Genomic DNA, 54072 nt, shown 5'->3' with positions numbered 1-54072 from the left:
TGGCAGGTGTATTGTCTGCTGTGGTTACTCTGATGTGTTATTGCCAGAGAGGAAAGACAAAATTCTTCTGATGTGTAGTCTTCATCTTTTTGCTCCAGCTCAGCACTTTCCTCGTCCAGCAGGAGCAGGCTGCCACGTTCACAGACAGAATCAAGGTAGTTCCTCCACAGAGTGCATGTCAGTGTGACTCCTCCCACTGGATCAATGCTTTGATTTGCTGAGACTGAGGAAAATGTGAAAGTATGCAAATAATTAAATGAACAGTGATATTTATGGTCAGTACTGATGGTCTATCTACTCTTTTCATAGATAAATACAACATGCTGAGTAATTGCCGTTTCCGGTCCAATCACTCAAAATCAACAGCAATAATGGATTTAATGGATGAAATTTCAAATGCCATTGATAATAGACAATACCTTGTCAGTTTTTTTTGTAGATCTTCAAAAAGCCTTTGGCATTAAATCAGGGCTGTCAAAATCATTTTAGTTCAGGGGCCAAATATGAAGCAGTTTGATTTTAAGTGGGCCACAGATTTTAGGCAGGAAAATTTGTAATTTATCATTTATAAAATATTATAAAAATATGAACGGCACTGATAACATTAAAGCAATAATTTACAGATTTCAGGATCTTCAATTCAATTTATTAAATTTCGTGGCAAATTTGTATCTAATTTGGGGATATTTTGTGGAATAATGGGAAAATTTGATTGATTAAAAATGTCAGCCATCATGTGATATAAGCATTGGGATAATGTGAGAAAAATGTACAAATATGGTATAAGAGGGTTGGCGTGTGAATGGGTATCTAGTTATTCAAAAGACATTAAACGTCCACATTAATAATATAAAATCAGATGTTTGTAATATCAGTTGTGCGGTAACACAAAGATGAGTCCTTGGAAATATACTTTTTGTTATTCATGTGAAGGATATTGTGTCAGTGTCATATTTACTCGTGTATATTATTTGCAGATGATACTACTTTATTTTACTGCAGAAAAAAATCTACATGTCTTGGAAATTGTAGAGAATGAATTTAGGAAGTTTAAAAAAATGGTTTGATATGAACAAGTTGTGCATAAATGTTGGTAAAACAAAATGTATGATTTTTGGTCCAAAAACATCAAATATTGAGGCTTCTTTATTTATTTAAGGAATACAAAGAACAAATGAGGTTAAGTTTGTGGGTATTATGATAGATGATAAGTTATCATGGAAATCGCATACGGATTACACAAGTTCAAATGTCCAAAATGATGGCTGTTTTCCACACGGTAAGCAGTCACTGAATGAAAAGTTTGTGTGTATATTGTATACCTCACTGATTGTTCCGTATCTGAAGTATTGAAGTGAGGAGCACTGCCTGTAAATCATACACAAATCACATTTTTCTTTTACAGAAACAAGCACTGAGAAGAATTAGTGAAAGTGAATACAGGAAACATGCAAAACCCAATATTTATACAGCAAACATTATTAAAGATTTTAAAAACCACGTCCAAAGCTCGTTTAAAAATCTTACCCACAAATTTGCAAAGAAATAAATAAATGAAAGAAAGTAATGAAAAGACATATTAAAAAATTGAGAACAGTGACAAAAGAAAGGTGCATTTCAGTTCAGGGGGTCAGACTATGGAACAATCTAAAGGACAACATGATCAAATTATCAAGATCACTTAATACGTCCAAAAAGAATGTGAAATGTATTATGCTGAAAATATTTGAGACAGAAGTGTAAGAGTATTGTTGTTTAAAATGAGATGTGACAATGACTGCTTTGCTGTTTGCCGTTGTTTAATGGATTTTTTTTTTCTTTTTAACTTCTTTCAGCTCCTTTTCATTCATCTTTTTTTCAATGTGGAAGAGAAATAAATGTATTTTAAATGGTAAATGGACTTGATTTTATATAGAGCTTTATCACCACTGAAGCAGTCTCAAAGCGCTTTACATATCAGCTCATTCGCCCAATAACTCTCACATTCACACACCAATGGGACAGGACTGCCATGCAAGGCGCTAGTCGACCACTGGGAGCAACTTAGGGTTCAGTGTCTTGCCCAAGGACACTTCGACACATAGTCAGGTACTGGGATCAAACCCCCAACCTCTCGATCAGAAGATGACCCTCTACCACCTGAGCCACGGTCGCCCGTGACTTGAATGAAATAAGCAAACAAACAAAACATTGAATTAACCTTCTTCTTATTGGCTTCTTTTACATAATGTCCTGCCCTTTCACACTAAACTAACCACTGGTTTGACAACAATAATTGTATTTTTAGTATTTTTTTTTTGACACAAATTCGATGCATTTTTGTCATTGCTGCCTGTGTTTTTATTCTCATTTCAGTTTTTATTTGTGTTCTTTTGTTCTCAAGCTTTCTTATTTTTACTAATTTGCTGTGAGACAAAATCAGAGTTTCATTATGTGTTGTCATCTCTGTGGTTTTTTGTTGTGTGCATTACATTAAAGACCAGTAGGCTGCAAAGAATGTACAACAACACACACACAGTCACACCCAAGTACATAGTCACATTACTCACGTGTTAAAATGCTTATGAACATCTTTGTGTCTTGATCATTTGAATTCTCATTGCGACAGCTGTAAAGTCCTGCGTCCACAGAGGAGATGTTTCTGATGGTCAAAGAGCATCTACAGCCCAGACTCAGTTTAGCAGCTTGAGGTGAACTTTTCTTAATCTCTCCATCACGAACAATGGAATCAGGGGCAGAACTGTTTTTGCTGTGCAGCCAGTTGATCCTGGAGCATGATGTTTCAGATGAATTCACACTGTTACAGGGCAAGACGGCCTCATCTCCAGCTCTGTGATAGAGATGGATGTAGTCACTGCTGCCTGCTGCAAAAAACACAGAGCAGTCGTTTTAAAGTCTTCCTTCTGTACCATAGTGATGGGAATTCCGGCTCTTTTGAATCGGCTCACGAGAAAGAGCTCCAAAGTGGCTCTTTAAGATTTTTGGTGCTTAAATTAATTTATTACCAACAATAATGTAAAATTATGCACAATATGCATTACGAATGTAAAAATACATGCACTATATATAATGTTTATTATATAAATACACCTTTATTTAAACACTCTACAGAGTGATAAAAAAAATAAAATAAATTTGAAAGTGCAAAAACAAATGTTTAACTATTTACAAATGACCTTAAACTTTTAGCTTTTTACTACTAAACAAATTTGTTGTGAAACAACATACAAAAGCTTACAATCACATAACAGATTATAAATTAAAATGTATAAAAGAAAATGAAAAAAAATCTGCATCCAGGTAAAAATGTTCTTCAGTGAAGTTTAGCTTTGACAAAAACCAAGTGCCTCAGCTTTGAGGGGTTGATCCTGATAGGTAAACAGATTTTGCTATGCGAGCAAGCAGTAAGTGATGTCGAGCATGCATGGAGTTACCAAGAGTGCGCAGAAAGTGACAGCGCATGTACATGCGCAAGAAGTCACCTCATGGAGGGACTGCAAGCGCTCACTAACTACGGGTTTTATGCGCGTGGTTATTGTTTTTACGCATGTAGATTTTGAAACTAATGTGAAGCTATAGCTCCCCCCCCCCCGCGCTCAGCGCAGACAGAGACGACACACACACATTGACCAATCAAATGTGGCTTGAAGAAAAAAAAAAGAAAGAAAAACAAAGCGGCTCCCATCGTTCACGTCTTCGAGCCGGTTCATTCGCGAAGGACACATTACTACTGTACCATGAACTGACACACGCACGGCTCCACACAGTGTGTAATCTTAGAAAGGCTTCAGCAACACTTTTCCACACAACAAACAAATGAGCAGATCAGGGTGTTACAGGCAAATTCCTCCATTCAAATATGATACGGTTAAAGCTAACACACCAGCTGTTGAAAACCCAGGTAATTAGAGAGCTGTAGTCCCTACGCCTCCACTATTGTGCTAGTCAAGAAGAACAATGGTAGTCTGCATCTTAGTGTGGACTATCACCAGTTAAACTGAAAGACCAGGAACTATGCCTTCCCCCTCCCCCGCATCAAGGAGTCCTTGGACGCCCTTGGTGGGGCAAAGTGGTTTTCCACAATGGACTTAGCCAGGGGCTACAACCATGTACCAGTAACAAAGAGTAATAAAGCCAAGACCACTTTTTGCACCCCATTTGGTCTGTTCAACCAGATGCCGTTTGGGCTATGCAATGCTCCATGGACCTTTCAATGTCTGATGGAAAGAATGTTAGGGTCACAGCACCGTAAATTTTTGCTTCTGTATCCTGATGACATTATTGTCTTCTCTTCCAGTTTCGATTAACATTTAAGCCGCTTTGATGCTGTGCTGAGTCGCTTGCCTTGGGAGGGACTCAAAGTTAAACTGGAAAAGTCTTTGTTATTCCGGGAGGGGGTTCAGTAATTGTGTCATAGGGCCCTATAAAATCCACGTTTAACGGAATTGCAGACCCCCCCACCGTCTTAACCATCCAAAACACTATCTAAACTGCCAAAGAACTACGCAAATCAGCACTGACTACTAAATACAGAGCCACCAGTTGCCATTAAACTGCAATGTGTCCGTGAAGCTCTGTCCGTTTCTCATCAAGCGCAGCGGTGCTCCATGAAAACATGAATAACTTTAATCAGCTTTACCTGCTCAGAGTGTTTAAACAACATCTAATCATTGCTATAGAAGATCCGTGGGAAAAACTGCGTGTTGTTGTGGACGAAACCATCCATGCTCGGGATTGTAGAGTTTGAAACGTAGGTTAATGATAACTTCTGATACTGTAAAATATTCTGGCCCCTAGTGGTGAAATAACTTTGCGTCCATTTAGTTTTGTGTAATCATTAGAGTCTGGATTTTGTCATCAGGATAATTTAAATTAAGTTGATCAAAACTTAATTTCATTTAACAATAAACCTACTCAGATTCAGTAAACCATTGATCCCTGGGGAAATTGGGTGACATTAATGCTGCTCTCATACAACTCTATATGACATAAATAATTAAAAAAGAGCAGTCAGAATACTTCATGTCAGTACAACTTACAGTATATCTACCTTCTAAGTGTCTTACTTTATTTTTGACATACATTTTTATTTATTAGTATTAATTTTGTTTCCTCACAGGAGTTAAAAACTAATATTTTCTGAAAAAATTGATTAATACTGCATTTCTAAAAAAAAAAAAAAAAAAAAAAAAAAAAAGGATTTTAAAAAAATTCATGTGGAATACACGGAATTTGGAAAAAAAAAATATAATGGAAAAAATAAAAGATTTTATATGGGCCCATAGTCACCTCATCTCCCAGGACAGAGTCTCAACTGATCCAAGCAAGACCTCTGGTCGGTGACTGGCCCCACCAATGTCTGAATTCAGGTCCTTCCTAGGCTTCCCAAGCTACTACAGGGGCTCTGTACAAAGCTGGATGCCCCTTTGCATTGGTTGGCTGCTGAGATGGATGGGGCAAAGGGGACATAGATAGGGATGAGAACCCAGCTGGATGGAATGCTGCGCAGAAATAAAATTAAAGACTTGTCTAGTAAGTGCTCCCACTTTTACTTTTGCCTACTTCTTGCTTCCCTTCATCCTGGAGGTTGATGGTGGCCATAGCGGCTTAGATGTGTTGTCTCAGGAACAGGGTGGCAGGGCATATATCAACCGGAGCCTATATCCAGCTGAAAATGACTATAGCGCCATGAAAATGGAGATTCTATAAAAGGGGCAGTCACCAAAAGATTCAGGGAGTACTTGTGTGGTCAGTCATGTGTGGTTTGGACAGTCAACAGCTTCTTGAGCCACTTGGAGATGGCTAAAATGGGTGCTCCAGAGCAGTGATTGGTTGCCATATTATCTGCTTTTAAGCACACTGTTATCGCTCAGGCCGCATCAACAAGAATGCTGAGTTCTCCATGGAACACAAGGTAAAAGAGTGGTGTCAGCGCTGCAAGCCCTGTGCCCTTGCCAGAATGACAGAACAGAAAGTCTGTGTGCCAATGAGTCAACTGTTTCCTGCTAAACCGAACGAAGTGTTAGCATTAGACTTCACTTTGTTAGGTGCTTCTCAGGATGGAAAGAAGCTGGTTCAAGTGATGACAGATGCCTTTTCAAAGTTCACTCAGGACCAGAGAGCAGTTACCGTGGCAGAAGTGTTGGTGAAAGAGTGGTTTTATCGCTATGGCGTTCCAGCCAGCAATTTGCTCTGATCAGTGAAGAAGTTTTGAAAGTGCCTTGATTCGTCAGTTGTGTGAACTGTGTGGGGTTACACCCTATCACCCACAGGGTAATAGTCAATGCGAAAGGTTTCATTGGACTTTGCATAACCCATCATGCACTCTTCCTCCAGACCAGTAGAACCAATGGCCAGAGCATTTCCCCCAGCTTGTGTTCGATTACAACTTCACTGCTCACCAGTTGATGGGTGAGTCAGCACACTTCCTTATGTTTGGCCAAGAGCCCCACTTAACTGTGTATATTCTGTTGGGTCATCTTCCTGAACCCACTGAGGGGAGTGTGTGTGACTGGCTGGTGGAGCATCGCTAGTGACTGGATGTTGCTTTTGACTGCACCAAAGATCGAATGAAGGCTGGAGCAAGGCGGCATGAGGAGAGACAAGATCAAGGGCTGTTGGAGGAACCGTTGGAAGCAGGAAAAGTCAACCTGTGGGACCATGCAGCTTGTGGTCATAACAAGATTCAGGATGCTTGGGGTCCTACGGTCTTTGAGGTGGTGAGCCCACCTGGACCAGGAGGAATGGTGCACTCTGTAGCCCCACTTCATGACCTGGCTTGTGTGAGGCAAGTGCATACGACAATGCTGCAAGGCCAGCCCTGCCCACTTTACCTAGATTAGTTCTGGTGAGACCGCTGCACTCACCTAAAGTGGCATTACAGTCAGAATCTGGAGAGGAAAAGACTGCTGGGGATGGAATATGGATGGTGTTGGCCACACAAGTAGGCATCCACCCGACTTCTCCTCAGGCTACACCTCCTCAGGATGTGTCTCAAAATCAGCAACCTGCAGGAGTTATCAGTTCTACTCTTCGTATTCCACTCTATGGAGGCCCAAGCACTGGCACAGCTGCCCCACACCAGTCTACACGGAAAACTTTCCACTGAGGAGGGGGTAGGAGGGCTACGACCTCTCAGGTATTTGGTTCTAGCAGTTAAGGTTCGTCTCTGGTCGTATTTGAATGTACGTGTTTATCAGCAGGCTGCTGATAAAAACTGGGGGGGGGGGGGGGGGGGGGGGGGGGGGATGTGTGCTGTGGTGTTTGGCCAGTTAGAGGTTTGACCATATTAAACCTGTCAGGACCATGCAATTGTTCTCTTACAAATGGTTTCCTGCTCTGCAACACTTGTATGCATGCACTACCTATTAAATTGATAAACATGTTTTTAGCTGTTACTGTGATAATGAAAGAAAGTTTGTATATACTATATTTCCTAATAAAACCATGACTTTGTATTTTTTGTTGCTTTACCTATGTTTTCTAAAGGGGAAACCTGCCTTTTGGACAGGTATTACATTTGGTTAAATTAGTAATCTTTGTGTGAGAGTCCTAAGGGGGCGTTGTTGGCTCAGCTTAGATTCTTTTCTAAATACTACAAGTCCCTCACCAGTCCTTACTTGGTTACAATGAGTAGGTTAAATTTTCAAGCTTAAAACTCTGACTAAATTAACTACTGATTGGACAACAATAGTTGTATTTTTTTGGCATGTTTTTTTGACACAAATTCAATGTATTTTTGAACATTTTAGTCATTCCTGCCTGTGTTTTTAGGTTTAGTTTTTTCATCTCCTCAACTTTTAATCAATCATCACACACACACGGGCGCACACAACTGCAGTCACATTACTCACATCTTAAAATACTCAAGATCACCATTTTCAATCTATTCTTGATACAGATGTAAAGTCCTGCATCCTAAGAGATGTTTCTCATGGTCAAAGAGCATCTATGGTCCAGACTCAGTTTAGCAGAGCTGTTTCTGTAGTCCAGCCAGTTGATCCTGGAGCATGACGTTTCAAATGAATTCACACTGTTACAGGGCAAGACGACCTCATCTCCAGCTCTGTGATAGAGATAGATGTAGTCACTGCTGCCTGCTGGAAAGAAACGCAGAGCAGTTGATAAAGTCTTCCTCATGTACCATGAGACCATAAGTCACATTACTCACTTGCTAAAATGAACACAATCACATATGACATTCGATCATCTGTATTCTCAGAGTCACAGACGTAAAGTCGTGCGTCCTCAGAGGAGATGTTTCTGATGGTCACAGAGCATCCATGGCCCAGACTCAGTTTAGCAGCTTGAGGTAAACCTTCCTTAATTTCAGTCAAGATGCTGGTAAAGTAACTCCAGTTGATCCTGGAGCATGATGTTTCAGATGAATCCACACTGTTACAGGGCAAGACAACCTGATCTCTGGCTCTGTGGAAGAGAACAGTGAATTGACTGCTGCCTGCTGCAAAGAAAAACAGAGCCGTCATTATAAAGTTTGAAAATAAACACACACACGTCCCCACACAGCATCCAATACAAGAAAGGTGTCTGAAACATTTCCACACAACAAACAAATGATGTATTTGGATATAAAAACTAACAAATGTACTTAATGTTTTTGCGTCTTTTCTCATTTATTACATTACATGACAACAATCAACGTCAGAAAGCACCAAGGTAATTTAATAATGTGTCTGTTCCTGTGCTTTGTTACAGACGTACAAAGATTAGATCTGTTTTTATGTTCATGTTTTAGAACAATGTGAATGATGTGATCGTGTTTTCTGAAGCCACAGTGGATTTATACGTGCTGGTTTGGTTATTGGTGGTGAACGAAGGAATACAAAAAAGGATCGCAAACATCAACTCAGGAGGTTAAATGCGGAAAAAGAATACAATTGCGGACCTGGAGAGGAGAGTGGAGTATTTGGAGCAGTATTCCAGGGTCAACGACGTTACCGTCACAGGGTTAAACATCAAGTCCCGGTCATATGCAAAGGCTGTGACCGTCAACAATGGGACGGAGCCCGATTTGCTGGAGGTGAGCTCCGCAAAACAGCAAGTGACAGCCTCTCGAGTCCAAAGGGATCACACTGGACCAGGATGAAATCGAGGCCTGTCCCCCGCTCCCCAGGAGGAGGGATAACGGCGTGCCAGCTGTAATGATGAGGTTCATCAATCGGAAAAAGAAGATTGCATTGCTAAAACAAAAAAAGAAATTTAAAGGGACCAATGTGGCACCCTCGCGTCTGCTGGGTTAGGCCCCTCGGCCTCGTTGGGCACTGGAGCTGCCAGCTGAGATAGTGTAGATTTTATTATTATTAATGATGTATATGTATATATATATTTAAAAATCTATATATTATTATTACTACCATCATTATTGTCATATCTTATTTTGTTATTAATATACTGTATATATATATATATAAAAATTCCTCTCTTCATCCCTTCCCTCCTATTTCTCTCTCACGTGCACGCACGCACACACAGCGTAAGAAATTATAAATATGCTGTCGGTTTGTTTGTTTGTTCATGTGTATTGTCTTGTATGTTGCAAAGCAAAATAAAAAAAATAAAAAAAAAAAATACTTAATATAGCCCCGAGCAGGCAAAGGCCTTGGTAGTAAGAAGCATGGAGGAGCTGAGTAAATTTGACTGAGGTAACTGCAGAGTCCATAAGGAATACATCATAGGATTATGAACAATGAATACCTTGAGCTCAGGTCAATTGACTGAGCCAATGTCAATGAACAAGATCCAGACTTTGAAATGGACCCTGATATGTTTTTATCACTTCTAACACTAACTGTAAATACGACTCAAACGAGGGATATAATATGATCAACTCAGATGAGACCTTGTTAATTATACACTTCAACAGTAGACGTATGCACGCAAACCATATAACAGAAAATTTGCAGCAAATTAAACATCCTTATAGTATTGTAGCAATATCAGAAACATGGTTTAAGGAAAATAAAGGCATTCAGTTTGAAATGGATGGTTATGATCTATGTGAATAGAGAAAATAAGGCAGGTGGTGGGATGGCTATAATGTCTAAAAAATCAATTAAATACAAACAAGTGGAAAGTATGTCACTAACACTAAGTGATGAATTATAATGTGTCACAATTGAAATTTATTGTGAAAAGAAAAAACATACAATCATCAGTTGCATATATAGACCACCAGGCTGAAGTATTGAAATATTCACCAAATGGATATAGAAATTGTTTTCAAATATAAATAAAACACGATTCATTTGTGGCGACTGTAACATTGATTTGATGAATCCTAATAAACCTGCTGTAACAGATGAATTTGTGAATAGGATGTACAGTATTCCAACTATAACTCGGCCCAGTAGAGTTACAGAAAATCGTGCCACACTCAGACAATATTTTTACAAACTAGATTACATAAAAGCCAGTGAATTAATGATTAATGACATGTCCGACCATTTACCAGTTTTTGCAATTTAGGATCATAACTATACTGTAAAAAGAAACATTCATCAAAATCCTGTTTGTGTGTGGTTAAGATCACAGGATGCAATAAATACATTTAAAAGCTAACGGAACAAGACTGGAAATGTGTGTACGCAGAGGAAAATGTGGATAAAGCTATAGTATTTTTTTAGAGACGTTTTGTTCACTGTACAACATGCAACAATACCACAAATGGAAGAAATTGGTGAAATGTCCCTGGTTACCTAAATGCTTGCTTAATGCATGTAAAAAAAAAAAAAAAAAATTTATATAGAAAATGTATAAAAGTAAGGACAAAAGAAGCTGAAAATTGCTACAAATAATGAGAGAACAAATTAACAAATATAAGAGTAAACAAGAAAAACTACTACACAGATGACTTAAATGAGAATAGAGAATAGTATGAAAGGGATTTGGGGCCTAATAAATGAGTTATTGAAAGCTAACCAATAAAGTTATTCATATCCTGATTTTTTTGTTATTAATGATGATGAAAATTCGAAGATGCAGCATATAGCAAATACATTCAATGATTTTTTTCTGTGAACGTTGGACAAGAATTGACAGAAAAGATTCCAAAGCATAGTAATGAAGAATTGGATGAGTCACTTACAGAAAAGAATCCAAAGACCATTTTTCTCTGCGGTGTGAGTGAGTTTGAGATCCTTAACATTGTTAATAAATGGATTGATTGTCATGGTATAGAAATGATAATAGTGGGAAAAAAGTGATCGACACTATTATAAAACCCTTAACTTATATATGTAATCTCTCTCTTCAAACTGGAATTTTCCCCAATAAAATAAAAGTTGCCAAAGTAATACCCTTACATACAAAGATGGATCCAAGAACATCTTCACAAACTATCGACCACTGTCTCTGCTCCCCCAATTATCAAAAATATTTGAAAACATTTTTAGTAAAAGGTTGGAAAAATGTATCGATACATAAAAGTCAATATGGCTTTAGAGAAAAGAGATCTACTACAATGGCAATTCTGGAAGCCGTGGAAGAAATAACAAATCTAGATAAGAAGAAAATTGCAATTGCAATATTTATCGACTGAAAGAAGGCCTTTGACTCATTCAATCATTCAAATTTACTTAATAAATTGGAAAAATATGGTATACGGGGAGTGGCTTGGAACTGAATGAATAGCTATTTAACAGAGAGACCGCAGTTTAAGATGGGGGGGTGGGAATCAGAATATCAAAGCACTGTCTGTGGTGTTCCTCAAGGATCTATATTGGGTCCTAAATTGTTTAACCCATATAAACAATGTATTCAATGCGTCTAAAATGTTAAGAACAATATTTGCAGACAGCACCAATATTTTTTACTCTAATGATAATTAAAACAACCTTATTGATATAGCAAACCTTGATTTGACTAAGATAAAATCATGGATGGATATTAACTAACTTTCACTCAACTTACATAAAACTAAAGAAATGACGTTTGGTAATTTTATAAACCAAGATCGGGCAATCACTATAAAAGGTATTACAATAGAAAAGGTGTCAGGAAACACATTTTTGGGGATAATTATTGATAATAAACTGAACTGGAAACCACACATCAGGCACATTCAAAACAAAATCTAAAAAAAATATTGCAGTAATTAATCAAACTAAGTATGTGCTGGAGTATAAAACACTTCATATGTAGTACTGTTGTCGTGTCATGTCCTACCTGACATATGGTATAGAAATGTGGGGTAGTAATTATAAAAGTTCATTACATTCCCTTTTTTTTTTTACTCCAAAAATGAGCAATCAGAACAATTAACAAGGCTGGATAATATAATCACTATTATTTCTGCAATCTAATCAGTTAAGACTTTTAGATTTAGCTGAATTTCATACAGTACAACTATTACACAAAGCTAGTAAATCATTGTTACCAGCTAAAATTCAAGAATTATTTGAATTAAGAGAAGGGGGGTATAATCTGAGAGGATGTATGAACTTCAAATGGTGGCATTGGGAACTGTCTTACTGCTTCTTTAACACATTTCAGAAACAAGATGATTGATATAGTTGTGCTGTTTTTTTTTTCCTGTTAAGTTTATGATCAAATCTGATATATGATCTGTAAATTTCACCAGTTCGGACTATGTAGTATGTGAAATGTAACTACAGGCTCTTTCCTCAACAATGCTGTTAAGTGTATGGTTGATAAAGTTTTTGCAATTTGATGAAAGATGATTCATGGACAGACAGATAGCGGTGTGTGTGTCTATGGAAAATTAACTTCATATCCTCTTGCTTAACAATAGGTTATCACGAGTGTACAGACTTGTTTTCTGTCTTTCATCAATATTTTGTAAATGAGGAATTGAGGATTACATTTTGTCTGATGTCTATGTAATGTCAAACTCAAAGAGGATTAGTAGTAATAACCCATATGTACATTTGTTGTCCTTGATGCTGTTTTGAAGCTTTTTGTCAGAATCAAACAGAGGAGGGGAGCAGCCAGAATATTTATTCAGGTAGGAGTAACAGTGCTTTGGGGTGGTTTTACTCGAGCGGAAGTCAAATTAGGAACACTTGAAGAAAATGTTATTTGAGTACTGAGTAAGTACTGAAAAATTAAAGCAATTTCCCCCTGGGATTAATAAAGGAATTCTGATTCTGCTGGTAACTCAATGACGCCATAAATTGTGTGAAACAAAACATAAAATAATGTGGAAATTGTGATACTCATTGTAATACTTATGTGGCTGAGTACTACCCACCTCTGGAAGTGAATATGTTGTTCTGATTTCTTATCTTGAATACAGACCGTATTGTGCTGTATCACCGGGAAATGTAAATATTTTTTTTACATTGATTAAGGGGTAGACGCTTATAAGCTTTCTAGCTTCAGCTTACTCCTTTTTTGAACTTCGAAAACTGAATAAGATCAATGTTGTAAAATTGTAATGTGAATGTTAAAAAAAAAGTTAAGAATGTAAACTCCTAAAAAGTAAATAAACCAAAAAAATAATGTATATATACTTATTATATACATAGGAGATGTAAATGGTGACATAAAAATCCAACATTATTCACCTTTAAAGCAATGCCATGTCTGACTGAATACAGATATTCCATCAAAAGTGGTCTCACAATCTCCAGGAGACATTCAAAAATTGAAAGATTACCAGCATTTAGTTGAAAACGGTAAAACTGTAGTTAAAAAATTAAAAATTAAAATAACATCTTATTTACAAGAAAAAAGCAGCTGGGGCCTGATTTCTTATATATATTTTTTTTTTTATCTCTGAGGCTGAACGTGTTAAAAATGTATCTGTTTGAGGACTTAGGTTTGTCAAACCTTTAACATTTCAATAAGCTTCAGCCTAAATATAAACTGAACTACAGCACCTCCCAGTGGCGCACTCTTAACACTGCAGCGTGTGTGGAAAAAAAACCTGCTCATTCACTGCCGGACTATCACTTTTTGTTCAGTTTTTCCTATAATTGTATTAAGACTGAACCTTTTCCTGAAAAAACATGAACGTTAGTGTTAAAGAATTTAATATCACATAATTTCCAGGTAAAAAGAAAAAAATATATGACATCGATGGATTACTTTACTTTTTTTATGGTTAATTATGAACAACCGATACATTACTACTGCACAAAAATAATTATAAACATTTGCAACATCAACGCTAAAAACATGAAACGAACACCAAAAGTTACATTACACAAACCATGAAAATGGAACATAAAAGTATACATTTTAGAGTCGGTAACAAACTCCAACTTAGGATAAAGAACTACACTTTTGGAAAAAAAGACCTCATCTAAAGAATCCTTGAGCTTGAACCGGTCCATCTTCAGAGGACGCACATCTGTACCAGGAAAACATACACAAATAAATTAATAAACAATTTTTACAACTTTTACATTCAAATTACTTTTATGTGCATAAAAAATATTGTTAATTACATTTTAAATACCCGTGTGCTCTTAGGAGTGAGAACAAGCAGTTTAGTATGAAACATGAAGGGTTAGGGTTAAATGATCTGCGGTGCATCGGAGCAACAAGCAGCGCTGTCTGCTGTCATCTTCGAGAAAAAACTGTCAAGAATGGAGCTGACCACAAGCGAATGGTCCCTAATGGAGAAGGTAGGCATAGTGTATGAAATGTACAGTAAAAGGCTGGACAAATGCAAAACTGTCCTATAATATCAACGAATTATATTTACTTTTTTATTGCAGGTGCAAGAGGCCCTTAAACCCTTTAAAGTGGCAACAAGGGCACTTTCAAATGACAAACACCCAACAGCGTAGGCTGCGCTGCCTTTAATACATATACTGCTCGCACAACTGAAAAAGCAACGCCAGACGGACCAGAACCACCGGCATTGTCAGAGATGAAGACAAAGATCGCCACAGATCTGGAGAAGCGTTATTGTGAGGAAAAGGGCGCATTTCTGCTGCTTAACAAAGCGAGTTACCTGGATCCATGCTTTCATCGCCTCGTTCATTTTGAAAGAAGAGCAGAGACGGCAGGTGGCTATTCTGGAGGAGATGAAACAAGTGAATGTGGCAGAAGGCACAGGCAGTGAGGCCGTTAGCGAACAACCCCGTGATCAGCAAACGCAACCTGCTGAGAAAACTGCGTTATCTGCTATGGGGTGTCTCTTCTGAGACACCTATTGCACGGACAGACCAGACCAGAAGGACATCAGCCTGCTGCTCCAAAAAGAGATGTCGATGTATGAGTAAGAGTCTCCAATTCCTGCGCAACAAAATCCTCTCATGTGGTGGAAATCTCTGGGCTCTGGGAGATACCCTCACGTCGCTCAGATGGCATTCTGAACGCGTATTTCCCACCGCTGGAAATATAGTAAATAAAAAGAGATCAGCACTGGCCCCTTCAAATGTTGACCGTCTTGTGTTTTTGGCAAATAACCTGTAGGTCTGATCCGACACCAGTGACAACGCACACTAAAAATACAACGGAATAGTCAGTTTTGTTTCCTTTTTTTTTATACAAGCACCAAGAATGTAAGTAGCCTTTTTTTATTTCACTGTACTTGAGTAAATATATATTCATTAAAAAAGTAGCTCGCTTGGACCGTTCAGTTCTATACTGTAAAAATGTTTCAATCACTGACTGAAGCCTGCTATGTGTGGTTATGCGCAGAGAGTGTGAGGTGCGGGCACAAATACGTTCAAGGTTGTCAAATGTTGAAAACAAAACAAGTAGTGACATGACAACATGCGCCACCAAATTTTCTGTCAATTAAAATAAAAAAACAATGATATTCAAATACTTCGAATACTGGGTTTTTTTTTAGAAGGAATACTCGAACTTCATTTTTGAGCAATTTTGACAGCCCTAAAGCTAACGAAGCAAACAAAGGGTGGACTGCTGTTAGAGCTTATGAGCAGTGAAGCAAGGCAAGCGACTATAAAGAAAATGATCAGTTCATGGCTTTGGACATGAATAAAAAAGCTGCCACTAATGAACAAGTGACTATAATAAGTGTGAGAACGACTAACTTGTGCCATGTTCATTCTGTCACTACCCGTTGACTTATGAAAATGTTACACACTTTTAGGAGTAGGGATGCACCGAAACTGAAAATTGGTGGCCGAAGCAGAATAAAATATAATAAATTAAATATAATAAATGATGCTTTATTGCCATATATGTAAATGCGAACTGCACTACTGGACCCCCAAACTGCTCTACTTTTTCTGCTGCTGATCGTGTTGGGAGTCACTGCTTGGAGCCACGGACCCATTGTTTACACACATCAGCTGTTAGCACTCCATGCTAATGCTACACCAGCCTATGCAGCGAGATCCGACATTGCTTGTGAACTGAATAGGAAACTAAGGGGATGTTTACGAATTTGTGGCTCACAGCGTTAACAAAGGAGTCGGCTGTGGAATTGGATGGCTTCCAACTTTTACGTGGTGACGGAGGACGGAGAGCGGAAAGGAGAGAGTATGGCTGTGTTTGTGTGCGGAATGGAGGAGCTGCTCCTGTTTTGTTGCTCTGGTTCTGCAGCAACGTGCACACACTTTTCTGCACGTTGTTTGATTGCGTCATACGCTACTATTCGGCCTTGCTTTAAACTCACTCCACCAAAGGCTGAATGTGGCTTTTTTGGCAATATTTGGCAGATTATATTCGGTTACCGAACATTTGGTGCATCCCTATTTAAGAGCTTTTATCTTGTAAACTGCTGCAGATTATTTTTAGATTGATATTTTTACATTTAAATATCTACAAAGCTGCTGCATTTTGACATTTTTTTTAAATTTTTGGCACAACAAGGAAAGCTAAAACTCAGGACACTTTATTGGTGGTTTAAGATGTTTTTTTTAGTTTGTCCTGTAGATTATTAATTTAGGACCTACCCCAAACCCTGTGATTTTCTTTATTTGTTAAACCAAAATACTTCTGTGCACTAGGGATGGGCAGTAAGGACTAAAAAGAAATATGATCCCGATAATTTCTGGTATTTATCACAATAACGATAAACATCACGATAAATAAAAAAATATAAATAAATAAAACAATTCCCAAATTAAAGTGTAAACAGGTTCCTTACAACCACAAATACATTTGAATACAGCAACACTAGACATCAAAAAAGGCTACAATAGCTGCTGACTCAAAGAGCTCATGGGCTGATATACAATGGAATGTATTAGTGCACGTGGGTCACTCTATTAGTGCTACTGTATGTAATTCATTTATTTCCTCACTTAAAATGAAATTAAATTCTCTAAAAAAAGCGCATGAAAAGCACAAATAACTTCATTAATGTTTTTACTGCTGCTGAAACTTGTTTAATTTATCTGATAATGAGTTACATGAAGTTATGATTGATAAATAACTCTGATTTCCTATAATTAAACCAGATCAAGCTGATGATTTAATCATTCAGCATATTTTGGTGTAATAATCTCAATAGTTACATTAGTCTAATGGAACCAGCCTTGTCTTGAGAACATGTGAAATATAATTAAAAATAGTAAATACTGACATTAGTATTTATGCCAACATTTATTTCATACAACGTGTGACATGTTAGCTTTTATCCTTCCATACAAGTGTTAAATCTGACCATAAACAAATTGATGGCTTTCTGTGGCTTTATAACTGTAAGATGTGTTCTTTTAATCTTTTTACTTGGTCTATTCCTTATATGGAGTGGTTAGCATTAGCTCTTAGCCCAGTCTGTGTGTTAGCTTAGTTAGCTTTAGTTGAGTTTCCACTTCATAATCATTGCTACAGGTTCATCTGTCCCCATGTTTGTAGGAACTTTGAGTGGATCTGACGGAGGAACTTGGATTGGTTCACTTTGTTGGATGGTCTGGTTTTGACCAAGTAGCGGTTCATGATGTATTGCAGCACGTGGAGGCTCCGCTGCCGTGAACAGCATTTCGCTCCAGAGAATAATAAATTGTTGATAAACTTGTGGGGAATTTTGGCCCCTGGAACAAGGTTTTTATGGGCATTCTTGACTAAATTGAGGGACAAATGGCCGGTGGCCCTCGCTAATTTCCGACATGGGCATTTATCGTTTCTATCGTGGGATGACATTTTTCCCGTTGAGAATGTTTTTGACGATATATCGCATATTCTTACTGTGAACTTTATTATTGGCAAAAAGCTGAAAACAAATCTGCAGTGTAACCTGATGAACACATTTTGTTTGTTTTTAAAATGTGAAAAATGAAAGACTAAAAAAAGTGATTGAGTATTTGATGATTATTTGAGATTACCTCATGAGCAGTTAAAACAACAAGTTTGCATTGTTTTGTGGATATTGTTCAATGTTTTACAATAAAATAAGATTGGAATATTCAAGGTGCATCCTCTTTTAAAAAAAAAAAAAAAAAAAAAACCGGGATTGGCAAAAATCGGAATTTGGTGATTGGCCAGAAAATTGCAATCAGTGCACCTCTATTGTTTACTTATTTTTTTTTTTTAATTTTTAGTGTGTTCCTTTATTTTTTTTCAAACATGGGTGCTCAAACTGCACTATTTTTTCTGCAGCTTGTGTCTGCAATTTTTGCAATCGTGTCGGGAAATACCGCTTGGATTGTTCAGAGCTGAATCAGCTGTTAGCACTCCGTACTAATGCTATGCCAACCTATGCAGCACAAAACTCGACATCCCCGTGAACGGAGGACGAAACGGTGGGGATGTCGCATGGGGGCAATATCCAATAAGATGGAAGAGCTAGCGGCGCTAACCGGCATGAGAAGGATTGTTGTCCCTTATAAAGACACAGACTAAAGTTGTTTTTGATTTATATTGCCCAGCTCTAATAGCATGAGGTAGCAGGAAAGCATTGAAATTAGGGATGTAACGATTCACTCAACTCCCGATACGATTCGATTCACGATACTGGATTCACGATACGATTCTCTCACGGTTAATTTTACAAAATGGGACTGTAGACAAATTTTTTTTGGGGGAAAAAAAACTAAAAAGTACGGTACTATTTTCCTTTTATTTTTCATTGTCAAAAGAATTCCTTGATAAACTATTCAAAACAATGCAATTTAACTAAAAATAAATCTTGAATGAAATAAATAAAGGAATAATACAAATGAAAATGAAGCCTATTAATTTAAATTCTGGTTCTATAATAAACAATGCAAAACTGCATAATAGTTCTTTCGTTTTTTTTTTAAAGTGCAACTGAAACTGTATTTTGTGCCTTAACAATTGGACTTTAAAAAAAAAAAAAAAAGAGGGCGCTGGTAACACAGTGGTCAGTTGGCATGCAGATATCTTGCAGTGAAGAAGAGAAGCTATGCTAGCAGACAGAGCTAATAGAAAAACGTGACTTTTACAGATATTCAAGTAATATTACAGATATTTTTTCGGTGCTAAAGGGGTAATGAATCATTTATTAACATATTTAAGCATAGAAGGCGGCCAGAAAGAAAGTATTAGCAGACTCCGCCCGCTGCCTACACTTGTGGATAGCGCCCTCTGCTGGTTAAAAAAAGTACTGCGATTCAATTTTCAGAAAATCGATATTAACCGTGATACCTATGAATCGATTTTTAACTGCCTTACGATTAATCGTTACATCCCTAATTGAAATCAGTAGTTGCTGTGCAGTACAAGAAGAAGCATAATCTATTTTGTCTTGATTATAAGGGGTTTTCACTCACAATTTGGTTCTCCAGAGCCAAACTTTACTGTTGCTGATCCGAGACCTTCTTGTTTTCATAGCGATCTTCATCTGTGTTGGACTCTAGATGAGGATCTTCGAGTGGCTCCAAAAATCTGAACAAAAAAAGTGATATTCTAAGAATGAGATCTGTGCACTCACACTTACACAACAGTTGTTTGTTTTAAATTAAGAGAGTTTTAAGAGATATATAGGGATAAGGTCATACCTGAGTTCTAGGAGGACGTCAGTGTATTCTGCATGTCCGGCATCAACAAGCTTCTTTGCAACATGGCTGCCATCGACAAGAACGTCCACTCCCCAGTGTTTGCCCCAGAGAAACTCCTTCAAGAAGATCTGCAGGCGTTTCCAGTACAAATGCTGTCTGAAAAATCCAATCGTTTCATCGCTCCACTCGTTAGTTTCCCCAACAGGTTTCACCCCCCGGATGAGGCAGGGGTAGACAGTTAGGAGGTTGGTTTTCTTTGAAAGAGGCTTGTTACACGATGAATCCTCATGGTTAGGAAAGTTATTAGATTTAAACTCCAAAGTGTCTTTAGAAAGACGTTTCCCTTCTAAGCCATCATCCACCATGATGGGCAACTTTTTGAAGGCAAGGGATGAGTCTTCTATAACAATGTTGAAGTCAAAGGGTGATGTGACAGCAGTGACATAACCCATATATGACTTGATCTCTGAAGGAGAAAAAAGAGGTTTCAGAAGTGTGTATGAATCAGAAGCACGCTCCTGTTCTGCACTTTCAATGGACAACTTGATCTCCTTGTCCAGGCTCACTGAGGCTTCATCACTGTCCATGAGGAACAGTTGATCCTTGATCATTTCCACCATCCAAAATTGATCAACTTCATTATACTCCAAAAAAACAAGCTCCACTTCTTTGCCTGTGGCCGGTTTGAAAATCTCTTGCCACAGCCTTTGAGCATCATCTCTCTTGTTGCACTCAAGGCAGTTAATCTCACAAAGAACAGCAAAATTGGGTATTCTTTTCAAGTAGTTGCAGTGCTGCTGTCTGATGGAAGACGTTGAAATATCCATTGTGATACCATGATCCAGCAGGAAGACCTTGGATTTTTCACCAAACGTTTGCTGAACCACAGCCCTTTGAAACAAATTTTCATGAACTTGAACTACACATTCAAGGCCCTTCTTGATATCTTCACTTATTAGCATCTTATGTTCATACAATTCCTGAGTAATGTGGTGTTCCAATGAAATCAGCATGTTATTGGTCCTTTTCAGCCTTGCATAAAAACGTCCAACACCAACTGCAGACAACAGAATTGCTTGCTCCTTTGCTTTGGCTTTAATGAATATTGGTGTAAAGGATTTTACGTCATCATTCGTTACTTCGAGATTCGTCACTTCAACAGTCGAAGACTTTTGACTTGTTTGGTTCTCACATATATCTTTAATACTTTTGTTTTTGCTGGATCTCGCACATACATTGGTTTCAATTAAACATGTAGGAGACACTTTCTTTTCAGGCAAGACTTCTTCTACTGCCTCGTCTTCAAGAATCTGAACTTTGACATTCCAGGTGCACCTGCTCTGATGGACAAACTCTACCAATAATGGCTTCTGCACTTTGGAATCTGTTAAAAAGTCATTTTTGTTGCACGTGTCTAAAAGGGAACAAGGTATACTGAATCTGGGCAGAGATAAAAACTCTTTTGGAACGGGATAGATTCCTTCGTTCTTTACGATAGCCGAGTTACCATAGTCCACAAAATTCACGCAACAAGTGAAACTTTTCTCATAATCCTTTATCTCTGCACGATATAGTGCACCATCTTCCTCATACTGTGCCAAAACAAGATCACCGATACTCAGACATTTTGTCTTCGCCAAGGGATGCCTGAAGGTTAGTGAATTTAGATCTTCTACCATTTTCAAGATTGCTGACTCATCATCTGACAGCTGTAAAAAAAAACTGTTTGCTGAATCAAAGTGGGAGACAAAACACTTTGCCCTAAAACCAGCTCTGAGTTTCTTATGTGGCATTGGTGCAGCTGGACAAACAGTTTTCTTCTTGCAATTCTGAGGCTGTTGGTAGACTTTTTTCGCTTTTTTTTTTTTTCGCTCAGATTTCAGAGGAATAGGTTTCTTTGAAGCTTTTCTTTCCCTTGTTTGAGCTTCCTTGTTTTTGGTATCAACATGAACCGATACTCTTGAAAATGTCTCCTTTTCTATTTTATGAAAGAGCTCCTTTACTTTCTCATTGATGCTCCTCTCCTCACAGAACAGCTCAACATTAAATGAACCACTTTCATTCAAACCAACTATGATAGCCCGTGCTGACTTGTTGAGGACTGCTTTTTTCAACCATTCTTTGACATTCACACTGCTCTCTTCCTTTGGCACCAAATCAAGGTGAAACCTCAAAGCTTGCATTGGGGTATACAACAAATCTGCACAACCCTTGGGAATGGACATGACCTCACTTTTCTCCAACACGTGTGTGTTTCCATAATCCACATAAACGACACTGACATGAAATGGAGAGGGATTGTTTTGCAACACAGCACGGTACCAATTTCCATCCAAGTACTTCGCCAAACACAACATCTGTACAACAGTTCTGGTGCTGTCATTGTTGAGCTCATGACTCAACTCAGAGATGTTCTCCTCAAGTTTGTGGATGATATCAGCATTTCTCTCAAGGTGACAATAAACCTCCCACTGATTGCTGACATGTGTGACAAAGACCTGTTCTTCCATTCCAGGTCTTAGATCATATGAGGAGAAAATAAACGATTCTGGACTCACAGCTGACTGCTCCTTTGCTGTCTCTTGCATTGTAATGCCCAGTTTAATCACGCTGTTTATTAAGCTCTGCTGCGTTTGGCTGTCATGAAGGTCAACAACATAGTACATTCCTTGGTTTTCATTGTCTAACTGCGAAACCACAAGGCATTGCATACCATCAGTGTGGTTACGCACAATGTTTTTGAGCTTACACATCACTGGACTCCAGTCACAAAAATCCTTGAAGCCGGCAGAGGTTTGAGGGTTGTAAAGGCAGCACCTGAACGCTTGTCTTTCCAAATGAACAAATTCTGGCATTATTGCCTGAAGATATTGTTGATCCACTTGGATGGTATAGCCATAGTCAACCAGCAAAACTGTGGCAAAACGGTTTTCTCTCTCTGTGATTAAACCTCTGTACCATTTATTATCAACAGGTGACTTGGCAACGCAACATGAATCTTCAGCCTGCAGGGCTACTGTGTGAGCAGAGTAATATTGATGGATTTTATCATTCAAAACCTTCAATTCAGAGGCCTTGTTGAGGGACTGGCACCAAAAGTCTTTCACGGATATGAAAGAAAAACAGCGAATGGTTAACATCCACCCAGGCTTGATCTCCAAAGCTTTGAAAGTTCTTGCAACTGGAGCTTTTTTGTCATTTTTATTGCTTTTTTTTATCTGCTTTGTTGTTCTTCCAATGGCTGTTGCTCTTTTTTGGGAGTACTTTACGTTTTTGGTTTCATTTGCGTCACTGTGCACAACAGACTTCAGAGAAATATACTCGGCTTTGTCTGAAGTAACCAAAAGCTTGGCTATACTCTGGCTTTCCCCCCTTTCCATCTCATTGAGGTCAACTGCAAGTTGATTTTTTTCCATCTGCACGACATGGACTTGCAACGATTTGTTAAACACAGCTTGTCTGAAAAAGTCACACACAGCAACAGGCCAGATATCATCGCAAAGTATCAAATTAGCAAGAGTGCAATCAATTGCAAATCCGGGTATTTTGGCAAATGCCTTGGGTATGTTCTTGATCAACATGGTTGGCACTTTTTCAATGTTGCCAAAATCAATGAACAAAACCTCAGCACCATGGACAAGCTTGTCTGTCACGACAGCTCTGTAAAAATGCATGTCCTTCTCATACATTGCACAACACAGATCCCGAGGCTCAGGGTTCAAGAGAATTTCTTCATCAAGCTTGACTTGACGAAAGTAATCCCCAATACCTGCCATCATTTCATTGAACTCATCGTTTCGTTTCTGTGTTCTTATCCAGAACTTGTTTGGATTTTGGGCACCGACAACAAAACCCTCAAAGACGGAGTCTGCTCCCAACCCTTCAGCCGTCATCGCTTCTTCCAGTAATTTCCTAAAAAAAAACTCTTTGTTCATCAAGTCTTGCTGAGTTGATAACTGATTACCTTCAGACAATGACTCTGCCTTGGTTAGGGGAGCCATTTGAAAGGGCTGTGGTTCCTTCACAGGATCGTCTTCAACACCAGACACAGTTAGATAGTAAAGATGGTGTTCATCATCAAAACCACTGATTTCCACATCCAACACTCCTCCTTGCAAGCTTGACTTCAGTAAATTTAGCAGTTGAGACTTTGGCATCTTCACCTGACCCTTCATAGACAGTGAGCAGGGTAACGCCATTATTGGTGTTAGTAAAAACTCTTCAGGCAACCTTCGGATATTGTCAACGCTGACGGTTTCAAAGAATCCGTAGTCAACAAAAAGTACTTTGACATGACTGCTCACTGGAAAAAATGATAGAAAACCTCTGTACCAATTTCCATCTTTTCCCTTGACCGAGCACAACAAGCTGATTTTCTCTGCAGAACCTCTTCTCTGTTGTTGGTTTCCGTGCTCACACATCAAAGCCAACTTCTCCGAAATCTTACAGAGTTCACGTTCCACACCGACCATTTGAAAGAAAAACATCCTGTGGTAAAGTGCCGCAGTTAGTTGTACTTTTGCACGAGTCCCACAAATCAACTTTGATTCAGCACATTTCAAAACATCTTTGTATTTTGTCCAGAAGGATGGTTTGATGAAAAGCTCTACTTCCTTTGACTGATCAAAGGGTGTGTCGATTTCTGATTCCATACTCCGTTTGACCGTCACCTCTGTGAGCAACTCAACCAAAAGGAGAAATGTATCTCTGTCCACGAGCCTCCCAAAGCCATGTAGAACAAGGTCACTGTTGATGTCAGGAACCTCCAGAACAAGCACCTCATAGGGAAGACGGGCTTGAACATATCCTGTGATGCTTTGTCCAACCAAGCATGAAAAATATTTGTCCACCAACAAGTGAGGACAATTGCGAACCAGGAGGACATTGGCAAAGAAGCCGCAGACAACTTTTGGAGGCAGGGTGAAGAGCTCGCTGGAAACGTGTGGTCTGTAGGTGGCATCAACAGTCAAGATGTTTCCATGATCTATGAGGTAGACCTCAAACAAGTCATTGGTTTGGCCCTGAACTCTTCCTCTGAACCAGCTGGCAGAAGTCACGTCTTCTACGAGGCAGAACTCGCCGATATCCACCTCTGCTTTTGTCTTTGCTGTCCTTTGTATTTCTCCATGGAGAATTTTATAGTCCAGTTCACATGTATTAAGATAGTGACCCTGAAAGTGTACCAAAGTAGCCTCGGGCGTCCAGTCCAAGTGAGTCAACTTCAAGTTCACCGACCAAAGGAGAGATTCCTTTGACACTTTAGAATCTTGAGACCTGTTAAATAAAGTGGCTTTGATTATCAACTTTTTTAATCAATTGTACTCCTCTACTCTTTGCTCTTAAACTTAATGTTTGGTTAACAAATAAATAAATAAATAAAGCGTTAATTCTATGAGTAAATCCAGGAGGTTTTGAAAACCAAGCCAAATGTGGGACACATTACAAATATACATAAATGTTATAAAGAGAAATATCAGTTAATCAAATGTAAAATAAAAAAAAAAACAAAAGGCCATTTTTTTTAATTAAAACTTCGTAAATGTTGGAATGAATCTCATTATTAGAACATTTATATTGAAAATGAAAGCGAGGAAAACTTTCTGCTCTTTAAAAAAGTGAAATTGTTACAAGACTAGGCCTGGGCCGATAAATCAATTAACCGGACGGTAAATAAAATGAACTCGGTAAGTTTGCCGGGCTCGGTATTCGGAATGTGCGATATTTTATCGTCAAAAATATTCACACCCGCGGTGTCCGCCAGCGGAGCCTCACACCCGCGGTGTCCGCCAGCGGAGCCTCACACCCGCGGTGTCCGCCAGCGGAGCCTCACACCCGCGGTGTCCGCCAGCGGAGCCTCACACCCGCGGTGTCCGCCAGCGGAGGAGACGTAAGCGATGTGATTGGAAGCAGAAGCGTGACGCCGAGCGGGGCTAGCAACCAAGCTAAGTCTAAGTATTTTGTTTTCCTCGTCTTTCGCCTCCAAATAGTCTGGATGATAAGGAGGTTCACCCTCAGCACCTGCATGTTTGTTCCATAGCGGAATAAACGGAGTAAACCAGAAACTAATTGGTCCATTCTGTATGGTTTAAGACTGAATGAAAACGGAACAGAATGAAATACAGGGAGGCGGGGCCGTTAGCGTTTTTGTTTACAAAGGTTCTAACTGGATTGGAAGTGTTACCTGTTTAGGAATGTACATCTATATACCTCTGTGCCTCAATGTTTAATATTTATTGCAAGTGCAATTTTGTTTTTTGAGAGAGACTTGATAAACCATTTTATTTATTGCTTTGGTTGGGTGTGGTTTTGCATTTGAGGATTTTTTTTCTTAAAAGAGACAGGGTCTATTTTATTGTTTTTGCATGTAATATTTATTAAAGTGCAATTTTTTGCTAACAGAGACTGTCCATTTTATTTTAATTGTTTTAGTTTAAAATACTTAAAAGTTCTTGACATTCTAATTACAATGGTTAAAAAAATGCTAATGAGAAATACAAGTTGATTGCATTTGAAAGGGTGTACTTGCTTTTTTGATATGAGTTCATTACATTAGTGGTTATTTTGATCTAAAAAAAATAATTAAATAATCAACAATAATATCGTTTATCGAAAAAAAATTGTGGGACAATATATCGTCCAGCAAAATCTGTTATCTGCCCAGGCCTTTACAAGACTTCATTATTATGTGAAAGGTGAAAACAAGGGCTGCATCTGAATATTCCCTCCTGTCTCTTTTTCCTACCCACTTTTCCTTAAACCTGTCCATGCCATCACATAGTTAAGGAAAGGTGTTAGAAGACTTTTCTACAAGAGTTAGAAAAAGGCCATTAAGTTGTTTTGACAATCAAACGCACTTCCACTAAGTGGTGAAGGTTAGTTTCCAAAAATGGACTAAAAGTGCATTTCTAACACTTTCCTTTGCGCCTCTAGCCGCTGATATAATCTAAAATATCACAAGGTTTGAATGTAAATCAAAGGAAAAGAGGCTACGACGAACAAAAGTGAAACTAAAAGAACGTCACATTGAGAATGGTTGCTCACACTCGCCTTCCACTCACTAATGAACTTTAATCTAAAATAAGTAAGATTTTATGAAATTGTTACATTTATGCAAGCTGTAGGCCTACATAACATTGTAGACATTTACATGTACAACCACACAAAGCATTCCTAGGTAAATGAAATATGTTGAATATAACAATGTGGCTAAAAATTAGGGCTGTACCGAAATGAAAATTTGTAGCCGAACCAAAAATAAACGCTTGGCCAAATACCGAATGCGGTTGTAAAGTCTTTCATTATTTTTTTTTAATAGTGCATAAATAACCTCAAATACATTTTTAGACATGTTTTTTAAAGAAAGTAAATGTTTATTGAATATTATGACGTTTTTTAAATATTCCAGTATCCTTTGCTTTTCAAAAGAAAGCACAACAAAGTTTTTCATTTATATTAGCCCTTCAAATAAAACAAAACATGCAAAACATTCCAAAAAAAAAACTAAAGTGCATTAAAGGGAAGGTTTGATGAACAATAATACTTTGTTTTGCTACAGTGATATACATCCCTTTAGCCTCATTCAGAGGGCCAAAGTGTAAAAAGTAGGGTTGGGCACCAAGAACCGATTCCAAATAGGAACCAGTTCCTACCGTCCGGTTCCAGAACCGTTACGAGGATGTTTGCATTTTGATTAATTTTTTAGATTCCTAATTGCCCGCACTAGTTTTTTTCCGCGACTTGCTCTGTTTGTATAAGATGCGTTCAGAACGCGACTGCAGGGTGTGCGTGTGAGAGAGAGTGTGTGCGCGTCTGGCTACAGTTTTAGTTTGGACCGCGGAGATGAGAGATATGAACTAATCACCGGTAAAAATCCCAGTAAAACTCTGGAAAACAATCACCAGGAATAAATAGTTGCTTCCTGATAAAGATAGTAGCTCTAACAACTGGGAAAATAATAAACTGGTGATATTACAGCCTGTGAATGCAGTACGGGGACGCATTTACTCTGCCTCTGGGTCCTAGTGTCAGCCCGCCGGTGAAGCCTCTTTCATTTACCGAGGTCCGTGTGTGTTTAATAAGTGTGTCCGTGTGAAAGTCCGCATCTTTATGCCTCTGTCCATCAACTCTTCATTATATCCATGTCTTTTAAGGCTCTTATGAAATAGTGTCGGCTGTGGTCCGGGCCGCCGTCATTCCGCGCAAGCGCAGAATGACCCAAATAACTGTAAAGAGGTCTTACACTAGTCTATTTTCTTTTTAAAGGTGTTTTTTGTGGCTTTAGACTCCAACTACATTTATGTATATAATATCTTCCCTACAATATAAACAGGTTCACAAAATAACAATTTTTTATAGTTTCTGTTTTTACTGTATCCAGAATAATGATAATCTTTCTCAACAAGAATTGTTGACTGATTTGTCAGGGTTTGAGTTTGTTTTATTTAGTTTCACATCTACCTGTAGCTCTTTGTTTTTTAGATGCTGCCAACTTGTTTGTAGTTGTATTTCAGCAAGTTTCACTTTTACAGTTCCAGTTGGGGACCTTTGTAATTGAATATCCTAGTTACAGTACAGCAACCAAATTAAACTATATCAACTAAGTGAATTAATAAAAATGGCATGTGTAAAAGCTTTTTAAAATTAAAAAATTCTTCTGTGAAATCTGTGACCTGCGCAACTCAAAGAATCGGAATCGAGAATCGTTCAGAACAAGAATCGAAAACAGAATCGTTAAAATCCAAATGATGCCCAACCCTAGTAAAAAGTTCTGTTTCCTCCCTCCCTTGTTATTCCACATTTTGTAAAAAGTGAGCTCCAAACGGGCGAGTTGGATTATGCCCACGTTGGCAGGTGACATCACCTAACATGCCTGCTAGAATGCAAGCTCCTCCCTCTCCAACTATCTAACAGTTAAAACAAACACAGCGGTTTAATTAAGATTATATATTTTACTTAATTGCCATATATGTAAATGCAAATTGTACTACTGGACGCCCAAACTGCACTACTTTTTCTGCTGCTAATCATGTTGGGAGTCACTGCTTGGAGCCACGGACCCATTGATTACACACATCAGCTGTCAGCACTCCAGGCTAATGCTACACCAGCCTATGCAGCGAGACCCGACATTGCTTGTGAACTGAGGAGGAAACGATGGTGATGTTTACAGATTTGTGGCTCACAGCGCTAACAACTGACTCGGTTGTGGAATTGGACGGCTTCCAACTTGTACGTGGTTACTGACGACGGAGAGCGGTAAGGAGAGAGTCTGGCTGTGTTTGTGTGTGGAAAGGAGGAGCTGCTGCTAGTTCTGTAGCAACGCGCGCACACTTTTCCGACTCAAAATTACTGCACGTTGCTTGATTGTGTCACGCTACTATTCGGCCTTGATTTTCACTAAACCGAAGGCCGAATGTGGCTTTTTTTTTTTGCAATATTGGGAAGAATACTTTCGACCACCAAATATTCGGTGTATCCCTACTAACAATGTCTCTGATCCCTTTTTCTTGAACAACAGAGTGTCTGTTTTATGTCAGTTATAATCTGATATGCCTGCAGATCATAAAATATGGGTTTTAGATTATTTAAAGTTGTTCAAGGCATATTATTGCATTGGAAACTTACATGATCTCCATCCCTTTTTAGTCATTGAGAGTTTCTGTGAACACTAGAGTGTGCGCGTTCCTTTAAATGTTGTCGCCGCAATGAATTGTGGGTCAGCATTATGTTGTCTTCTTTGGTAAAGGATGCATCAGTGTTTCCAAGGCTAAAGGAGGTTATAAATTACGCATTTAGCCTCCTTTCCTTAGCTTATAAAGAATTGGAATGCTCCTTATCATGGCCGCCACTCTAACACTTCCGGGGGTTAAGGAAAAGTGGATAGGAAAGGAGATGGGGGGACTATTCAGACACTGCTAAGAATTAAACTTTTTTGCTATGGATTTTTATTGAAGGCTTTAAAAACTGCCAATAAATAAATTCCAGGTCACACATAACAATAACAACCATTAAATACTACTAGTTAAAAATATTTCTTATGAGGAGGATGAAAAAGCCTACGTATTTTAGTTTCATGCAAACTCAGACTTTAAAAAATACTCCACACTAGGGCTGGGCATTTATCAAGATTCAAGAGATATTGAGTATTCAATTTTGACAATATAGAATATAACAATATTGCCTATATCTAATTTTTTTCATTGCTTATTTTGCATAAAATAAAACCACACCACAGAACTCACTCACACGTGCTGTCCCTAACAGGAGAAAACAGCAAAAAAGGGACTCATAATGCACAGCTTTGTTAATAAATGCCCCATTGTGTTTATTTTTTTTTTCACTCCTATCGTGTATTTGGTTTTCCTATGTATTTTTGTTGTTCTTTTGTGGATTTTTCAGTAGTTCTGGATTAGTTCTGAGCCGTTTTGTGTATTTTCTGGTGTGTATGTCGTTCTTGGATTTTTGTTGTTCCATTGTGTATTTTTCTCCTTTAGAGTAGGTGATTGTTCTATTAAGTATTTGTGGTGTTCTTTTGTGTATTTCTCTGTTTATTTGTGTTTTTCTAGTAATTTTGTGTATTTACATTTGGGCCTCCTAGTTATCGACGTTTGTGATACACGCACAAGTTATTATTCTTTTTTACCAATCTTAAAGTAGTATGATGTTATTTTAGCCTGTGTGGCATTTTGAGTCAGCAAATTTAACCCTGAATTGTCTTTCTGGTAAAACTTTTTTTTAAATAAAATGATCACATTTATATCGTATATATATATATCGCCATTTAGAGAAAAAATATAGTTGTCCTTACCTCAGGTTTTCTAAGGTCTGATTGGGCAGCATGACAGCACAACGTCTGGCGTCATCACAAACAACCTGTAAAAAACACGGCAGATTTAACGACCACCTTGGTTTGAAAGGGAAACTTTTTGTCACCATCAACTGCATTAATGTAGTAAACTCACCATGAGTGAGTTACATCTGCTTTATCCTTTGTTTGTTTTTATTATTTTTTTTATTTCCTCCATCATATTCTCGTCTCTTTTCTTCCGTAAAGAATGTAACAAGACAGTTTAAAAAAGTTGGTAAAATGAACAGTTATCTGTGTAATATTGAATTAAGTAAACAATTCTTAAAATAAAATGCAAATGTAAAGTACAGATACCTGGAAAACCTACTCAAGTATAATAACTGTGTTTTTACTCTGTTACTCACCATCTCTGATATATATATATATATATATATGCCATGCCTGTTGACATGTACTGTTTATTGTCCAAATGTTTGCTGTTCAGTGCTTTAAACTAAATAAATGCTTGGAAAACATCTTGTATTTCCACAAATATATATTAAATGCAAACTAAAGTTTTAAAATCATTGTTTTGACCGTGAAGATTGTGTTTAATTAAACTATGAGGAAAACCTCTTGTAATGAACTAGTCGACATGGAAACTCGTCTAATTTAGCATAAAATGCATAATTGACATCAATATTTTAATAATGTTACACAATCAAACACAAAAATCAGTCATGTGAAAAATATAAAGTTATTATGAAAAAGAATCAAAAGAGTTTTTTTTTTTTTTTGAACAAGTTTAATGAGGGGGTAACACTAGCTAACGTCGGTGACCCCTAGTTAGCTGGAGAACCGATGCGTTTATAACATTACTTTCAATTTTCGTTTCAACAGCCACGGAATATCAATTATCACAACAGATACATGTTTTAAAAACAATAAATTGTACACTTTCATCACTTCCAACGACAAGTTTGTGGTGTTTTATCAAAGATATTAAGGAAGAAAACGGACGTAATGATAGGATCGCGGCCTAGTCACGTAGACAGAAACCGTAAGCTATAAATTGACTTCAAAGTTTTGTAGACTTGAAGTAGACTTAACTTTAACTTGTGCATGGCAACTTTTAAAGAGGCAGACTTTACTTACATGAACATGAACACTTGTTCTCTTTCCTCTGGCTGAGCTTCACCTTTTTACCGCTGCGGCCGAACACACGTGCGTGAGGATCTACTTCCGGTTCGGAAATATTCGCAAAATAAATCCACTAAAATGCGCGCTTTTATTTTCTTTAACTTTATTAATAATTACGCCATACCGTTTAGCTTTCCCATTCATTTAAAATTATTATTATTATTATTATTATTATTATTATTATTATTATTATTAAATTTTTTTAGACCACTGTTTTAAAATCATTTCAAAACCATGAATAATAAAATGTCGATTTCATGAGTTTTAGTGACAAAGATTTAATAATAAAATAACACATTTAAAAACTGGATATTAGAAAAATGCTGAAATTTATATGAACCAACATATTTGGATATCAAGTACTATTATTTATTTATTTATTTATTCTTTTTTAAAATAAACAAATAACTAAATAGACATAATAAATAAATGATTAACATTATTTCTATAGACTCAAATAAAATAGTTAATGTCTGATCTGATTGGGCCACATTAACATTCATGTCAGCATTAGAAGAACATTAATAAGAAAGAACAAAGGGTTTGTCTGTGCTTGTTGTCAGTTTGTGTTTTTTGGTCATTTTGTATGTTTTTGTTGTCGCTTTTTGAATAATTTTGTGCAACTCTATTTGTGGTTTATCATTATATGTGTTTTGAAAGTCATTTTGCTAATTTGGTTGCTGTTTTATGTGTTTTGCATTATTTTTGTATCTTTTTCTGTAGTTTTTCTAGTAATTTTTGTTTACTTATGTTCTGGTTTTATGTAATTTCATTATCATTTAGTATGTCTGGAGCTATTTCCTGTATTTTCTTGTCAGTTTGTGTGATTGTGTTGTCAGTATATGATTTTTGGTTTACTTTGCATCTTTTTTTAATGTGTTTTGTGTGTATTTGGAGTTATTGAGTGTACTTTTGTTGTCGTTCTGTGTAATTTTATTGTCATTTTGTATGTATGGGGTCATTTTGTATGTTATTGTTGCTGTTTTTTTCACAATTTTTTGCAACTCTCCCTGTGGTTTATCATGTTTTGGGAGTCATTTTGTTAATTTGGTTGCTTTTTTGTGTGTTTTGCATTATTTTGGTATCTGTTTCTGTAGTTTTTGGAGTATTGTTATGTACATATGTTCTGGTTTTATGTTATTTCATTATCATTTTGCATGTCTGGAGTTATTTTGTGTATTTTCTTATCAGTTTGTGTAATTATGTTGTTAATATATGATTTTTGGTTTACTTAGCATCTTTTTTTATTGTATTTTGTGTGTATTAGGAGTTATTGAGTGCACTTTTGTTGTCGTTCTGTGTAATTTTATTGTTAATATGTATGCATGGAGTCATTTTGTGTGTTTTTCTTGTAATTGTATGTACTTTTTTGAAGTCCACCAGGGGGCAGTGTTTGTAAAGTAATGAAACTAACAACACATTGTGGTTCAAAGGTGAACTCTGAAGTGAAAATCTGATGTCTCTGAATATAATAAACACACAATTCAAAGATTGGTCCAAAGATGGAACAAATATCTTTTTTTTATTTAAATATATGAACAACATTTATACAAGTTTTCCAGTTGATGCTTTAATGTGGGAAATCACACAGAATTATTTAAAAGTGTTACATCAGATGTTAGTATTGTACAGAATACAAGGATCTGTTGCTTCTCCTTTGCTTTATCCACAGGTTTTAAACACATAATCATGCTAACATTGGTCCTATAGAAATATAGAAATACTGTACACACGCCCATCAGTGGCCATCTTACCATGGACTAACTACACACTACAGCCAGCTTTTGTCCATGTAAATAATCAAATCCATCACATTAAATATGCAACACTTGCAGTGACCAGCATCTTTATTTACATGATATTATAAAATTATGTTTTTTTAAAAAAAATTTTTATTTGATATTGCAAAAAAAAAAAAAAAAACAGCATCAAAAGCAGTGGGGTTGACCAATATAGTAAATAATGTTGAAATATAATTTATAATCATGTAATATATTACATAATCTCCCTATATCTATCCTGTTAGCATGATTATGTAACATTTTATTCAGAAGTAAATTACTGTTTTTTTTTTTGTTTTTGTTTTACAAAACACGGAGAATCTGAAAAGAATTCAGTCACAAACATCTGGAGATAAACTGTATGAAGTTTAACGATAATGAATAGGGGTGGGACAATACTGTATACTCACAATATTTGTTCATGAGATCAATACTATATGAAATTGATGCTCAAATGGCTTTCCATAGCAAAGTACATACAATAAAATGCTGCTTTTATAGGAGCAGAGGCTAAATGGAAACATTTAGAAAAAAGACAAAATTATGAATATTTTATATGTATTATTTTTGTTATTTATTAAATCAATATACCTGTATATTTTTATTTCCTTGTTAAAGTGCAAAAACTTAAAAGTGCCACTGCGAGAAGGACCGAGACTAAAATCACAGCTAGTATATGCTCTTCATCATCATCATCATTGTCATCATCATCACATCATTTAAAACTGTGATTGATGTCATTTTGTACATTTTTGCTCATTCAATGTATTTTTGTGTTTGTTTTGTGTCTTTTAGGGGTCATTTTGTATTTGTGTATTATTGTTGTTTTTTTTTTTGTTTTTGAAGTCATTTTCTGTATTTTTATGTGGTTTTGTGCATTTTTCAGTTAATTGTGCATACATTTGGTAGTCGTTTTATTTTAGTGCATTTTCATCACTTTTTTTGGAGTCGTTTTATCCGTTTTTCTGTTATTTTTGTTGTCTCTTTGTGCAATTTCTGTAATGTGGGGTATTTTTGGAGTCATTTTGTATATGTTTATTTCATTTTTTATATATTTTTGTCATTTTGTTTGTGTTTTGGGGGGTGCTCAAAATTAGACCAAGGGCCGCCAGTTGCCCATATCTTGGTCTACACCCTCGACCAGGGGTGTCAAACTCATTTTAGTACAGGGGCCAAATATGAAGCAGTTTGAACGTAAATGGGCCACAGATTTCAGATGGGAAAACAACTAACTTCAATATTATTGTGCCCTAGTTTGCTTTTCCACACGTAAATGATGACAGGATATGACTGATATGAGTCTGCAGGATCTTCACTTTAAATTTTCTTGGTTTTATCACCAATTTCTATTTATTTTGGGAAATCTTGTGGAATATTTTGAGGAAAATTGCAGGAGTTCGGAGAAATTTTGATTTCTTTCAACAATATGCAAATAAAAATAATATAAGCAGAAAAAAACTGAGCCCTGGGAACTAATTTGGAGTTTCATCTACATTTTAATTAGTTGCTAATTTACACAACGATTCATGTTTTCTTTGTGATTTTTTACTTTTGTCCCGCAGGCTGAATTGCATGCGCCTTAGGGCCAGATTTGTTAAGTCTGAAACACGTGCTCGAGACCAGTGTTTCTTTATCTTTTTTGTTCCATGTGCCCCCTTCTTGTTTTGTTTTGTTTTGTCAAATCATGTGTACCCCCTGTTCATATCGTAAGTACCGTCTCCATAATTTCAAATGCTTTTTCATATGTGGAAAAGCAGGCTCTCTTAAACCGCTAAATGTCTCTCAAACGTTGGTTTCCAAAGGCTTAATCTACAAATTAAAAACAGTGTGTAACTTCAAGTGATTTTTTTTTTTTTAATGTCATGCAACTATTATGTGATTACTTCTATCTATCTATCTATCTATCTATCTATCTATCTATCTATCTATAAAAGCAAGGAACATATGTGTGCGTGTGTGTTTGTGGAGTGAATATCTCCGCGATGCAGTGTCTGATTGACCTAAAACTTTGTCAGCAGCTTGTGCATACCCCGAGTGTGTGCATCCTTAATTTTGGAGTAGATTGGTCTTTCCAAAACCAATTTAAAAACCAATTTGAAATCACCAATCCACACTGTGGAACTCCTGTCAAAACATTGTTTTAGAACACGGATGATGTCATCAACAGTGATGTCATCAGAGTCAACAGTGATGTCATTGGTGTTACAAGAATGTTCAAACTGATGTCATCAATAGTGACTTCATCATCAGTGTTCTGTTCTATGCTAATGCTAAGCTAATGCAGTGCGACGCTGTCTGTCTTTACACGATAACTTGAAAAGCTATGAACGGATTTTGATGAAATTTTCAGGAAATGCTGATAATTAAAAACTGTTAAAAAAAAAAAAAATAAATAGTTGGCTAATAATATTAAAATCGACTAACTAGAATAATTTTTATTGGTTTCATTTTAAATATGACTTATCGTAAAAAATTCTGGTGTAAATCTTTTGCTGTCTTCTTTCATGTATGTCAAACTTAATTTCTAAATTCAACTTAATTTTGTTGAATTAGGTCAGCTTCATCACACTAATTTTTACCAACTTAAAATAACAATAAGTTCACAAAACCTAGAAAAAATAGCCTGAATTTTTTAAAGTTGAATCTAACAACACTTTTTTACAGTGAGAGAGAGTCGTCGTGTCGAACCTGAAGGAAAAAACAACGCCAACACGTTAATATATCGTGAGATCTCGTTGGCTGAGATATCGTCCCACCCCTAACTGACATTTGCTCTAATCAGAAGTCCTTTTTTTCACCCTCAGGTTTTTTCAGAAAATACTTCTAGATTGTCATTCCACTGGGATTTTCCTTCAGTGACGGGGAGCGATTGTGCTGTGAATGAAGGTCATTTGATCTCAGTGGTTTTGTTTCTTGTGGTTAAATCTGCACAAACACTATCTGTACACGTCTATCAGTAGCTGTGTTTCCGTTACCCTTGGAAATGCGCAAAATCTAAACAGCGCGATGAAAACTGGTAATGAAAAAAACCTTTGGGAAAAACACTCAGTCATCGCTAAAAGGTTTTTACACTTTCATGAGGAGGTATTTCAGACGTTTCCATATTAAAATGTGTGGCAAAAGCGCTGTGAAAATACTTTTCCCACAAACACACGTCACAGGACGTGACGTACAAGGTCACGTGACCACTGCTCTTAGAGAAAACATGACGCGGTACGTGTCGACAGAAGAGGAGACGGAGACAATTCTTAGAGTTATACTTAAAAATGATTAGTGCCACATTAGGCGTGAAACAACAAAGGAATACGTTGTGTTATAAGTTGGTTCTGAGCATCCGTCTTTTCTTTCTGCAGCGATGTCTCTCGGAATGAGATTTCATGGGAGTTACGAGGCTCCAGCCCAAAACAACATTCAATGGAAACGCGCTCAAAGCGCAACTATACTTTGTCGAGATTTTTATTTTGCAAAAATCTGTAATGGAAACCCAGCTACTGTCACACCCTCTCTCTCTCTCTCTCTCTCTCTCTCTCTCTCTCTCTCTCTCTCTCTCTCTCTCAGGTTTGATGCTTGAATGCGTGTCGGCTTCTTTTCTCCCAGAATCCCTCTGGGTGTCTCTTCAGCCACTCTCCGTTCGTCTTCGTCTTCTCAGCGGCACCTTTCTCCCTGAGGAGAAACAACAGAGCATGAACTTTCACGTAAAGATTTCAGGTTCTTTTCAAACTCCGAGTCTTAGATTTTTGAAAAGATTTCACTTCACCACAGGAACCAAAATACATGCTCTAAAAATGACAGCTGAAAATGTAGTCGATTGAACAAATGGACTCACGAATGACCGCCACGCACGGCTAAAAGTGTGAATTGATGATACATTGTGGGACAATTACGTCGCCTTCAAAATAATACGATTTTACAGATCATCGACATGAATATTGGTTTTTTGTCGGCCCTATACAGCCTTTGGGATAATGCTCATGACCCTCGTGTATCTATATTAACATTCAAGAGTTTTCAATCAACGTAGGAAACATTTCTCTAGTCAGATGATGACTTATCCATCATACTTTTATTAACCATTTTCGTCCATATTTGATGGTTTTCAAGATCTGGTCTTTTGGTTAGGAATGTATACAATACAAATAGAGGATCACATGCATCTTGCAATATCGCAACTTCATGCTCGTACATTTGCCACGGTTACATGATGTTTTTTAAACTTGAATTTGTTATTCCAAATGAAATTATTTTTATTGTAGTTTTGAAGCAGCAGCTCTACAATAACATTATGTTTCACTTTGGTCAGCTGAACAGGAGAAGGAGATACAAACTAATCACCGGTAAATAAATCCCAGTAAAACTCTGGAAAACAATAACCAGGAATAAATGTTTGCTCCCTGGTAAACATAGTAGCTCTAACAACTGGTACAATGATACATTTGGTGGTATTACAGCCTTTGAATGCAGTATGGGGACGCATTTACTCCGTCTCCAGGTCTTAGTTCCAGCCATCTGATGAAGCCTGTTCCGTTAACCGATGTCCGTGTGAACATATGCGTGGTTTGTGCCTCCGTCTATCCACTCTTTTCATTATATCCATGTCTTTTAAGGCTCTTATTAAATAAATAGTCTCAACTCTAGTCCGTGAGGCCATCTTGGATTATGTCGTCACCAGTACGTCATCGCGACTGACCGAGCATGAGTAGAATTACTGACTTAAAGCGGAATTAAAAGTTTACAAGATAGAAAAATTATTTAATTCAGAATTAAAATCAGAATAAACCAACCACCTAATTTGGACTGAAAATTAATTCAGAATTACATTAGCATTAGGAGTTAAGTGTTTATAAGGTCAGTTTAAAGATGATTTAACTTTTATTCTGAATTAAAACACCCATTTAAATCCCCATTACCACAACACGTCGGCTGATGTCACACACTGTGACCGGAATCCATTGATTTTCACCTCATAATCTGGTTTGTATAATTCTTATATACTATATTTACCTTTCGGTATCTTTCATTTTCTGCACATGAGGCAGAATTTTCAGCTTTGAGGCCCCCCGAGTGCCTCATGGGACCCTATGTAATAGCAGAGTCCACCTGTAGCCAGAAACGCCTATGGCTCTGGTTATTTATTAATAATAATAATAATAATAATAATAATAATGGCTTGGATAGCGCTTTCTTTGAGGAGACTCAAAGCGCATTACAGAAACCATTATTCATTCACACCAGTCACTCACACAGTCATACAAGTGGTGTTAAGCTACAATGTAGCCACAGCTGCCCTAGGGCAGAATGACAGAGGCGTGGCGGCCATTTTGCACCTACAGCCCCTCTGACCACCAACCAACATTCATGCACAATTCATACTCACTCATACCAAGGGAATGTGGGTAAAGTGCCTTGCCCAAGGACACAACAACAATGACTGTTTACAGCGGATTTGAACCCCCAGCAAACGGACCAAGTAGAAGCTGCTCGAAATGGAGTCAGAGGTGAAAGTACTCACATTACTGTAATTTAGTTTCTTTTATGGGTACTTTTTTGACTATATTTCTAAATTAGTAATTTTAACTTGCACTTAAGTACATTTTAAAAGAAGTAAAATAATTTGTTACATTTCTACCACCAACCGTTAGTGAGTAAATTATCATTATTATTGATTTAAAATGATCAACGAACATTGTGACAACTACAAAAAATGCCGACCAACAGAATTAAATGCTGGTTATTTTCTCATTTTAGAGTTCATAAATGTATCTATACTTTGTAGCCCTCAGAATTTTTTCATTTTCAATTAAATTAATTTGTGTTTTTTTATATTTAAAAAATACTTGAACATTTTGACAAAACTTTTATTTTATATACATGCCTATTGGAAAATAAATTAAGTTCCAATTGTGGTAGATTTGGTCTCTTCCTTTTTAAGTTTATACATGAGATGTTGACTGTACGCAACGAAACCGTGGCAAGATTTATTACCAAAAATAAACGTGGGGGGTGAAAGTACTATTTAATTGAGCTACTTTTTGTGTGGTGGCCTAGTGGCTTTATCATAGACACTCAAAGTGCTTTACAGAATTAAGGCATTATCCTTTCACTCCACACTTAGTGGTGGTAAGCTACTAACACAAGATAAAGTCTATACATAAGTCCCTAATAAGAAAAAAGTTGCTAAGAGCATTCATAAAAGATACCGCTAAGGGAGACTAAGTTTAAGCTTCGGTTTCAAAACGGACCATGAAGAGGATTCTACATACTGCAGCTTTAAGTAATAGCAGAGAGTATGTGTGTGTTAAGATGGACTGTTCCTTTGAAACCCTGAAAAACATTAAACACACCCTCCGTCCTGTGTGTGTGTGTGTGTGTGTGTGCGCGTGTGTACTTACTGTATTTGCGTGTGTACGGAGCAGAACCTCAGACATTCTGTGTCATGAGAGTGGATGCAGAGGCAGCGGCGGAGCTCTCTCCTGAGCCTAATGGACCCAAACCCATATGGTACAACTTGGCTGTAGGAGGGAGAACATGCAAACAAAAGGAAAGGTCACACCACTTTTAATCATTCAAGTTTGATTCAGAACCTAAATGAGCAAACTGGAGGTAGTCCATATGAGTCATTATAACTCATCAGGTATCTAGCCTGGAATCCATCAGCACCTTGTATTACATAATGTTTAAAGCAGGAGATTAGTCGTGATGGTGAGATGAAGCCTCGTGTTGCATTGACCACTTGAGCCAGGGTTCATTTTTCGAAGCTTCATGTGCACCTGAAACCACCTACTGACCAGCTTTATATTCACAGGCAGCTGGATCTTCACCACATTCATTGTTAGGCATTGGATTTTTGTGTTTGTTGGGAAGTTTGGTGGCTCCTGGGAATTAATTTGAATAGCAAAAGTGTATGAATAATATATTTCTCTTCATAAATAATCACATGTATGTAATATTTTCATTGAATTCTCTGTCTAAATTTCACTAAAAGTTGGTCATTACATACTGCAGCTTTAACATATTCAAACAGAAGACAAAAAGAACTTGCTGGAATTATTACGCGGAAGTCAAGGAAAGCGATCAGCAGATGCCTCTGAAGAAGACTGGCAGTTGACAGTCGAAACATGTCAGGAGATCAAAGTAAATTTCCATGAAAATTATTGTCTGAAAAAATGAAACTTTAACTTAATTGAAAAACAAGACAAAGAGAACTTGCTGGAATTATTTCCTACCTTCTTAAGTTAGTGCTAGCCTATCTTAAGCCCTATTCGTACGGGATTAGTTTTACCTAGGGACCACATTTAAAAATAAATGACCCCAAAACGTCTGCTTTTCATGTGGTGCATTCGCACGGGATAACCGAAGCCTGAGATTTTGCTGAAATTTACGGACTTCTCCCGGGTATGATATCAATGCGCTGCGTAAACCAAATTAAAAAATATAAAAAACTGATTGTTTTTTTGTTTTATTCATTTAAAACCAGAAACAGGAAAAACAAAAAAACAAACAAGCAGCATTTTTCTGTTTTAAAATTAGATCTGGTTCTGTTTGTGTGATATTTGGATATTTACGAGAAAACTATAGGACCACACAAAACGACACACGGACAGACTTTTAATTGATAAAAATGATTTTGTATCATGTTGCACACAGATTCAGATCCCGCCCATTTCTGTCCAAATCACAGATATGTCTATTTGCATTGGATTAGTATTATCACAGGACCTCGGAGTTCAGCAAAATATAGAATATTTACTTTACAAATTACTGACATGGCCGATTCGCACGGGATTAACATCACAGACATTCTCCGGAATTATTACAAATGGCATGTGGTCCCTAGGTAAAACTAATAGGGCTTTAGCCTTTAATTAATGTAAAACCATGAAAATGTAGTATTTAAGAAGTGGTAGCCCTTCAGACTATGTAATACATATGAAGTAGCTCACAGTTTCACAAAGGTTGGTAACCCCTGATGTAAACAGTGGCAGGAGAGGCCGAGGTAAGGAGGACAGATAAATTCTCTGGCTGTGAAACAGGAAGTAGCATGAATGTGGATTCCCTCTCAAATAAACTTGCTTCAGTGCATCTGGTTTCATTTTGGTAACAAACAGTAGTTACCACAGGAGTCTATGAGGTGACTAAGCCTGATGATTACAGGTTCTGTGGCTTCCTTCAAATCTACAACCAGATCCTCCAAAATAAGACTACAGCAGGAAGTGCCTGGCTTATTGATCTCAGCTAAGATTAACTTTAACTACATTTGAATTATCTCTACATTTATTAGCAGAGACTGTAAAGTGTTATTCATTTTTGAAAAATATCAGGAGAAAGAAAAAAGGGTTTGTATGTTTTTGTTGTCAGTTTGGTTTTTTTCTGTCATTTTGTATTTTTTTGTTGCCATTTTTTGAGTAATTCTGTATTATTTTGTGTTTTCTTTTAATTTGGAGTCATTCAGTGTATTTTTGTTGTTATGTGTAATTTTATTCGCATTTTCTATGTTTTTGTTGACATTCTTTGAGTAAGGCAAGGCAAGGCAAGGCAAATTTATTTATATTGGCGCATTTCATACTCAAGGCAACTCAATGTGCTTTACATGATAAAACATTCAATTGTTTAAAATCAATAAGAACATTTAAATCAATAAGAACATTTAAAATCATCAGTAAAATCAATTAAAATCATCAGTAAAATCATTATTACATCAACAACATGACAAAAAATCTCTCTCTCAATCATATGCAGTAGAGAAAAAAAGTGCCTTTAACTTTGATTTAAAAATGTTCACATTGGATGCTGACTTCAGCCCTGCTGCAGTTTGTTCCACTTCTTTGCAGCATAACAACTAAAAGCAGCATCACCATGTTTACTGTGAACTCTGGGCTCCACTATCTGATCTGTGTCCATAGATCTGAGAGACCTGCTGGGTTCATATCTGAGAGACCTGCTGGGTTCATACCTGACTAACATGTCACTGATGTATTCTGGACCAAACCCATTCACAGATTTATACACCAGCAGCAGAACTTTAAAGTCTATTCTGAGGCTGACTGGGAGCCAGTGTAAAGACTTTAAAACTGGAGTAATGTGCTCTGACCTCTTTGTTCTGGTTAAGACCCGAGCTGCAGCGTTCTGAACCTGCTGTAGATGTTTGATGCTCTTTTGGGGGATTCCTGTCAGAAGACCATTACAATAGTCCAGTCTGCTGGAGATAAAAGCATGGACCAGTTTCTCCTGATCTTTCTGAGCCATTAAACCTTTCACTCTGGAGATGTTCTTTAGGTGGTAGAAGATGTTTTTGAGATAGATTTGATCTGATGCTGAATGTAAGATCTGAGTCAATCAGAACACCAAGGTTTTTGACTTGGTCTTTAGCTTTTAAAGATCGAGACTCAAGATAATTGCTGATAGCAGTCCTCTTTTCCTTGTTACCAAAGACAATCACCTCCGTCTTGTCATGGTTTAGTTGAAGGAAGTTTTCACTCATCCAGCAGTTTACTTTTTCTAAACAGTCACACAACACCTCAATGGGACCATGGTCATCTGGGTTCAGTGATAGATATAGTTGTGTGTCATCTGCATAGCTCTGATAATCAACCTTACAGTTCTGTAAAATTTGTCCTAAAGGAAGCATGTAAAGGTTAAACAGAAGGGGTCCAAGAACAGATCCCTGAGGAACCCCACAGGACATTGGTAATTCCGTGTATTTTTTTGTATGTTTTCAAAAAGTCATTTTAAAATTTCCATTTGCCATTTTATGTGTTTTTATAATCATTTAGTGCTTTTCTGTAATAATCTGTGTATCTATGAAGTCATTTTGTGGATTTGTTTTGTCTTTTGGGTGTTTTTTTTTTTTTGAGTATTTGAAGGCATTCAGTGTATTTTGTTGTTGTTTTGGTAAATTATTGTACTTTGCAATCATTTTGTGCGTTATTCTTGTCATTAGGTTGTTGTTTTTTGTCTTTATTTATTTAATTCAAAAGTTAAAAAATAAATTAACAGCCTTAGCAATAAAACTTCCAAATCAACACATTTTGAATGAAAAGGAGCAGAAGAAACATTACTCTTACAGTATCTGCCCCTTTGTTGCCTTCATGCCTTTGGATCAGTTTATTATATTCTACCATCTAAATATTTACAGATTTATAGATATTTTTAAGCATTTTTGTGCCATATTTGCAATTTTACACAAAAGAAAGAGAAGAGGGCCACACAAAAGTTTCGTAAAACGGTACAGTAGTCAAAATATAGTTGAAGCATTTCCATTGGAGGCGCTGCTATCTGTTATCTGCTATCTGCTATTATCTGTTATCGGCTATCTGCTATTATCTGTTATCGGCTATCCGCTATCTCTTATCTGTTATCGGCTATCCGCTATCTGTTATCTGTTATCCGCTATCTGTTATCGGCTATCTGCTATCCGCTGTCTGATATCTCTTATATGTTATCCGATGTCCGCTGTCCGCTGTCTGCAATCCGCTATGCGCTATGTGCTACGCGTTGTCGGTTGTCTGCTATCTGCTATCCGCCATCCGCCATGTGCTATCCGCTATCCGCTATCCGTTTGTGTTTTGAGCTATCTGCTATCCGTTTTATGTTTGTGTTTTGTGCTATACGCTATAACGCTATACGTTACACGTTACACGTTACACATTATCTGTTTATCTGTTATCTGTCATGTGTTATGTGTTATGTGTTATCTATGCTCCAACCCTCACTAACAGCTGCTGTTTACTGTACCTGAGCAGATGAAGGTAGATTTAGGACAGGATTTGGACAAAGGTAGAGCAGGTTGTGAGGAAGGCGTGTATGGTTTTTATTAAGCTGCTGTTATCTTTTTATGACCTGTGGTCAGAAAACAGCTGCCTGCTGTGCTTCAAAACACGAGGAACGGTTTGATCCGCCACAGAGAAGCGGCGGCGTTGGCGGTCGGAGGTATAAGTCCCTCATTGGAGGCGAGTATGAACCTGTCCACGACAGATTTACTGGTGAAAGCCAGACCACTTGTTCAACAAAAGGATCATTTGCTTCATTCCTACAGAAGGACCAGCTTCAGACTCAGCATTTTAGATTTCTAATGAAAGATCTCAGAACAACTAGTGCCAGTAGAAGGCGTCAGACAAACAAGTGCTTCTCAACCTTTTCAGCCAGACATGACATTGAAGAACAGGTCATGTGGAGACAGGACCATCTATAAGGAGGAACAAAGGAGAGAGATTTTTGGGGTCCATCCATAAAGTCAGTAAAATGATGGTCTATTGTTCTATGAATCTGTAATAACCGCATTTATTTATTCATCTGAATAATATCCACTGTTATCCAGGAATGTTTATTATTATTAGGCCCAAAGTATATAGTCATCTTTAAGAAAAGTTACCTAAAATGGTGGAAAAGGTGATGAAATGGTAATTTAAAAACCACAGAAATTTGTTAAAAGCTGCAAATTAGAGTGGGCCAAAAACAGACAGAAAAGGTGATAAAAGGGGTTCAAAGTGACAATATTGGATTTAAATTGGCAAATAATGGTCATGACAAATCATCAATGTGCTAAAACTGGCCAAAATAAGCATGAAATTTGGTGAAAAGTGGTGAAAAGAGTTCATGAGTGCTGAAAGTGGAAGAAATGTGCAGAAAAGGCATTGACATTTGATGGAGAAGTGGCATAAATGAAAGTAATGTTGAAAAAATTTGTTAAAAGGAGCAAAAATATGGCAAGAAAAAGTGATGAAAATAGGCTAGAATTTGGCAAGTTTGGTGTAGCTGGAGAAAAAGGCTAAAAATAATCAAAAATTGGCTCAAAATGTTCTTAGTTTTTTAAAGGCAGCTTTTGGAAAGGACTGTTCTTCTTTAAATGTCATTAAAAATAACGTAAACATTGCACTCCACGTGTTTTAGAACAGTAGTCAAGCTCAGTATTAATAAAGTCACAAGAAGAAAAAAAATATTTTCTATTTTTTATGCTTAAGGTTCAGCAGAGCTGTTCTAGTGCCCCACTGTCATGACTTTACGCCCCCCAATTTGAGAACCATTGGTGTGGGTGTGTAGCCATTTTAGGTGTTTTTACATTCATTTCATATTTTCTTTCTCTTGTTTTTGTCTTTATGGAATAACAGTGTATTTATCTAGTAGTTTTATGTATTTCTGTAGTCATTTGTGTATTTTTCTTGTAATTTTGTATATTTCTAATTGTCTTTTTTGTTTCTTTTTACATTTTATTCTTTAATGTATTTGGACTCATTTAGTTTATTGTTAGTCATTTTGTGTAATTGATTGCCACTTTGTACGTTTGGAGTCATATTTTGTATCATTTTTGTCATTTTGGATATAATTTTGTGACATTTTGTGTGTGTTTTGTTGCCATTTTACAGTAGTAGTATTTTCGTTCATGAATGAAAACATCGTCTAGGTCTGTAAGTTATTTTTGCGTTTACAAACATTTCTACATCTGTGTATCATCAGATCACATAATAAGTCCAGTTGATATATTTATAAAGCACAGCTGTAGGCAAATACACAATAAAAATAAAAGAACACAGATGTTGGAGAAGATCTGATTGAGTTCTTTCATCAAATTTTTTAAAAAAGGTTGATTTGTTACTCAGACGTGGAATTAAAAATATACATTAAATACAATGCTGTAGGTTTATGACCCCCAGTAGACACATTTTGAACAGAAGATACTTTTATTAAGCACGTGTTTGTAATGTGTTGTCTGTAATCTTTGGGTTGGGGGACTGGGGCCCGCAGACCGTATGTTTGACACCCTCGGTGTGGCTCAAACATACGGGAAGTGAAGCAGACCCCAGGGGGGAACCAAGAATCCCTGGGTTTGGTTTTATGGGCTTCGTTAGTGGTGGTGGGCTCGGCCCCCGCTGTTTAAATCCTCTTTATGGTGAAAGGCAGGAAGACTCCAGCTCACCACACGACTAAGTTTAGACCAAACCAACAATCTCAGGCAACCCACCATTTTTAGATCCTCCTGGGAACCTGGCGCTGAGACGCTTCCATTCAGACACGTCACTTAAAGCAGTGGTTCTCAACCTGTTCAGGGCCGCGAGCCTTAAAATAAAGGCCCCAGAGAGCGAGGACCCCCACTGTAGCTGAAGGTGGTTTGAACACAGACATGAACATTGAAGAACAGTCATGTGGAGACAGGACCATCTATAAGGAGAATAAAGGGGAGAGATTTTTGGGGATCATACATAAAGTCAGTAAAATGATGGTCCATTGTTCTATGAATCTGTGATAACCACATTTATTTATTCATCTGAATAATATCCACTGTTATCCAGGAACGTTTATTATTATTATTATTATAGTCATCTTAAAGCAAAGAAGAGAGAGAGGAGGGCGCTGATCCTCGAGGAGGTGCGAGCAGGACTAGAGGAGAAGCGGGCCAGCCAGATGGTGGGAATGCGGCAGCAGGGAGCCTGGATGAGATGGGAGCAAGCGCTGGAGCGTAAGATCACATGGACCGAGCTGTGGAAAGCTGAGCCCCACCGAATCAAATTCTTGATCCAGGCGGTTTTATGACGTGCTGCCTAGCCCATCCAACCTTTGCATCTGGGGGAAGGCAGAGACACCGGCTTGCCCCCTCTGCCAGAGGAGAGGAACCTTGGAGCACATCCTCAGCTGCTGTTCGAAAGCCCTGGGTGAAGGGCGCTACCGCTGGAGACACGACCAGGTCCTTAAGGCAATAGCTAATTCCATCTGCTGCGGGATTAGCCACAGCAAGAGCCTTCGCCCAGTGAAGAAGAGCATTACTTTCGTCAGAGCTGGGGAGAAGGTTGTAGTGACCACCCAAAATACCTCCCCTGGCCTGTTGGCAACGGCGCGTGATTGGGTGCTAAAGGTTGACCTGGGGAAGCAACTAAAGTTCCCCGAAGAGGTCGCAAAAACAACTTTGAGGCCAGACATTGTGATTACTTCAGTAGCCACCAAGCAGGTAGTTCTTTTGGAGCTTACTGTGCCGTGGGAGGACCGGATGGAGGAGGCCCATGAGAGGAAGAGGGCTAAGTACTCCGAGCTAGTGGAGGAGTGCAGGAGCAATGGTTGGCGGGCAAGATGCCAACCCATCGAAGTAGGATGCAGAGGATTTGCGGGCCAGTCTCTCTGCAGGGCCTACAAGATGCTGGGTATTGCTGGAGCCAGCCAGCGAAAGGCCATCAAGTTGGCCACAGATGCTGCAGAAGTGGCATCAAGGTGGCTGTGGATCAGGAGAGGAGAGGAGTGGCACGTAGGGTAGCGCTACCTGGTCACAAGCTGGGGCTTGATCAACCCCAGTTGGGTCGCCTGAGGAGGGGGTCTGATTGTTGAAAGACCCGAAACCCCCTGTGATCCCAGGTTACATCACTGATGATGTGTCCAGGGGCACCACAAGGTGTATTTGAGAACTGTTTACTGGAACCACCAGTGACTACAGGAATAGTCTGGTTGACGACCAAGTACAGATTGGTGACAGCTGGAGAGACAGTGGACAGCCCGGAAAGACGGCACCGGGGCAGTCAGGGGTAGCATCCCGAGCTGCATCTTCTGAGAGGAAGAAACCCACATCAAGCTACAGATCGACCTACAAGAGAGATACCCCCAGGGATTCCCGAGAGGGGGGGTGGAAGAGAATCCCAGCGGACGGATCAAACGATAACGACACATAGCAATGGTAACACGACAACGACTATGGGAATGTATATGTGGCAAGAGATGCAAGAACCGACATGGCCTGCGGATCCACCAGGCCAAGATGAAGTGTGTGCAAAAGGAGTCAGAGTCACAGCGCGCAGGAACTACGCCTGGTGAGACGCCGGAGGAGCCTGGCCCGGAGTCACCCCACAGTGCCCGGAGCCTCCACGTGACGCTGGCACCAGATGTGCATGGGACATCAGAAACATCGTCGGGTGAAGTGGCCCCAAGCTAGCAAGGAGAAGGAGTGGCTCCAATTCGATGAAGTTGCAGACACCATTCTTGAAGCAACTGTTAAAGGGGAGGCTGATCGACGCCTCAAAGGCGATGACAACAATCATCATCAGCTTAGCAGTAGAGAAGTTTGGGCTAGCAGAGAAACGAACAGTAAAGCACCCCTACATCATGAACAACAGAGCTAGCAAGATACATCAGCTCAGACAAGAACTAAAGAGATTAAAGCAGCAGTTCAAGGCAGCAAGTGAAGAGGAGAAGGAACCTCTTGCAGAGCTGCGCAGCATAATCCGCAAGAGGCTGATGACCTTGAGAAGGGCAGAGTGGCACAGGAGGAGGAGGAAAGAGAGGTCCAGGAAGCGAGCTGCCTTCCTTGCAAATCCGTTTGGGTTCACAAAGCAGCTGCTAGGGCAGAAGCGCAGTGGCCAACTTACCTGCTCCAAAGCTGAGGTCGACCACTACCTCAAAGAGACCTACAGCGATTCCTGCAGAGAGCAAGACCTGGGCCCCTGCAGGTCCCTAATTGATCCACCTGCACCAACTTGGGATTTCAACGGGAAGGAGCCCGCTTGGAAGGAGATTCAGGAAGTGGTCAAAAGGGCCAGAGCGAGCTCTGCTCCGGGGCCCAGTGGAGTACCTTATAAGGTGTATAAGAACTGCCCCAGGCTACTCCACAGGCTTTGGAAGATCCTGAGGGTAATCTGGAGGAAGGGCAAAGTGGCTGACCAGTGGAGACAGGCAGAGGGTGTGTGGATCCCGAAGGAGGAAAAGTCACAGAACATCAACCAGTTCCGAGCCATCTCGCTGCTAAGTGTTGAAGGGAAGATCTTCTTCAGCCTCGTCTCTAGGCGACTGACAGACTTCCTCCTGAAAAACTCCTACATCGACACCTCGGTCCAGAAAGGAGGGATCCCAAAGGTTTCCGGGTGTCTGGAGCACACAGGTGTGGTTACCCAGCTCATTAGGGAAGCCAGAGAGAACAAGGGGCGACCTGGCTGTGTTGTGGCTGGACCTTGCAAACGCCTATGGATCCATACCCCACAAGCTGGTCGAAGAGGCACTAAAACAGGCACCACGTCCCAAAAGAAGGTCAAAGATCTGATCCTGGACTACTATTCCAACTTTAGCCTGAGAGTCTCCTCTGGATCAACAACTTCAGACTGGCACAAACTCGGAAAGGGAATCATCACCGGATGCACAATTTCTGTCATCCTCTTTGCACTGTCCATGAACATGCTGGTTAAGTCTGCGGAAGTTCAGTGCAGGGGGCCCCTCAGTAAGTCCGGAGTCCGACAGCCACCATCCGAGCCTTCATGATGACTTGACGGTGACAACGACATCTGTCCCAGGCTGCAGGTGGATTCTAAGTGGCCTTGAGGAGTTGATCTCATGGGCTCGTATGAGTTTTAAAGCCAGCTAAGTCTAGGTCCCTCGTGCTGAAGAAAGGGAAGGTCACTGGCAAGTTTAGTTTCTTCCCTTGGCACCACCAAGATTCCATCACTAACAGAGAAACCAGTGAAGAGCCTGGGAAAGGTGTTCAACTGTAGCCTGAGAGACGCAGCTTCCACACAATCAACGAATCAGGAGCTGGAGACCTGGTTGGCCGCGGTGGACAAGTTCTGGCCTCCCTGGAAAGTTCAAGGCCTGGATTTACCAGCATGGCATTCTCCCTCGGATCCTCTGGCCCCTCTTGGTCTATGATTTCCCCATTTCAACAGTGGAAGGCTTCGAGATGAGGGTCAGCAGTTTCTCCGCAGGTGGCTAGGACTGCCGCGAAGCCTGAGCAGCATTGCCCTATATGGGAAAAGCAACAAGCTGAAGCTCCCTATGAGCAGCCTAAGTGAAGAGTTCATGGTGACCCGGTCCAGGGAGCTGCTTCAATACCGGGAGTCTAGTGACCCAAAGGTTGCCCAGGCTGGGAATTGAGGTCCGGACGGGACGGAAGTGGAGAGCTGCTGTGGGCCGTGGACGTTGCGGAGTCTAGGGTAACGGCAGAGGGTACTGGTGGGCAAAGTGGCACAAGGAAGAGCTGGCCTGGGTAGTGGTAGAACTCACTTTAATAAAGCAAAGAAGAGAGAGAGGAGGGCGCTGATCCTCGAGGAGGTGCGAGCAGGACTAGAGGAGAAGCGGGCCAGCCAGATTGTGGGAATGCGGCAGCAGGGAGCCTGGATAGATGGGAGCAAGCGCTGGAGCGTAAGATCACATGGACCGAGCTGTGGAAAGCTGAGCCCCACCGAATCAAATTCTTGATCCAGGCGGTTTATGACGTGCTGCCTAGCCCATCCAACCTTTGCATCTGGGGGAAGGCAGAGACACCGGCTTTGCCCCTCTGCCAGAGGAGAGGAACCTTGGAGGCACATCCTCAGCTGCTGTCGAAAGCCCTGGGTGAAGGGCGCTACCGCTGGAGACACGACCAGGTCCTTAAGGCAATAGCTAATTCCATCTGCTGCGGGATTAGCCACAGCAAGAGCCTTCGCCCAGTGAAGAAGAGCATTACTTCGTCAGAGCTGGGGAGAAGGTTGTAGTGACCACCCAAAATACCTCCCCTGGCCTGTTGGCAACGGCGCGTGATTGGGTGCTAAAGGTTGACCTGGGGAAGCAACTAAAGTTCCCCGAAGAGGTCGCAAAAACAACTTTGAGGCCAGACATTGTGATTACTTCAGTAGCCACCAAGCAGGTAGTTCTTTTGGAGCTTACTGTGCCGTGGGAGGACCGGATGGAGGAGGCCCATGAGAGGAAGAGGGCTAAGTACTCCGAGCTAGTGGAGGAGTGCAGGAGCAATGGTTGGCGGGCAAGATGCCAACCCATCGAAGTAGGATGCAGAGGATTTGCGGGCCAGTCTCTCTGCAGGGCCTACAAGATGCTGGGTATTGCTGGAGCCAGCCAGCGAAAGGGCCATCAAGTTGGCCACAGATGCTGCAGAAGTGGCATCAAGGTGGCTGTGGATCAGGATAGGAGAGGAGTGGCACGTAGGTAGCGCTACCTGGGCACAAGCTGGGGCTTGATCAACCCCAGTTGGGTCGCCCTGGGAGGAGGGGGTCTGATTGGTTGAAAGACCCGAAACCCCCTGTGATCCCAGGTTACAATCACTGATGATGGTGTCCAGGGGGCACCACAAGGTGTATTTGAGAACCGAACCAAAGATGGAAATCCTGGTTTTAATCAGAAATAAAACTTGTTTTTATGTACTGTTTGCCAGGACACGCTTGTAAAAGAGATTATTAATCTCAATGAGGTTCTCCTGACTAAATAAAGGCTAATGAAAAAAATAAAATAAAATTGGGTTTAAAGTAAACAATAATGTGGAAAACAACAGAGAAAAGGGATAAAAATGGATTCAAAGTGTTAATATTGGCTTAAGAGTGGCAGAAATTAGGGGGGGGGGGGGGGGGGGGGGGGTAATGTCATTAAAAAAGTAGGAACAATTAGTTTATACTGGCAAATAATGGGCATGACAAATCATGAATGTGGGTAAATTGGCAAAAATAAGCATGAAATATCACTACAATCATTACAAGACAAAACATTGTCTGTAATGGTAGCATCAGAGCATGTGGGAGGCCGCACAATGTTTGATATTAATATTAACCTAACCACTAGGAACGAGTGTATCATAGTGTATCATATTTTTCCTGCAGTCTGTGCCTTCTCCTCGCTCTCTTTTCTTTTCTGGTGTCTTGAAGTCGGAGCTGGGCGGTTCCTGATCAATGGTTCGTGGATCAACTAGTCTGGGACACTGATGGTCTCTCCTTCTATTCTATTCCTGTTGCCCCTCTATAAAAAAGAAATATGGAGTTTTTTCTTCCCCCTGTCGCTAATGTTTGTTCATTTCTTGCTTTGAATTCTGTGAAGCGCTCTGATATGACTTGTTGTAATTTGCGCTATATAAATAAAGATGAGTTAGAGTTGAGTTGAAAAGAGGTTTAAAGTGACAAAATGGGGTCAAGTATGTGACATTAGTTGGGAAAAGTGGAAATGGTTATAAATGCCTGAAAATGTCTTGAAGTGGGGAAAAAAAATGGTCAGAAAAGTTGCAGAAATGGGGTATTGAGGTTTAGATAATTTAAAAAGTAGGAACAACTGGTTTAACAGGCAAATAAGGGGCATGAGAAATCATGAATGTGTTAAAAATTGGCAAAAAATACGCATGAAATATGCAAAAAAGAGGTTAAAAGTGACAATAATGTGACATTAGGTGGAAAGGGTGGAAAGGGTTTATCAAGGCTGAACATGTCTTTAAGTAGAAAAATGTGCAGAAAATGCATTGAAATTTTGATGGAGAAGTGTCAGACATTGGAGTAATGTAGCAAAATTCATTAAAAGGAGGAAAAATATGTCAGGAAAAAAGTGATGAAAATATGTTAAGGCAAGTTTGGTAGAGCAAAAACAGCCTCAAATTGTTAAACAAAATATTCCTAGTTTTTTGAGGCATATGGTGACCCCCCCAGTGTCTCTCACGACCCCAAATGAGCTCCCACCCCCCAATTTTGAGAACTCCCTGATTTGAACAACCGCCAGAAATGCAAAGCTGCCGTAGGTGATCCACGCGGTATCTGAAAAACCTCATAAAGTTGAAGTAAATGGTTGTTTTGAATTTAACTTAATCAATCAATAACTCGTACTGTTCATTAAAACCATGTTCACATAAATATAAAAGTCATTAGATAGGACATAGATTGAGGACACCCCAAGTGACCAAAAACCTGATAAAAGAAAGTGTGTTTTCTTAAATTGAGAACTTAACCAACAGGTTGTGGGAACTTAAAGACTTCCTCTGTGGTTCTCCCCCTAAAGACCAGCCTAGTTTAGAACCATGGCATCAGGTGACCGTTGGTTAGAAAAAGGTTATTAACCACACCACATCTACTGTAAGTGTACGCTCAGTGCTTGTGCTCACTCGACTTAAATGAAGTTATAGCTAGCGATTGTGAAAGCTTCCAGCAGAGACCCTTGTGTCTGTCCAACGTTGTTCTAATATGTGATAATATGGGCTAAACAATGACTTAACATTCAGCTTCAGTTTTCTCTGCTAAACGACCGACTGAGGAAGGGGTTCATCAGATCAGATCAGATCAGATCCGTGCTTGCGTGAACTGTGCACGGAAACAAAGCCACGCGTCTCAAAACAGATAATCGCTCTGAGCAGCAGAGCGTCATGGAGGAGCGCTTCCAAAAAACTCCAAAGGTATCCCATTCCACGATTGCCAACGTATAAAGCTTCTACTAAAAGACGAAAGGAAAGTCCGGGTACAAAGTTTGTGGATAAACGTCTTTGTGACCGCTACAGGATTTATCTCGGAGCTGCTTTCAAAGGTGGAGGTAGTTGTTGCTTTTAAAAGGATTATGTGGACAGGTAATAAACATATTTTAATTCAAAAGTTATGGCACTCTACCAATAAATGTGTAGTTTTTGTAGTTATACGACTCTGTTATGATTTGCAATGCGCGTGCACAAACGTAGAGGCGTAAGCTTCTGGTAGAATTCTAAATGCTAGACTAATGCTATTGCCAGATAATGTTAGTTTGATGCAAC

At 38.8% G+C, this 54072-nt stretch overlaps 1 protein-coding gene and 1 pseudogene across 1 annotated transcript; one reads left to right on the top strand and one right to left on the bottom strand.

Moving 5' to 3' along the window:
- Positions 1 to 14223: 14223 nt before the first annotated feature.
- LOC114458254 (tudor domain-containing protein 15-like) lies at positions 14224 to 31907 on the bottom strand. Its single transcript, XM_028440621.1, has 5 exons — positions 31810 to 31907; positions 30676 to 30740; positions 19869 to 25142; positions 19641 to 19755; positions 14224 to 14332 (listed from the first exon to the last, which is right to left on the bottom strand). The coding sequence occupies exons 2-4, from the start codon at positions 30705 to 30707 to the stop codon at positions 19665 to 19667; spliced, it is 5397 nt and encodes a 1798-aa protein (XP_028296422.1). The 5' UTR covers positions 30708 to 30740; positions 31810 to 31907; the 3' UTR covers positions 14224 to 14332; positions 19641 to 19664.
- Positions 31908 to 48351: 16444 nt separating this feature from the next.
- On the top strand, positions 48352 to 51544 carry LOC114458312 (uncharacterized; annotated as a pseudogene).
- Positions 51545 to 54072: the final 2528 nt, after the last annotated feature.

This window comes from Gouania willdenowi, assembly GCF_900634775.1.
Source record: "Gouania willdenowi chromosome 24 unlocalized genomic scaffold, fGouWil2.1 scaffold_320_arrow_ctg1, whole genome shotgun sequence".
In the NCBI taxonomy this organism is placed as follows: Eukaryota; Metazoa; Chordata; class Actinopteri; order Blenniiformes; family Gobiesocidae; genus Gouania; species Gouania willdenowi.
Note: the sequence above shows the minus strand (reverse complement) of the source record. Positions and strands in the feature narration are given on the sequence as shown.

Coding starts and splice junctions, on each gene's coding strand:
- LOC114458254 (XM_028440621.1), bottom strand. CDS start 30,707: ATGCTGCCCAATCAGACCTTAGAAAACCTGAG. Junction 25,143..30,675: donor CAGACCTTAGAAAACCTGAG/GTAAGGACAACT, acceptor TTTATTTAACAG/GTCTCAAGATTCTAAAGTGT. Junction 19,756..19,868: donor GACGTCCTCCTAGAACTCAG/GTATGACCTTAT, acceptor TTTTTTGTTCAG/ATTTTTGGAGCCACTCGAAG.